Source organism: Saccopteryx bilineata, chromosome 3, assembly GCF_036850765.1.
Source record: "Saccopteryx bilineata isolate mSacBil1 chromosome 3, mSacBil1_pri_phased_curated, whole genome shotgun sequence".
Taxonomy (NCBI): Eukaryota; Metazoa; Chordata; class Mammalia; order Chiroptera; family Emballonuridae; genus Saccopteryx; species Saccopteryx bilineata.
Window position 1 is genome coordinate 1,278,668 of NC_089492.1, and position 67,294 is coordinate 1,345,961.

Below are 67,294 nucleotides of genomic sequence, written 5' to 3' on the forward strand. Positions count from 1 at the left end.
GTGGGCATGTGCTGTTGACACTCTGCTGTCCCTACTCAGCTGAGATCTTCCCAGAGCTGGCGGTCTGGTTGCTACAAGGCAGACACAGATTTGAAGACGGCCTCCACCTGCTAAGAGGGTACACCTGGGCCCCACCTTCCTGGGCAGTGTAGAAGCAAGAAGGCGAACAGAGCAGGTCTAGGGGCCTGCTGCATGGAAAACAAGCTTCGTGGATTCTCCCAGATAAGTGAGGGGACTGCAGAACCATGCCCAGAACAAGAGCCAGCCTATCCTGGCAGCCCCTTCCGGGGTCTCTATCTGGAAGCACCCATCTTGAGCTGGTCGACCACGCTCTGGACGTGGCTCCAGATAAGACACGATGTTTCCAAGCCTCAGTCCCAGGTTAGCTCAGACAGCCCCCTGTGGCTCCAAGAGGTTTCAGGGGTCCCCAAACTTTTTACACAGGGGGCCAGTTCACTGTTCCTCGGACCGTTGGAGGGCCGCCACATACAGTGCTCCTCTCACTGACCATCAATGAAAGAGGTGCCCCTTCCGGAAGTGTGGCGGGGGCCGGATAAATGGCCTCAGCAGGCCCGCATGCAGCCCGCGGGCCGTAGTTTGGGGATGCCTGGAATGGACACTGTTAGGGTCCCATGTCACTTCTCCCCCCCCCCATACAGGCCCTCAGGGAGAGAAAGTAGCCCCATGGCCTCGCCCAGGTAGGAGCTGCTCTGGTTTCCATCAACTAAAAAGAATTTATTAGGGACAGTCGGTGTGCAGTGCCAGCTGTGACGGGTGAGAATGCCAGAGTCCCCCCTGCGGCTTCCCCCTCGAGGCTCGGCTGTGGCTCGCTACTCCCGGTAGTGGACCCGCTGGTGCTGGATGAGCTGCGAGCTTTGGCCGAAGGCCTTGCCACAGGCGCCGCAGGCAAAGGGCTTCTCGCCGGTGTGGGTCCGCAGATGCCGGAAGAAGTGGGAGCGCCCGCGGAAGGCCCGGCCACAGTCGCCGCACTCGTAGGGCTTCTCGCCCGTGTGGATGCGCTGGTGCTCGATGAGGACCGAGCTCCAGATGAAGGCCTTGCCGCACTGGCTGCAGGCGTACGGCTTCTCGCCCGTGTGCAGCCGCCGGTGCCGCGCCAGGTTAGAGCTCTGGCTAAAGGCCTGGCCGCACTCGCCGCACTCGTAGGGCTTCTCGCCGTTGTGGGTGCGCAGGTGCTGCGTGAAGTGGGAGCTATGGCTGAAGGCACGGCCGCACTGGCCGCACTCGTAGGGCTTCTCGCCGGTGTGGACGCGGTGGTGCTGGATGAAGCCCGACCAGCCGCGGAAGCGCTTGTCGCACTCGCGGCACGCGTACGGCTTCTCGCCCGTGTGGACGCGCTGGTGCTTCAGCAAGAGCGAGTTGTACTTGAAGCTCTTGCCGCAGGCCTCACACCTGTGCGGCTTTGCGCTCCGCGGGCAGCCCTGCCCAGGTCCAGAGCCTGAGCCTCGGCCCAAGTTGTCCCCTGGCTCTGGACCACCCGCGGTCCCAGAGGTTCCCTGAGGCATGCCAGGCGTGCACCAGGCACCCCTCTTCCGAGGGCAGGACGTGGCCCCCGACGCTGGGCCTGCTGGCTGCTCCAAGCTGGGCTCCTGTCCCAAACTGCCCCCAAATGTGGGTCTGTGGGGAAGACTCCTCAAAAGGGTCCTCAGGGTCCTGCCACCCTGATCCACCTCCTCTCCAGGATCCGGCAGGCGGGGAGATGACAGGGCCTGTTCGGGCTCTGACTCAGAATCTGAAATGATAAATGGAAGAGGTAGATGGCACCCACCAGTCCAGCTGCCCACAGGGCCATACTGTGCTATTCTAGGTGACAGGACCAGCAGGGGGTGCCACCGTGCCAGGGACCAGGCAGAGAGCTGACCTGGGCAAAGGCCTGACAGGAGTCAGACTCAGACCTAAGCGAGCACCAAGTTCCCTGCTCCGGGGTGCTACCCAGACCCTTGCAAAGAGGGCTTTGCCCTTCTCCAAGGAGGCGCCTTCCACAGCTCCTCCAGAGGCTGGCCAGCCAAGGTCAGGGGGCAGATGCCTCTCAGTCCAGCTCCTTTGCCCTCCTTCCAGGGACCCTTCTTCAGACACTGGCAGGATCTCTGGGGAGGTGGCTGTACCAAACAGACATTCCCAGGGCTTCTCACGGGCAGAGAAGTGAGGGTTGGGGGTGAGCAAGGAGTTGAGGGCCTGGATGAGTGCAGCCCCAGCCAGGTTGTGGGGAGACAGGACTGCGAACAGGAGCTTGATTTGGGGTACAAGCAGAGGTCAAAGGCACGGCACAGCAGAAGAGGGGCCTAGGGGCTCCCAAGTTGTTGGCCCGTGGGGGCAGCGGTGCTGGGTTGGAGACTCCGATCAGACAGGCAGGTGGATTTGGGGGTCTGGAGCTCTGGGGAGGGGTCTGGGTTGCACTCACAGCCTCAGGAAGGGTCAACGCGTGGACTGAATGGGGGAAGGGCCGGGGGGGCAGAAGTGAGCTCTGAGCCAGGGACAAGAAGGCCCAGGACCCCGGCACTGGCGGTGCCCAGAGAGGTGACACTGCAAGGAGCCTGGCAGGTGGCCACAGGTCAAGGTGCTCCTGGGCCAGCCCCCGGGACAGGTTGTTCGCTCACCTGGCCAGCAGGTGTCCCTGCTGATCTGGACCTCCTCCACGTCTTGGACGTCCAAATCCAACAGCTCCTCCTCCTGCCACGGCTGGGAGAGCACCTCCAGGCTGCAGCTGGGGGAGCCTGGAGGTACAGGGGGGCTGGAGCTCATCTCCCTGTCCTCAAATCCAGGGGGCTCTCTCAGCAGCCTGCAGGGTGCCAACTGCTCCTAGGTCATGACACAACGCGCCTCTGGCCTCCCACAGCACCCCCTCCAGGACCTGCCCAGTTCCAGGTACAAGGGCCTGCCTGGCGGCCCACATCTCTTCTTTAGGGTCAACCCTGGTTGTTTTCATTGTGGGCAGGGTCGCCCTACTTCTGTTTCTAGCACAGCACCGGGAGGGCTGAAGCTGCTGGCTGCAGCCCACACTGCCTCCCACTGGACAAAGTTTCAGGCACCTGGACGTGGCTCAGGGCCTCTGGGCTCTTGCTGTCTGAGGCTGGTTCTCACTGGTGGAGCTGGGTCAGGGCAGCCCACCTCTGCATGGGCTCTGGGACTTCAACCCAGGCCCCCGCCTCCTCATTCTGCGAGGCTGGCTTGGTCAGCACGTCCTTTAGGACAGCCCCTCTCCAGGCCTATGTCCTGCTGGTCCACTTCTCCTACAGGAGGAGCCATGGCTTGCCGGGCCCAGCTGGGAGTCAAGGGCGTATTGAGTCAGACCGATAAGGTGTGAATCCTACTGGCCCCCACCAGCTCATATCTGGCCTTCCATGTCTCCACCAAAAACATGTGGGCAGGAGGTCCTACCTTGCCAGGCTGTTTTGAGAGTGACATGAGAAACTGGAGGGAAAGTATGGACCTCAAAGTCCTGACTATATAAGGGGCAGGGAGTGCAGCCCCCGGGGCATAGGGCTGAGAGCCCAGCGCAAGATCCCAAAACCAGTGTGGAGGGAGAGGCAGCAGGCGCAGCAAAGCCTGTCCGCCATATGCACTTGGTGGTGTCCAGGTTCCTTCCGGGCAGTGCCCAGTCCATCCCCAACCCACACCCTCTGGCCCGGCCCAGCACGGGGATAGGCAGGAGCCGGAAACTAGGCACAGCACAGGGTGCTGCTTGGAGCTCCCGTCCTGGTACTGGACTAACCTAGCAGTGACCCATGTTCCTCAGCTGGGTGAGACCTCATGCCACCCCAGCCTCTTTCTTCTGTTAGTGCCTGCCTGAGAGGGCTGCCCCTGGGCTTCGAGATGATTCGCCCAGACCTTGCAGAGCCTGGCACTAAGCTCAGTTGCTGCTCCATGAATCTCAGCTGTGACAAGGGTGAGGTCAGGCCTCCCGTGGGATATGGGGGCATGGACAGAATCCAGGGACACCATGTGCATGGGGCTTGGACATCCTCCCCCACTGGCTACTTCCACACCTTAACAACCCCAGACCCTGCCAGGGGCGTGGAGTAAGGTCCGTGGAGTCCCTACCCAAACCAGCCTGCCCAGCACTCTGGCCACGATTTTCAAAGGTGTGAACAGGGAGATGACTCGCTCCCATCACACAAGACCCAGGCATTGAGGCAGCTTCCCTTTTTGCTCCTGACATCGCTCCAGAAAGAAACCCAGTTCTAGCGACTGCCCCTGAGGAACCATTTCTCACAAAGCTCAGCCCCCAGCCTCAACTAAGGCTACTTAAGCCCTGACCCAGACCTGAAGGTGCAGGAGCCCCAGCACACAGTGAGCTGCCTTGGGTCCCGCCCACAGGGTCAGGGGTGCCGGGCGAGTACCGTGATGAGGACTGTGGAAGCGAGGCTGGGCCTCCTGGCGGTGGGCTCCAAGGGTCCCCAGTGATTCAAGACTGACAGGGGACGGGACACGAGGGGGCTCCTGACAGTCCCCCAGGGCTGCCATCGCTCCCAAGGCCTGATGAAAGTGTGCACACCTGAGACCTAGGGAAACAAAAACCATGGCAGGATGAGTGGGTTGCAGGAACAAGAACGCCCAGAGGTACCACGAGGGGCCTGACGTGCAAGGTGATCCGGGTCCCTGGGATGTTATTCCATGTGACAGCACCAGCACAGCTGCAGAAACCGAACTGAAAAGCTGTCCCAAAAATGGCCTGGAATGTCCCAACCCACAGCCTAGTCCACAGGAAAAAGCACCCTTGTTCTCCCAGAAAAACCTCCTGAACCACAACAGGGGGCCACTGGCCCTGGGGGACGTTGAAAAACTGAACCTCATCTCCTGGAGCATGAACCTTCCACATTAAATCTCAACGAGACGTTCCCGAAAACGAAAAGCCTCTTCCTCAGACCCTGCAGAGTCCTCAGAGGCTGTAGCTGGTGACCTCTGTCCCTGCCCGCGGCACTCTGAGCCATTGGGGGGTGGGGCAATGTGTCAAAGACACTTTTCTTAATTTGGTTGTGAGAATGGCTTGTGCAATTTGATCATTTTTCTTCACTGTGCCGAAGCAGGGTTCCTTGCTTGGGGGTGAAGAAGGAGACACGAAACAAGTCAGTGCACTCTGCAGCGGTGGCAGATCACGTGCTTCAAGGAAGCGGGGAGGCAGCCCCAGGGCTCTCAACAGTGTCCGGATCTTCTGGGTCAGCTCCCGCGAGCCTCGTCCCTATCGAGAAGGGTCGTGGGCAGCCAGGTAAGCGGACACAGTGTCGGGCTGCAGTCGTGACAGCTGGATGCAGGTCCTCAACACCCTACGTCACACCTGAAGTCAGCTAGTTACCTGCAGGGGCTTATTATCCGGCAAAGGGCATGCTCAGCTCGACCCTGGCTGTCTGAGCGAAAGTGGCGGTCACGCTGGACACCCACAGGGACGCGAGCACAAACTCTGCGCGCAGGTTCCAAGCCCACGCTGCTGCAACAGGCTGAAGGCGGAGCTAATGCCACCAGCCCGGGAGCTCTCTTCCCTCTGCTCTCTCTCTTCCCAGCTCGGCGCCTGGGCCCGGCGGGAAAGGGCCCGGCCTCGGGGCGCTCAGCGGCAGAGGGCAGCCTGCCCTGGCTGGGGTCAGGTGCTCAGACTCGCTGGCCTCGGACCGGGGACTTCTTGGAGCCTCAGTTTACCATCTGCAAAGTGCGCAGGACGGTTCCCGCGCCTCGGGTTCTGGGCGCGTAGGGGGGCGCCCCGCAAACGAACACGGCGACCGCCAGGGGCCAGTGCGCCCACCAGCCGGCGGAGGCCTCCTCTCCGATCTTGGGCGACCACCCGCGCTCCCCCAGGCCGGGATCAAGGTCACGCGGCCGCGGCTACGAGGTGGAGTTCGTGGTGACAAAGCGCGAGCGCAGGCAGTGCCGGACGCCCCCGCAGTCACCGCCCCTGCCTGACGGCCACTCACCTTCGGAGCCGGAGGTGGCCGCCGCGCCCGCGCCGACCGGAAGTGAGCCCGCGCCCTGCCCCGCCCCCGCCGCGCGCACTTCCGGGCCGCTCTGGGCGCCGGGAGGACTGCCGCCTTCGTGGCCCCCCAAGCTCGAGATGGGAGCACACAGATAATTCAGTTGTTTTTAGACGTGTGGTCCACGAGCGTGGACAGGGCGGCGGGGGCCTGAGCTTCATCATTTCCCCTCTTCTGTCTGTCCCTCCCGCTCTCCAAGCCCGGCCACCCTGTGTCGCCCCGCTGGAGTCGTTTCGGCGGGGTGTGCGGGGACCTGTGGGCTCTAGGTACTCCCTGCAGAGACTTAGGCAATCACTGTTTTCCTTACGCCTCTGTCCCACCTTGGGGGACACCGACTCCGTCCCCTGCCAGGCTCCTCAGCCTGAACGGGCATCTCGTCAAGGAAGTGCTCAGGTTTCTGCCGAAAACTGCCTCCCGTAGGGTGCAGCTGCTAAAGCCTGGCCGCCAGCTCCCCTGACCTCCAGGTCTAGTCCCATCCCCACTGCCCAGCAGCTTCCCTGACCCCACCCACCAGGTGCCAGTAGCCCCTGCCCTGTTGTGACAACCAAAACACGTCCCTAGGCGTTGTCTATGAGCCCTTTTGGGAAGCTGACTCGCACCTACTAAGGACGGCTGCTCTGAGGCAGGCAGAGTGAGCAAGGGTGCAGGAGGGGCCAACCCCAGTTCTTCACAATTCAGGACCTGAAGCAGACAGCCCCGGGGTCTCAGGAAGCAGGACGGTGTCTCCCGGATCCCTACAGGGGGTATGACTGCAGGCACCAAGAAACTGGCAAAGCCAAACTTAGTTTCTCAGTTATGGAGGGCCACCAAGGTGGCGTCTGCAGGACATGGTATCTTGTTACTTTAGGGGGTCACTCCCATCCTGTTGGCAAACTCCTTTTCTGCCTTATGTGTTTTCTCTTAGGAGTTTGGTTAATGTGAGACCAGCGCCTAAGAGACCCCTGAAAGGCAGCAACCAGCTGGGCCTCTGGCTCTTCATGCTAGCTTTCTCCTGAGGAGGCAAGAGCACCTCCCTGGGGAATCCTGACTGCACCCCCAAGCTGCAGAGAGATCAAACAAACTCAGTGAAGGGGTCAGGAGAGATGTTTATTACAGGAGAAAACAGGCACCAACAGGCAGCAGGATGGGAGGCACTGTGACGAGTATGGGAGGCAGCCAGGGACTCAATAGGAACCAGCACAATGGCATCTAGATTGGGAGATCACATGAACGCTAGGCCACAGGAAACCACAGAAAGCAAAGAGAAGATTCACCTCATGTAGGCCACACTTGCTTAAAAAAGGACTGAAGAAGTAAAGGTATTACAAAGTAAAAGTTCAACAACTTTGACTAGTTGGAAAGTTAAATTTCTGGACAATAAAAATAACTGGTAAACACCAGACACCAGTGAGTGTCTGCACCACCACAGGCCTAGGATGACCAGCTGTATGAGAGCATTTAACAGCCCACGGCCACCTGAAGCCACCAGGTATGTGGGCCCAGACGCACTTCCCAGGGGAATATAAGGTGCAGGCCAATAAACAGTGTTCAAGCTCATCAAGAAACAAACACACCCAAACCAAGAGGCAGACACTGAAAGCAACAAAACCAGAATGCCTGTGGGTAAGGCTGCACTGACACGGGCACATGTGGTGTGATGAGGACGCCTGTGGAGGGGTGTGTGTAGCCCACACCGGGTGCCCCAGTGCTGAAATCAAGGTGTGCACTGGACTGGAGCTGAGGCACCCTGGGTGCTCGCCCAGAAGGGATGACGACTTCAGGCCTCAGAAAGGTCAGGACATCTGCAAGTGGCTTTGGGCAGCAGCACCAGCCCGGATCCTGCAGGGCCCTGGTCAAAACGAGGACCACCTTGCAGGCCACCTAACAGGTTACTGGAGTTCGTGAGCAGGAATCCAGGAGACAAAGAACTCTGAACTCGGTGTACAGATGTCCTCAGGCAGTGAACCTGGAGGCCACCCTGGCCCCTAGCCTGTTCCTTCTCTGGTCCAAACACTGCTTCCTTGGGCCTAGGAGATACCCTCTTTACCCTGCCATCCCAATTCACTGAGAATTCTGTCCTGCTCCATACAAATGTCTACGTGTCCCCAGTGCCATGAACTTCCTGGTGCTTAGGCTACAGGGCCCAGCCTCTATAGTCCCGTCTACTCTGTAGTGTGTGGAGTCTAGCTCACTTGCAGAGGTAAAGAATGATCACATCTTGGTACCCAAATTGGGGACATGAGATCACTAGAAATAAAGCCCAGGTGACACCCTGATGCAAGAGCAACCAGAGGCCAAAGTCACTGCTCAGCCCCTGCCCGTGGGGGAGGCCCAAAGCCCCCCCTGCTCTGTGGCCTTACTGCCCGGTCTCACAGAGCAGGCTCCCCACCTGTCCTCAAACTGAGGCCGGCTGAGGCCTGTAGGGACAGATGCTGGCATGGCTCACAGAATGACAGCATGAAGCACAATCAACATCAAGTCCCCGGGACATCTGCAGGCGTCCCCATGTCTGTTAAAGGTGCTCTGTGGCCTCTGCCCTGACTCCAGGTCACCCTGGAGCCACCCCTGCTCTCTCTGTGCTGGACCATGGTGGAGCCAGAGGTGTGACCCAGACATGAGTCCGAGGACATCTTCCTGTGACAGTGGGGAAGCACCCTGAGACTTGGGGTTCTGAAAAGGCATTTGACGGAAAAGGCAGGGACGGTCTCAGCCTGCAGTGTTTCCACCTGGAGCTCATGCCCAGAACGCCCGGCTGCAGGAGAGCCGGGGCTCCCTGGAGGGGGCGAGAGCACACCTTCAGGTCTGCCCACGGTAACTTTTTAGCCTTCGGAGGGTCTGAGAGCCCCGCGAGGGCCCTGCAGGTATTCCCAGTTCTCCGCTTCCTGGGCCGTGCAGGTGGAATGCTGCCCTCCGCTGCCCTGTCCACAGGCTCCCTCTCAAGAGTGGCTTTTCCGCGGGGAGACAGCCCGCTCCACACCTGTGTCCCTGCCTGTCCCTCAGCCTGGGAGGGTTCCTTTCTTCTCCTCCTTCTTGATCTCTGTTCCTCCTTGGAGCTCAGGAATGTGGGAATTTTCCTGCTAGTTTTGAGGTTCCTTTTCATCAGGACTGTCTTGCTTTGGGGGTGGTCTGTTCTCACAACCTGAAAAGGACAGCAAATACTTCTGAATAAATAAATAAAGAAGCAGAATTAATGCCTGGCTCATTTGTTAGGAAAAAGCCAACCATGAAAGTAAGGACCTGGCTTTGAGCACGTGTAAACTGAGGCAGCAATTACAGGGAAGAAGAGGGAGGGTGTGGCTTAAACTGTGGACCCCACACCTGGAAGGCAGAAGTGCTTGCTTTTTCTGAACTTGAGAAAGTTGGGCAATATGTCAAACATACAAACTTAGGCTGTGTATGATGAAACGGACAGCGATGGATTGAACACCCATCCGCCCTCCATCCAGTTTAGGAGGCAGACACCCTAACACCTGAGCCGGGGGGGCCTGTCTGCCCACCTGAGGAAATGTCCTCTTGCGTTTGAGGGGAGCCACGCTTTTCTCGGGTTTTACTACCTGTGTGTCCCGCATACCACAGCATTAGTTCTGCCCAGTTTTCCACTTGATAAAATGAAAACCATATTATGTGTCTCCTGTGACATACGCTCTGCTCAGCTTGAAGTCCTTTCAAAGAACCAACCTGTACATCTTTAACTGTATCAGCGGTGCTCATTCCTATGTTTAATGTCTGTCCTGTTGTTTCCTCCCTTCCACGCTGAGCTTCTCCTGCTGTTTTTATAAAGTTGGGTGCATAGCTTATTGATCCCCTGCTTTCCTGCTAACGTAGGTGCACACTGAGGGCGGGGCTACAGCTTCTGTTTGCTATTGGCTCTGGTGAGTGGCATTTCCACTACTGCTAGGGTGAAAGCATTTTATAACTTTCAGCATTTTTTTCTGAGTCGAGTTATTTGAAGGCTCTCTTTTTCCTGGAATGTGAGTGAGCTTCATTTGAACAGAGATGGACCCGGGAGCCCTGGCTTCAGCGCTTGGGCGAGAGAACTCGGTTCCCTGTCCCCCTGGGGCACCTGCTCTGGCCACCTGTCTGAGTCACGACAGTTCACTCAGAAGCGATGGGAAAGAGGCCACCTGCCTGCCCAAAATGACAGGAGGCCAGAAAGACTGCTCTGTGCGTTAGTTTTGAATGTGTGATTCCTCTCATCACTGTAAACTGTATTTTTAAAGAAATTTCCAAGTGGACTATTTTGATAAGGTATTTTCCTGTAGTTGCTTCCCAATTGAAGGGAGCTGCTGTCTCCTCCCAAAGGCATCGAAGGCATGATTTCCTCCAGTGCACGTGAGCAAATGTCCCCTCCCTAAGAGCACAAACACGGGACAGGAGCTGACATTCGTCAGACAATCAGGCTGAGCCAGCACTGGCTGGGGACCTCACATATGAAGTCACTGCGTTAGGGTAACTGCCCCATTTCACATCTGAGGAAACCAAGACACAGGAAGGTAAGCAATGAGCCCAAGGCCCCACACTTCCAAAGTGTGGGGTCAGGTTGGTGCCCTTGACCACCTGCGTCCCCTCCAGAAATCAGAGGCAGCAGACTAGCATGCTTTTCCTCTCCTGAGAAACTAGCAAGGACCAGGACCCACCTGCCTACGGCCAGAGCGGCCAGCGGAACCTGCCGTCTGGGCATGGGGGGACGCCTACACAGCAAAACCTGGAAGAAGGTGTTTTCCAGAATCCTCTCTGCCTGCCACTCCCCGTCTCGGGACCCGTCCTGTCGGCCCAGAATGTGGAGAAGATATTTATCACAGCATTATTTAAGACCTATTCCAGAAACAGCCTATATGCCCTTGTTAGGAAACAGTTAAATCACCTTTTCTATTCAAGGGGTCCTTATGCAGCCATAAAACAATAATGCTTCCTATGGGTAATAACATGGACACAATAACCCAGAAAGTAACCGTTTCTCCAGAGTATAGTGGGCTCATGTTGTAATGTACAATATATATTCTGTAACAGTGTTATATATAATTATATGTGCCACAGTGCTGTAACAATTAAAAACCAGGTGGCTGCAGAGGCCCCCAGGGTGTGCACTGTGGCTGTGGCTGACATCCCCACGCCCCAGGCCCCAGCCTCCCTGGCTCATGGAGACAAGCAGCAGAGCGTGCCTGCTCTGAGCACACCCCCCTCCGGCCCCTCCCCATGGTCTCTTTCCACCTCGTGCACCAGGTTTCCCTGCCAACATTTAGTTCTGAAGGACTTCACAGCTTACGAGGTACGGCGTGAACTCTCACACGGCCTTCATGGAGAGCAGGCCACATGTGGGCCGCCTGTTTCTGTAAGCAGAGCTCTGCTGGCACACAGCCACGCCCCTTAGCTTCTGTGCTGTGGGTGACTGCTGTCGCACGTCACTGCAGAGCTGAGGAGTGACGGAGACCTTATGGCCTCAGAGCCAAGAACAGGCACAAGTGGCCCATACAGGAAAAGTCTGCTGACCCTTGCCCTGGATCCAGGACAGGCACAAGTGGCCCGTATAGGAAAAGTCTGCTGACCCTTGCCCTGGATCCAGGAGTGACCGACACTTAGCCAGTCTGTTTCATCCCTCTCAGTGCATGTCCATGGGGCGCTGTCACTGTTTTCTGCTAAACAGAATTGCAGACATGACCCTGTGCCTCTGAAAACCTAAGTGCACATCTTTTGTGACAAGGACGTTGTCTGGTTGGCCAGAGGCCATGATCAAAGTGGGGGGCTGTGAAATTGACACAGCTCTGCCACCCAGTGGACTGTCAGGCGTCCCCAAACTACGGCCCGTGGGCCACATGCGGCCCCCTGAGGCCATTTATCCGGCCCCGCCACACTTCCAGAAGGGGCACCTCTTTCATTGGTGGTCAGTGAGAGGAGCACTGTATGTAGCAGCCCTCCAACGGTCTAAGGGACAGTGAACTGGCCCCCTGTGTAAAAAGTTTGGGGACCCCTGGTCTGCAAACATCCCGGGGAATGTCCTTTCCTGCACCCTCTCCGGCACAGGGTCACACGTCCTGTCTCCCTTAAGCGAGCTGCAGCCACCTGCTTTTGAGCAACTTCACCTAATCAGGTCTCATTTCCGGGACAGTGAGCACATCATGGGGCGGGTGGGTGGGTGCTGGGTGGCTGTTTATTCCCCAGCACACCGGAGGCCAGGCCCACCCAGGCTGAGGTGTCATAATGTCCCAGCTTCCAGAAAGATGAGGAGTAGAGCGCTCACAGTTCACCCAGAGCACCTCTCCTGCTGTCTGGCCGTGGCTGGAGGAGCCGCACTCCACCCTGGCCAAGGCTTCTTGTAAAGACAGAGTCCCCAGAGACGAAGGCCATTATTAGTCTTTTGGGTCCTAATGGTGAAAATGTGGGTATCAACATTTTCCTATAAAAAGCCATATTATCGCCTGATCTATGGTGGTGAAGTGGACAACCTGGGATGCTGAAGTCCCAGGTTTGAAACCCGAAGGTCACTGGCTTGAGTGTGGGATCATCCACATGACCCCATGACCACTAGCTTGAGCCCAAAAGGTTGTTAGCTTGAAGGCCAAGGGCATTGGCTCGAACAAGGGGTCACTTGCTCTGCTGGAGCCCCCCAGTCAAGGCACATATGAGAAGCAATCAATGAACAACTAAGGTGCCGCAACGAAGAATTGATGCTTCTCATTTCTCTCCCTTCCTGTCTCTCTCTCGCAAAAAAAAAAAAAAAAAAAAAAAGCCATATTATGTCCTGGTCGACAATCGCCTCACCCCCTACGTAGATTCTGGGACAAACGGCACAGCCCTGGACAGCATAGGGCCCCATCCAAATCATTCCTGGAGGGAAACCAAGGGTGGGCCCAGCACGGGGACTTGACCAGGGGGTAGGACCAGGCACAGAGAAGGGGAACTAACCTGAAGGGAGAGTGGAGCCCTCGGGGGCAGGGCACACAGCCCCGCGTCTGGAGGCCTCCTGTGTGGCAGATGCAGGCTGGATCAGAGCTGCTGTCAGCATCCGGGGCCCCAGCACGTGGCCAGGGCTGGGAGCTCCCACGTGGCAGCATTTAGGCCCGAGGAGCGGTGTCCCAAGTGGCCCATCTGGGTAAGTCAGGCCACGTATCTGGGATGACGGCTGAGCCAGGAGGACATACAGGGGGTCCAGTTCCTGGGGACAAGGTGGGAGCTTAGTTCAAGGGCTCGTGCTCCAGCCCAAGGACAGTCACTGCAGCCAGCCAAGCGGGGAGTGTAGGGGTCTGGTCCGGCTCAGAGGGCACCTGGGTCCTTGTAAAAGTACTGCTGTAGAGCTCAGGGCCACAGACCTCCTGCCAGGCTGCATGGGGACAGGCTTGGGACCCAGCAGGACAAGAGTCTGCAGATCAGCGTCTTCAAAGGAGCAGGTGAGAGGGCCACAGCCAGAGTGGATGCCACGGCCGAGGCAGCCGGAGGTGCTGAGTGGACAGCGCCCCGCACTCAGTGCTTCTTCCGGGGGTGCCGCTTCCGGTGGCGGATAAGACACGAGCTGTAGGCGAAGGTTTTCCCACATTCCTTACATTCATACGGCTTCTCCCCAGTGTGCGTTTTCTGATGTTTCAGGAGATTGGAGCCACAGTTAAAGGCTTTCCCGCACTCACTGCATTTAAAGGGCTTTTCTCCCGTGTGGATTCGCTGGTGTTTCGTGACGTCAGAGCTGTGCCGAAAGGTCTTCCCACACTGGCCGCACTGGAAGGGCTTCTCTCCCGTGTGAACTCTCTGGTGGCGGATGTGATCGGTCTTGTGCTTGAAGATGCGTCCACACTCACTGCACTCGTAAGGTTTCTTTCTCTGGAAAGGAATGAATACGGGAACCCCCTCAAAGTCATCTTTAAATGAGGCATCGAAAGCATCAAATATGTGGGCTTCGTCTTCAGGACTGAGGCTGGGTTCCTTACTGTGCCCTTTGGCCAGAGCGCTTCTCCTGTTGGGCGCTCTCCCTCCGGACACCTTCTCGTCTTCGACAGCGTCCCGCCGCAGGACTGCGTCCTCCTCTGGGCTCTGAGTCTTCTTTTTTTGGCCTGTGGGCTTTTCCATCTTTCTCTGCTCCTAGGAGTGGAAGAGTCATGGGAAGCCACTAAGGGTTACAGAGGAAGGCTGGGGCACAATTCTCCAGCCTTGCAGACTTCTTTCTTTGTAATCACTTCTTCAGAGATGTCTTGTTTTAGATACAACTCTTCACTTCTCTGAGCCTGCAATCAAAGTTCGAACAGAAAATCTGCAACAGAAGGAAGAGTGGCACCTGTCCCTCAGCGCTGGAGAAGCCAGACTGTGAACATTAAATGCACGTCTGGAAAGACGCAATGAGCTCTTTCTGCACCAAGGGACTGCGGGGCGGGTCTAGGGAGTGTCCAAAAGTAAGGGGGGACGGGGCCCAGGGAGACATGGCCCGTTCTCTCCCCTGCTCATGTACTGACACCTGGACACCTTTTTTAATTTTTTTTACAGAGACAGAGAGAGAGATTCAGAGAGAGGGATAGATAGGGACAGACAGACAGGAACGGAGAGAGCTGAGAAGCATTAATCATCAGTTTTTCGTTGCGACACCTTAGCTGTTCATTGATTGCTTTCTCATATGTGCCTTGACCGCGGGCCTTCAGCAGACCAAGTAACCCCGTGCTCAAGCCAGCGACCTTGGGTCCAAGCTGGTGAGCTTTTTGTTCAAACCAGATGAGCCCGTGCTCAAGCCGGTGACCTCGGGGTCTCGAACCTGGGTCCTCCGCATCCCAGTCCGATGCCCTATCCACTGCACCACTGCCTGGTCAGGACTGATACCTGGACATTTAATGAGCATCTCAAACTGAACACCTGATTCCCCAGAACCCCTCCCAACTCTCTCAGATCGGTTTTCTCATCTCTGTCAATGTCATCCGCGTTTACTCAGTTGCTAACTAAGGAATCTTCTTCCTCTGCCAGGGGACGAGGTCTCCACACCTCTGTCTAGTAGGGTCTAATGTATACTGTGGACCAACACCTGCACTGCGGTCCCCAAACGCGTTTCTCGATCCTTCTCCACTTCCTGTATTTGGGACCAAACAACATTGCCTTTGGAGCTACAGGCTAAAGGGGCTACACGTGCCCCTCATGGAAAGTACCTCCCATCACCTAAGGCCTGGATTCCAAGCTGCATGAAACTCAGGGCTGGCTCCCTGGTGGCTGGCCCTGTTCCCAGCCTTGCCCCAACCCTCTCCTCATGGTCCATTCCCCACACAGCAGCCAGTAAACCCCATCACGTCCCTGGTCAAATCCTCAGTGGCTTCCCCCACACCTACAAGCCCTGTTCACCCCTGCCCCCTTCGGCCCTGGCCCATCACAGGGCCAACCTCTCACTCCTCTCTAGCCATCCAGCCTTGTTTAGGTTTTCACACATGCCCAGTCCCTCCTATCTCAGAACCTGGCTACTTCCAGAAACAGGCCCCGAGAGCAGGCATTGGTGAGACTGGACCCTCACTCATTCAGAGCTCAGCTCCGAGGACCCTTCTTAGAGAGGTGTCCCTGCCCCGACCGCCCTGACCACCCCTCCCCACTCACTGCTCCTTCATGCAGCTCTAGTTTTCCTTGCAGCGTTTCACCTGAGCTAACTCGTCCACGGAGGGCCCCGGTAAGCAAATAGGATCTGGCCTGTATGGTCTGAAAATCCGTTATTCCTGCTCCCAGATTCCACCCAGAAGCAGCCCAGTTTTACAAGTTCAAACAGGAAATCAGTTGGGCCCAGCGACAGGTCAGGCCCAGGGGCTGCACAGCCCACACAGCATTTGTCAGGAACCCTCATCTGTCTTTTCTGACCGCCCCCTTCTCCGTGCCCACTACCGGAATTCCAGCACGGAGCCTTCACAAGCTCAGGCTCTGTAACTGCTAGTGAGGGTAACCTATACAAGATTAGGAGACAGCACTGTCTTCTGAGCTCCGAAGAAAGCAGAGCATGCCCTGAGTTCTCAAGCCATCCCTGCAGAGGGCATCCTTAGCAGAGGAAACCTCATGGCTGTGCTGGGTACTCTTATCTGCAAGGGGTCCGCAATCCTGGCCGGCTGTCTTACCCCAAAATGTGGGACTCCGAGAGATAATATTCCCAGTGACAAAGGTGTTAAGGTATAAATACTTTGAATTCTTTGTTAGGTCAAAAGGGGGCATGTGAGCTTTTCCCTTCTCTCTCATGCATAGGCTCTACATAAAATGATTGCATGGCTTCCCCATCTTGACAAGGAGTGTGAGAGTCTGGTTTCTTCTAAATGAAGAGTTCGGATACACCCGACTTGAATGCAGGCAAACATCATTCTGAGAGTTCTCCTGGAGGTGGCTTCGGGGAGGAGACTGTCCTCAGCATCAAGTGGGAGCCAGAACTGAGGATGAAAGAAGGTGATCTGGGCTCAGGGGAACATGCAGAAAGAAAGGGGCATCTCTCTGCTGGGGAGGGCAGAGAATCACAGACTCACTCAACCAGCCTGCAGTTTGAAGCTGGGGTCCAGTTTTAGTGAAAAAAAAAGAACCAATATGAAAGCGCAGCGAACAATGGTGTCCTGGTCACCTGCCGCTCGCTCTCCAGGGCGGGTGTAAACTCACCTTGGCTCATGTCGACACCACTCGGACCCTGCACTCTTCGAGTTTGACACCTGTGCCGGAAGCCTGCGTGGGGCTCCTCTGCGCTTCAAGCACCGTTCCCCTCTCAGGATTCTTGTCACTCTTGACAATGAAGTGGCAGTCTCCCTATGAGGCGTGGGTTATTGAGGGCAAGACTGTGTCTTTTTTACCCCCAAATCCCTGGTTATTTGTCTAGAGCAGGTACTTATCGTTGCTCAGGAAAGTCTTGATTATCCTCTGCCCAAACCAGGTTGTCAGGTGCTTCACAGCAGAGACTGGAACCACTCGCTTATCTACGTGCTGTGCACACGAAGGAATAAAATCACTGTTAAAAACGGAAAAGACCAGAGATCATCGTCCGGGTCCTCTTATGTCACAGGCCTGTAGACACAAGTGACTGCTCCGGTGACACAGACAACTCAGCCCACGTTGCCAGAGCGGATGAGTGTCCCAGCCGGGTGCTGGTACCTGCTGTGCAACTTCGGTGTTTTTCTGCTCTCTGGACCGGACCTCTGGGAACACGCAGCTCTGGGCCCCCCGGGAAACCTCGCTCGCCCTCTCCCCTCCCCCGCTGCCTGCAGGAGCTTGGGTCTCAGGGAGAGACCGCATCACCAGTGGGTTTGGGACCCAGGGGCAAACGTGCACTCAGTCTGCTGGGCCCTGGACTTCAGCGGCCAGCGGCTGTGCTGAGGCCGACGCGAGGGGCCCGGGTAGGGCAGCGCCCGCCCACGACAGAGCCTCGCCTGCCGCGCGCGCGCAGGGCGCGGGGCGACGCCTTCACTTCGGTTCGTGCGGGGCTGGTCCTAGCGCAGCCTCGCCCTCCGCCCGCGGCGCCTGGAGCGGAGGGCGGGAGGCCACCACCCTGGGCCGGGGGCCCACGCCGCGCCGGAGGGACTCAGGGAGCCCGCGGCTGAAGGCGGTACGGGAAGGAGCGCCACTCGCGATGAGCACCGAGCCGGCTCTCCGCGGCCGCCCAGCGGAGCTGCCCGCTCACAGGAACAGCCCGCCGGGGCCACGCCCCTTCCGGCGCCGCTCTAGGAAGCGAGGCTCCCGGCCTCTCGGTGGTGCGCCGCGGAGGGCTCGGCCCGCCGAGCCGGCCCCTCCCACGCCCCTTCGGTCCCGCTGGCCCCTCAGTCGCCGCTGCGCCCCCTCCTTCACCCCCGCACCCCTCACTCGGCCCAGCGCCCCACTCATCTCGGGTGTCTCTCTGGCAGGAGTGGTGACGGTGAGTGAGGAGGAACCACGAGTGGAGGCTTTCCCCACGTTACTCCATCCATAGCCCACCCACTCCCTTGTTGGAGGCGGGAGACCCAGCCCTGGTCCCGGGCAAGCCCGCTCGCTGCCCCTGAACACGACCCGGCGCTTCCCGCGTCTCCCTGGGGCGCCTCCTCTGGCGCCGAGGGCCCGCGTGCTGGACAGCGCCTGCCGCGTGGAGCGCGGGCTCCCCCAGCGGGACCCCCTCGGCAGTCAGGAGCCTGTGATGCGCACAGGCCGGCAGTGTCCGGGTCCCCTCTGCTCCGGAAAGTTCCTGGTAGAACCGGTGCGCTGACCTGTCCCGGTCCGTCGGCCCCTGCAGACCCCGGTCGTCACGGGGAGTAGGGGGCACTGCTTGGAAGATCTGTCCTCAGGAATGTCCTGCTTTGGGTCACCGCCTCATCCTCACCCCATTCTCAAGGTCGATAACAAGGGCGGGAAATGCATCCACGGCCACCTGCTTCCTGTGCTGGCAGAGGGAGCTCTTGAGGGGCCAAGACTGGGTGGGAGGAGGTGGGGGGAGCAAAGAATGGCAGGTGACCCAAGGGGTGCACGCGGCACACAGAACAAAATGGATCTGGGTGAGGGTGGGAGGGCGGAGGGGGACCCAGGGTTTTGGGGGAGAGTAGAGGCTGCATGGGAGGGGTGCGTAAAGAGGGTCTGTTCCTCCTGTGACCCCGGACCCAGGAGGCCACTGGCTCCAGCTGGCAGGTCGTGAGGGCCCGGAGAAGAAGAGAACACAGTGTCCTTGCTGCGTTTACTCCCAGTGTCAGGGCTGGGTGGGGGACACAGGGCCTTGATGTGACCCCAGGGGCTGCTTTCAGGGTGTGGGTGGTGAGGCAGCTTGGGAAGTGATCCTTCAGCCCAGAGGGCCGACCCAATGCCGGGGAAAGGAACAGGAAGGACAAAGGACACCTCCACAGGTGAGAGCACAAGAGCCTGAGCACCCCCCGCCCGCCACACACACACATACATACCCACCCAGGGCTGGAGCAGGGGCCTGGGCACAAGGAGGCTAAACAGCTTGCCAAGATACACAGCCCGGAAGAAGACAAGTCAAACTTGGGGCCTGGCCAGCCTGTCTACCCTGGATCCTTGTGGGCCCCTTTATTGTCTTGGGGTCCCCCAGTCACACTGAGGAAGAATGAGAAGCCTCAACAGCATCTGAGTGGCAGGGCTGAGCCCTTACTCAAGGCCACCAGGCTCTGGAATTTTCCAGAATCAGGCTCTTGAGGGCCAAGCACCTGCATGTGCCCAGGGGAGGGGATGTGTTCTGGAAGGCCACCTGCCTCCTCTGTACCCTTGGGCAGGGGTTGGTTTGAGTCCAGTGAGCCCTGGGAGCCCTACCTGCTGGCAGGACCCCAGCACCCTGCAGAAGAGGCTGTCCCAAGGCAGGAGCCCCAGGCCAGGGCAGCCCCTGTGGCTTTAGACTGAACCTTCAGCCCCTCTCGCACAAGGGCTGAAGGGGGTCAGCTCTGGGGGTGTGGTGGGTGGGATCTGTGCACTCAGGCCTCTGCAGGGGCCACAGAAGAATTCTGTGAATGCAGGTGACAGCGCCCAGTACCTGATAAAGGCAGGCAGGTCAGACTTTGACTAATGAGGCTTTGAATCATAAGGGTCTCCCCGTGAATGTGCGTGCAGGTGGCACCCGGTGCTTCTGGATTCATATTGACAACAATAGCCCATGTTTGCTAAGTTCTTACTCTTCTCACCGTGGCCCTACTGGGGGCTTCCCTACCCTCCCAGCTGGCAAAATGCAGAAGCCAACTGGGAAAGTGAAGAGGTTCGCCTGGAGTGTGATTTGGAGGGCGTGGGCCTAACACTTGAACCCAGGCAGTGTGATCCCTGAGCTGTGCTCTTATCTACTGTGCCTTAACAGAAGCTGTGTGTGTGTGTGTGTCCATGAGTGTGTGCACGTGCATGGGTGTGTGTGAGCGTATAAAAATGCAAGTGACAGAGAAACCTAAAACAACTAGCTTCAGCATGGCAAAAGTTCATTTCTCTCCCAGGTAACAGGGTCTTGGGTCAGGCAGGTAGTGCAGGCTGGCACAATGGTTCCGGGTCATCAGGGACTCAGGCCCCTTCCTCCATGCTGTCCTGCTATTCTCAGTGTGCTGCCTCATGGTCCAAGGTGGATGCTGAGCTCCAGCCAACAGGAAGAAGGCAAGCCACCTTCACCGAAGGTGCTTCCCACCTCCACCAGCTACTGATGAGAGCAGCTTGGTGCAGTCAAGAAGGCTAAGTGTGCAGCAGACAGCACAGCCCAGCCAGGGCAGATTCTGGTAACACAGGGACCACGCCACCCCCTGGCCCAGGCGGGGCTGGGCTCTCCTGCCCTGCACCTCTTCTCAGGGACCCATAGGCCTGTTCCCAGCCCCTCTTGGCATGCTGCCCCCCTCCTCGCCCCCGCTGTCCTCAATGTACACCCACCAAGCATGAGCTGCTGTCTGGAAAGTCCCACCTCAGCTCCCCCCTCCTGTCTCCCCATTTCTTCTCCTCTCCCAGCCCTCCTTTATTCTCTGCACCCCAACCCCACCCCAGCCCCTGCAGCCTCCCTCTCAAAGCCTCCCCTGAGGTGGGTTGGGAAGCAGACACGGGTATGGAGGCAGGAAGCTGGGGAGAGAGCGGGGTGGGGTCCCAGGCGTGTAGTGAGTGGCTGAGGCCCATGTGCTGATCACCCGTCGCACACAGACGGAGAGGAGGGAAGGATACCAGACAGGGAAACTGAGAAAGTGCAGACAGGCTGGGAGGAGCCAGGACTGGTGCCTCACTTTTATTCTCCAAAGCTGGCGGGGTGGGTGGGGGCGGCAGGAAAGGATGGCAGGGCACAAGGTGCCGGCCCTGAACGGGGTGCTGGCCCTGGACGGGGTGCCAGGGAAGAGCAGGGCTGGAGTGAAGAGGGGCCAGCCCCACTCAGCACCCTATTGCCCCGAGGCTGAGGAGGAGGCTGAGCAGGAGGGTGGTGAGCACAGTCTCAGGGCCGCCCTGGGGGTCTCCTGCCCTGCTGCCCTGGGGGCCTCTTGCTCCACCACCCAGCTGGCCTTGCCAGGGTGGGATGTTGCAGAGGCTGGTCTGGCAGCAGGTCATGGTCACCTGGGTCCCTCCTACATTCCTGGTGACAGGTTCACATGTATCCGCACACCACACCGCAAAGGTGGTCAGAGGACCCGACTCTGAGGGGAGGTGTGGAGAAAGGGTGGATCACGCTGGACGTCAGGGACAGGACGAGGCCCCTCGAGGGCCGTGTGCCTGACGGGCGCCAGTGCGGCCACTCACCAGTCTCCCCTTGAGAGATGATGGTCTTGCAGAACGAGTGGCCGAGGGGGCATCTATGCGTCCTGTTGCAGCGTTCCCCCTTGTGCAGGCTCTGGCAGGAATAGCACTGCAGCCCTGGGAACGGTCCCCAAGCCCACAGCTCGCCAGTCCATCCTCTTCCCCTCCAGGCCTCCTCCCAGTTCCCGTCCCCTGCCCGTCCCCAGCTGGTCCCCCGCAGAGCTAGCCCTGGGAGCCTCCCTGCAGCCCCCCTGATGACTGACCAGCAGCGCCCACGCTGGCCAAGGCCTGGGCTGGAAGAGCCCGCCGGGAAGCAAAGGGGGTGGTGCTGGGTGTAGGGATGGACATGCTGGGGAGGTGTGGAGGGACGGGGCACACAGGGCTGTAGGGGCAGGGGTGTGCTGGGAGCCCCACACCGTGCAGGGTGGGTGCTAGAGATGTCCTCGCTTTCACACTGCACACGGGAGCAGTGGACCCCAGCCATCGGGGTTGTGTGTCAGGATGAAGGGTGGGGGGGGGGTGTTGTTCACTGTGTGCTCTGTTCTAAGCCTTGGTCAGGCTCCCTGCCTCCTGCAGGAGCCTGTCCAAGCCCTCGCCTCAGGGTCGTCCCACCTTCCCCTCCCTGTCCTGCCCTCCTGGGGCCAGACTGCTCATGTCTTTCTGGTCAGAATCAACACCCAGGGCCTGTGCATCCACTGGCCTCTCCATCCTGGGGCTCCATTGCTCCCATCTCTGCTTGGTGAACTCTGGCTCAACCTCTCCGCTCCAGCACCACCGCCCTCCTCACTTGGGCTCCTCTAGCCTCCCTACTCTGGGTGGCAGTTGAGGGTGACAGGAGGGGGGAGGGGCATGCTGAGTGCCAGGCCCCCTCCTGCCCCCTCCCCCAGCCTGCTAGAAGGCAGGCTCACGGGTGGCCTTCACCTGTCCGTCCATCCGTGTCCCGCCAGCAGCCCCACCCAGCCTGGCACTCAGGAGCACCCACAACAAATGCTGGAAGAGTGAAGGGGGGTCAGGTGGACGGGTACCTCTGTCCCTGCTGCCCGCCGTCATGCCGGCCTCCTCGTCCTCCTCCTCCTCCTCGTCTTCCTTGTCGTACTCGTCGTCCTCCTCCTCTTCCTCCTCCAGCCCCAAGTCATCGTCATTGTCCTGGTTGTCCTGCACCTGCCCTCTCCCTGGCCACGCAGGGATGCCTGTAAACCTCCGCTCCTCGGGTACAGAGGACACACGCTCGGGGCCCAGTGCCAAGCCCCCCACCCCTAGATCTGCCCTTTCCCCAGCCCGCCCCCCTCCCCCCACCCGCCGTGGAAGCTGGTGAGGTCCCTGGGTGTCCATCTGCCCCGGCCTTCTCACCCGCGTGTGGCCGGGCACTGTCCTCACAGCGTCCGTTGCTGTGGCCGGCCCTTTACGGCAGCTGCCCTGCCCCCACCCCACAGAGTGGCCTGCCCATTGTACGGAAAAGGAAACTGAGGCTGAGAGAGAAGAGGGAACCCCGAAGCTTGCGTTTCAGAAAGACAGTCGGGCTGAGAGGAGGGGAACCCATGCCCCTCAAGGACTAGCTGGGGCTGAGGCTGAGGCGAGGAGACTTGGAGACCTGTGGGAGCCCAGGACAGCCCCTGTCCATCTCCCTCTGGCCTCAGACTCCAGCCTAACCCCCTCTCTTCCCAAGCCATGTTTTGTCCTCAGACTGGGGGTGCCTGGGGCCCGACTATGTGGTCGCCCCATTGCTGCAGGGTTGCCCCTTGCCCTGGGTACCTGGCTGCCTGCACAACAGCAGGGCGAGCAGGAGAGCCATGAGCGTCTTCATCCTGCAGGGGCCGTGGGTCTGTGCTCTGTCCTGCTGGGTCCCTGGGTCTGTGGGAAGTGTGACAAAGAGCATGGCTGGGTACTTCCTGGAAGCCCCTGGGCCCTGCCTCCTCCCCAGCTCCAGCCTCAAACAATTGGACAGTTTCCCTCCTGGACTTCAGGGACCGGGGACGGGAAGTCACTGTGATTCGCTTAGGGAGCCCTGTCCACCTGTGCTGCTCTGCCCTGGTCTGACTCATCGGCCTCCATACCCCAGCTCTGCAGGGTGGCCGTGAGCCTGGCTCAGGGCTGGTGCAGCCCTGACAACACTGTCCCGTGTCTGGACGCCGCGGGACGTGGGTCCAGGCCCTGCAGCCACAGGAACTTGGTATCGTGGGCCCTCCAGCCGCAGAACACTGACAAGACACCCTCAGCCCCGAGTCAGCTCACTGACATTTCATGGTCTCTTTGAGAATATTTTAAATAAAAACACAATAAATGTCCTTCCAACTACCCTCACTATGCCCTCCTCACGCCCTCACCATGAGCTCACCCTGCTCAGCTGTTACCTCCTCAGGGATGGCCTTCCCACTGCTGCCCACCCCAGACCCTACCCTTCCCTGACCTGCCCAGGGGGGTCTCTCACTGCTCGGTGGTCCAGGGTGAACCTGTCACCCCCTGCTCACCCATGACCCTCAGTACAATGGGAGAGGCCTGACTGCTGCCTGCTTCCACTTCCCGGTTCATCCCCCGCCCCCCGTTTTCTTTTAGCGGCAGGGGAACAAACAAGTTCTCCATTTTATAAAGTTTATTCTTATAGACTTTTAGAGAGAGGAAGGGAGAGAGTGAGAGAGAGAGAGAGACAGGAACATCAATCTGTTCCTGTATGTGCCCTGACTGGGGATCGAACCGGCAACCTCTGTGCTTTTGGATGATGCTCTAGCGTTAGCCAACCGAACTATCCGGCCAGGGCATTTCCACCCAATCTTTAAAAATTGTGATAAAACGTACATAATATACAGTTTGCCATCTTAACCACTTTTTTCCGTGTCCAGTTCAGTGGCGTCACCACCGTCCTCTCCGGGGCTTTGTCATCTCTGCCCCGGCTGGACACCGACTCCCCAGCCCCCCGGCGACCACTGCTGCACCTTCTGTCTCTGAATCTGGCTGCTCAAGGGGCCTTACATAAGTGGAGTCGTGCAGGATCACCCTTTCAGGGACGGGCGTATTTCACCGAGGGTCTCCTTGAGGCTCATCCATGCTGGAGCAGGTGTCAGGGTTTCCCCCCTGCTTAAGGCCCAATAATAATAAGTCGTGGTACGGCTGGACCTCATTGTCCACTCGTCCACCCTTTGATGGGCACTGTGGTTGCTTCCACCCTCTTGGCTGTTGTGAACACGGATGTGTGACATCTCTTCAAGTCCCCACTCTGGTCCTTTTGGGCGTGGACCCAGAAGTGGGCTTGCTGGATCACAGGGCAAGTCCATTTTAGGTTTTGGACCAGGTCCTCTCCTTCTGCACGTAAACCCAGTTGAGTCTCTCACATTAAAATAATAATAATAATAATAATAATAATAAAAACACAAACTCTTGAAAAGCCCCCTCTTTCTTTAATTTTCTACCCAAACTCCCTCCCCATCTTCCTGGTGGCAACATCTCCCATGCCAGGCTGAGCTGATTCCCTGGTGCTCCATCTTCTCTGCCACCCCAACCCCAGGCTTTCAATGCAGGAAGGCAGGTCAGAGCACCCAGAGGCCGGCCGGGGCTCCACATCCTCCCCACCCACTAACCCACCCACCACCATCGCCTACCCCACTGAGGGGCGGTGGGCCAGCCCCCCTCCCCCCAGCTGTCTGGAGCTCCAGCTTCTGCGCACGAAGGGCATGTCATGCGTGTCCTTTACTTTATCGCATTAGATATCAATCTCCCTGACTGACGTTAAAATAACTCAAACCGACTATGCTGGGATTCTATGCAGCCATGGAGAGGAAGGAAGAAGCTCATGTCCTGAGCCAGAAAAATATTACGTGGATGAAGCCAGGGCCGGGGCGTGCACACACGTGCTGCTTTCTATGTGAAAAGGGAGGAAATGGGCTCTGTGTTCCGTTCTGGAGACTGCGCTCTGTGCACCATTCAGGGCTGCAGCCCCAGGCCTCCTGGCTGCCCACCGGGCCCCTTCTCCAGAGCTGGCAGGATATTTGGGCTGTCCCCAGACACTCCGGGCCACACTCGCCTCTGCTGTCTTGTGACAGGCAGCATGGGCGGGCTGCCGGGGAGCTGGCCACTGGGCAGCACCTTGCAAGTTCCAACCCAGAGGCTGAGGTCTGGGCCTCAGTCCAAAGGCTGCAGCCCTGTGCCTGGTGAGGCTCAGGACCAGACTCGACCTCCGGCCCCTACAAGTCCTGTCCTCTGAGCTAGACAGACGCTTCCGCTGACACCCAAAGGCCTGTTCTCCTCTTCTCCTGCTCGGCCTGGTCCTCCTGTGCCTCATGGCCTGACCCTCAGCTTGTGGGTGCCCACACTGAGCTGGGGAGAACTGCGGACCTCCTGTCTCCCCAAGCAGGCTGGAACTGCCTGGGGGCAGCCTTCCCTGAACGAGTCTGTGTCCCCACTGGCCACTGGGTCTGGCCCCAGTGGAACTTGTGAGTGCGGGAGAGAACGCAGCTTTGGGGTGACCACACCCAGGGCGACAGGGCATCAAGGCAGAAAACACAGAGGTGCGGAGCTGGGCTAACACAAGGCACGTGCGGAGGGGCGGGCAGTGGCTGCTTGCTGGGTGAAAGCATGTCTGAAGTTCTAGGGTGTTAGAGCTGGTGGATGTCACATGTGGGATCAAGCCCCCCTTTTATGGAGAGAGACTCAGTGTCCAGGAGAGGTGTACCCAGCTCAGAGCTGCCCTTCACCCAGATGCCCAGGCTAGTGTTGATTTTTTTCTCCAGTTTTTCAATTAAAAAAAAAAAGAGATAATTTTAGAGCAAAATTAAGAGGAAGACACAGATATTTCCTAAATACACCCCCCATGAAGAGCTCATTCCTGATTGACATCCCTGCGGGAGTGGAACCTTTGTTACAACTGATGAGCCCACACTGACACATTGTGACTCCCCCAAGCCCGCAGTGTGCATCGGGGGCACTCTTGGTGTGCACATAGTATGGGTCTGGAGAAATGTGCGTTATCCCAGTATCATACAGAGTGTTTTTGCTGCCCTAGAAGTCCTCTGTGCTCACCTGTCCGTCCTCCCCAGCCGCTGGCCACTGCTGCTGCCTCTGTGTCTGGAGTGTTGCCGTATCTGGGAAGTCGTGTAATTGGAATCATATAGTATGTTTCCTCTTCAGACTGGCTTCTCCACTTAGTAATAGGCATTTAAGTTTCCTCCAAGCCACACGGCTTGATAGCTCTCTCTCTCTTTCTCTTTTTTTATAGCACTGAATCATATTCCATTGTCTGGATGGACCACAGCTTATGTTTCTCCCTCACCTGCTGAAGGACATCTTGGTTGTTTCCAGTGTTGACGATCGATTATGAATCAAACTGCTCTGAACATCCGTGTGCAGGTTGCTGTGTAAGCATCAGTTTTCGTCTCCTTTGGGTAAACGCCAGCACTGAAGTTGTCTCCCAAACGTCCCTCCTCCTCTTCCTTTTGGTCCCCACCCCCGGGGATGTCGGCTTTGGGAAGGGGGAGGTCTGAGACCAGGGCTGGCACCTCCCTATCTGACCTACAGGTTTAACGGGCTCCTAACACTCCCGGGGCCAGTGGTGTGCAGAGCCCTATGGTGAGGGCTTCCAGGATCTTTGGGAAGTGCCTTCCATCGTGGAAAGAGAAGCCTAACTCTGCCACCTGAGTTCTGGGCAGCCAGGAGCCAGGTGGCAGCTCCTTAAGAAGCTAGGTTTGGGATGAAGTTGATAGGACTGAAAACGGAGAAGAGAAATGGAAAGAAACGGGTCCTTGATGCCAGTACTGAGTAGCTGACCCAAACTCACCCCAAGTCCAATCTCCCAGGACCTCCAGTTCCTTCAATCAATCAAGGGCCCCACTGTAAGGTGCAAAGGAGCCAGCTTCCAGCTTCCACCACGCTCTCTATCATAAATGTTTTCTATTTCACTAATTGCTGCAATTACCTTTATTTCCTTCCTTCTTTCTTTAGATTCATACCTCTCTCTCTAACTTCTTGTGATGGATGCGTAGCTAAGGAACTTTCAGCCACCTCTCCTAATATCTGCATTTAAAGATGGCAGCTCCCTGCAGAACGGAATTTCTTGTGGTGAAGTGACCTTCTTTATCTGAGTAATCACTTTTGCCCCTAAGCACACACTTGGCTTTCTTTCCAGGAGGACAGTTTGTCTTTCCAGGAGGACCTGTCATCCTTTTGCAGGTAATACAGTTGCTGATAAAATTGTTAAAATCTTTGTTATGTGCTGCCATTGTTTGCTCTGAGGAGACACCCTTCCTGCCCACTACCTTAAACCCCCAAAAGGCAGAGGGTCGGCAGGTACCCTGCAGCCCTCCCACAGGCGGTGGCCAGCTTATTTCTTCCGGGAGTCTAGCAGTCTCTTTAGGCCCTCTTCTCACTTGTTCCGTCCTTGGGTGACAGCCTGGGCCTTATGATGTTTACGCATCTGCTTCTGCCACCAGCTCCGCTCCAGGTCACCATGTCCCTGCTTGTCCTGGTCACTCCCCTTGGCTAGGAACATGAGTCCAGTGGGTTCAAGGTGTTCCACTCTGCTCCCCAGCCATGGTGGGCTCTAGGGTCCTTGACCTCCTCACTTCCAAGGCCCTTTCCCTCTGCTCCACCTCGCCAGCCCCTCCGGTGGTCACACCAGCACGGCCCCTCTTGGCCACCCGCCTCTCTACCTCCAAACCTCAATCCTCAGGGGTGAAGTTGGGAGGTGGATGACAGGAACCCTGTAAGATGCTTCTGTGTTTCCTAAGAGTTAGAAGGAGGGGGAGGGGAGGTCCCTGCCGTCCACCCTCCTACCTGTCATCAGGAATCTCAGGAGACACCTCGTCCAGTGTCCCTCACTGCCCATCCCCTCCCACCTCAGCCCTTCTTTTCCTGGTGAACAATACGCTCAACCCCACTCCACCCCTTCTCTACAGCTCCCGGAAAATTGCAGACCTTGCTAACTGGCTTCAAGCCTCCGAGGGTCAAAGGCAGAGGGTCAAAGGTCAAAGGCAGAGGGTCAAAGGTCAAAGGCAGAGGATCGAAGGTAAAAGGCAGAGGGTCGAAGGTCGAAGGCAGAGGGTCGAAGGTCGAAGGCAGAGGGTCGAAGGTCAAAGGCAGAGGGTCAGTAGATGCCCTGCAGCCCTCCCACAGGCGGTGGCCGGCTTATTTCTTCCTGTAGTCTAGCAGTCTCTTTATGCCCTCTTCTCACTTGTTCCGTCCTTGGGTGACAGCCTGGACCGTATGAGGAGATGCCCCTCCACCAGCACTGACCCCCACCCTGCCTGCCCCTCCCTGGTGTGCCCGTTACCATGAAGAAGGTTCCTTTGCTCCCAGCAAACACCAGTCTGTTCCTCCTCACCTTTCTTCCCCAGAATTTTCTACCTTGGGCGACTTCTGCTCCCTGGCATCACACAGCCTTCTCTGCAGCGCCCTGCAGGCCGACCAGCATCTGGGGCTCCTCCCACCCACGTCCCACTTCCCGTCCCAGGGGTTGCAACAAATCATAAACTTTGTGGCTGAAAGCAACAAAAAGGCTCTCTGGGAGAGCCCTTCCTGCCCTCCACGGTGCAGGAGACTGAGCCACAGGGCTGCCTGTCTTTTCTCTTATAAGGACACTGGGGTGGCTTCATCTCCACATCCTTACCTTAATGATTAAGGCTTAATCCATTCACCTTAATCCTTACCTTAACCCTTTTCTCAAATAAGGTCACAACCACAGGTCTGGGGAGTAGGGTACGAACATCTCTTTTGGGGCCACCATTCAGCCCAGAACACATCCTGTCCCCCTACTATCCTGGGGGCCCCTGGAGGTCAGGGGTGCTCTCCAGCTCAGAGGGCAGCAGCCCCTTGGGAAATGCACTGTTGCAATAACGGGGTGTTGCTGTTGACCCTTGGCTGGCCCTCTCAGTATGCCAGGCAGTCGGTCTTTTGGGAAACAACCCTCCTTATAACATGGTCAGCAGCTGCATCCACAATCTTGAAGGCATAAAGGGATTCTGACAGTGTCACCACAAAAATACTAGGTAGGGAGCTCAACTGTCCATCTCTCCGTGACCCCAACCTAGCCCCTCTCCCCACCAGGGCCTGATTCAGAGGGCTGTGCACAATATCAGACATGGGCCATGGCTAGAGGGTTGCCCAGGGACACTTGCCAGGATCACCTAACAGGACAAGATCCATCTGCCCCCTCGCCAGGATCTGGGCATATGGGCAAGGTCAGGCTGGGCAGAGGGAGGTCAAAAGCCAGGAGCTGTTCAGACAGAAGGGGCCAGGGCCACACAGTCACTTGTTCTGCTCTTATCCCCTTAAAGAGAGCCCTTTCTCTTATTAATCATGCAGGATTGTTATTCTTGTTTGCAAAATCCTGATGGATGAAACTGACCCATAAACATTGGGAAGAAGGCAGAGTAGCTAGGAAACGGGATTGGAATCTCTGTTTCCCTGGCAACCAAGCCTCGCGTAGGAGAGCAGAGGCTCCATGGGGAGCAGGCCCAGAGCTGCGTTTCCCAGGGGCTGGCTTCAACGTCTTAAACATGACTCTTTGGATATCTGTCCTCTGCTTCCACTGCCCCAATCATTCTCAACCAGGCCCCACACACCTGTCTTGTTTTTTGCTGCATAACAAATTACCCCCAAATTTAAGGGCTTAAAACAGCAGCATTTATTGCCTCACAGTGTCTTGAACAAAGTAAAGAGAACTTGGGAATGCTTTCAAGGTCAGAGATCAGTGATGTCTGCAGAAATGGGAATAAGAAGTGTTGTGGCTACGGATAGGCATCACCGACACACACACACACACACACACACACACACACACACTTATTTTAAAGAATTGGCTCACGTGGATACAAAGGTTGGCAAACTCAAAATCTGCAGGGTAGGTCAGCAGGTAGGAGAGTCAAGAGGAGCCAATAATTCAGTTCAAGTTCGAAGGTCATTTGCTGGCAGCATTCCCTCTTGCTCGGGGAAAGTCAGTCTTTTGTTCCATGGCTATATGGTCACCCAGCTCGCGAGCCACATGTGGCTCTTTGGCCCCTGGGGTGTGACCTTTCCACAAAATTCAGGCCTTCAGCTGATTGGCTGAAGCCCACCAACACCATGGAGGTCAATCTGCTTCACTCAGAGTCCACTGACGTCAATGTTGATCTCCGTTATTTTCTTTCAAGCACTTTAAAGATACTATTTCACCATCTTTTGGCTTTCACTGTCGCTGTGAGATTCTGCTCTCAGCCCCGCTGCCGTTCCTTTAGTTGATCTCCCTTCCTTTCTGGCTGATTTAAACTTTTTAAAAAATCTCTGGTAATTTGCAGTTTCATTATTTTGCACCTAGGTGTAAATTTTCTTTTTGTTTATTTTATCGAGTATACATTGTGCTACTCTGTAAATACTTATCTTTCATCAGTTCTGGAATATTCTCAGGCAAAATCTCTTCAAATATTAACTCTCTGTCCTTTGGGGCTTTATCCAGACTTATATTAACTTTTGGCACACTCTCTTTTGTGTTTTAACTTCTTTTTTCTTTTTCTTTTTTTAAGTGAGAAGAGGGGAGATGAGAGACAGACTCTTGCATGTGCCCCAACTGGGGTCCACTGGGCAACCCCGTCTGGGGCTCATGCTTGAATCAACGGAGCTATTCTCAGTGTCTGAGAGGGAGAGAAGGAAAGATGGAGGGGAAGAGAAGCAGATGGTCACTTCTCATGTGTGCCCTGAATGGGGATTGAACCTGGAAATCTGCATGCCAGGCTGACCCTCTATCCACTGAGCCAACTGGCCAGGGCTTTTAACTTCTTTTTTCTATTTTTATCTCTTTATCCCTTGTGCTACACTTTTTTTTAAGAGAGGAAGAGAGATAAAGAAGCATCATTTGTTGTTCCTTTTAGCTGTGCACACCATTGATTGCTTCTCATATGTGCCCTGACAGGGCTGGTGATCTCAGGGTTGAACCAGCACCCTTGGGAGTGAGCTGGCACTTTTGAGATTGAACTGGCACTCCAGGATTGAGCCAGTGACCCCGGAATTGAACTGGTGAACTTGGCATTCTGGGATGACACTTTACCCACTGCACCACCCAGCCACGGTCCTTGTGCTACATTATTGATAATGTCTTTAATATTCCCATTCACAAATTCCTTCTTCAACTGTATCTAATTTGATGCCTAACACATTTGCTAAGTTTTTTTTTACAGCTGCTTTATTAAAGTATAATCCATGTACTGTAAAATTCACACTTTTAAAGTATACAACTCAGTGGTTTTTAGTATGTGCACAGACTTGTGCAACCATCATCACTATTTTTATTTTTATTCATATTTTTTACAGATACAGTCAGAGAGAGGGATAGACAGGGACAGACAGACAGGAACGGAGAGAGATGAGAAGCATCAATCATTAGTTTTTCGTAGCGCATTGCAACACCTTAGTTGTTCATTGATTGATTTCTCATATGTGCCTTGACCGTGGGCCTTCAGCAGACCGAGTAACCCCTTGCTGGAGCCAGCGACCTTGGGCTCAAGCTGGTGGGCTTTTGCTCAAACCAGATGAGCCCGCGCTCAAGCTGGCGACCTCAGGGTCCCGAACCTGGGTGTTCTGCATCCAGTCCGTTGCTCTATCCACTGCACCACCGCCTGGTCAGGCATCATCACTATTTTTAGAATATTCTTTTTTTTTTTTTTTTTTTTTTTTGTATTTTTCTGAAGCTGGAAACGGGGAGAGACAGTCAGACAGACTCCCGCATGCGCCCAACCGGGATCCACCCGGCACACTCACCAGGGGCGATGCTCTGCCCACCAGGGGGCGATGCTCTGCCCCTCCAGGGCGTCGCTCTGCCGCGACCAGAGCCACTCTAGCGCCTGGGGCAGAGGCCAAGGAGCCATCTCCAGCGCCCGGGCCATCTTTGCTCCAATGGAGCCTTGGCTGCGGGAGGGGAAGAGAGAGACAGAGAGGAAGGAGAGGGAGAGGGGTGGAGAAGCAGATGGGCGCTTCTCCTATGTGCCCTGGCCAGGAATCGAACCCAGGTCCCCCACACGCCAGGCCGACGCTCTACTGCTGAGCCAACCGGCCAGGGCCTAGAATATTCTTATCGCTTGAAAGGTATCCCCTTGACCCCTGGTCAGCAAACTGCAGCTTGCGAACCACATGCGGCTCTTTGGCCCCTGGAGTGTGGCTCTTCCACAAAATACCATGTGCAGGCACTACCTCGATAAGGAATGCACCTACCTATAGAGTTTAAGTTTAAAAAATTTGGCTCTCAAAAGAAATTTCAATCGTTGTACTGCTGATATTTGGCTCTGCTGACCGATGAGTTTGCCGACCACTGACCATTAGCAGAAACTACCCATTCTTTTTCCCTCTCAGTCCCAGGCAGCTACTAGTTTACTTTCTGTCTCTTTTAGATGTTTCTATTCTGGACATTTCATATAAAAGAAGCCATACAATATCTTCTTCTTTTTCTTTCTTTTTAAAAGATTTTATTTATTGATTTTACAGAGAGGGGAGGCAGGGAAGTGAGAAGTATCAACTCATAATTGCTTCACTTTAGTTGTTCATTGCTTGCTTGTTGTATGTGCCTTGACTGGGCAAGCCTAGGGTTGGTTTTTGTTTTGTTGGGTTTTTTTTATTATTATTCCTTATAGAGAGGAGAGGGAGAGACAAAGAGAGAGAGAGAGGAGAGACAGAGAGAGAGAAGGGGGGAGGAGCTGGAAGCATCAACTCCCATATGTGCCTTGACCAGGCAAGTCCAGGGTTTCGAACCGGCGACCTCAGCATTTCCAGGTCGATGCTTTATCCACTGCGCCACCACAGGCCAGGCTGTTGTGTTTTGTTTTTACAGAGTTAGAGAGAGGGATAGACAGGGACAGACAGACAGGAATGGAGAGAGGTGAGAAGCATCAATCATCAGTTTTTCATTGCGACACCTTAGTTGTTCATTGATTGCTTTCTCATATGTGCCTTGACCGCGGGCCTTCAGCAGACTGAGTAACCCCTTGCTGGAGCCAGTGACCTTGGGTCCAAGCTGGTGAGCTTTTGCTCAAACCAGATGAGCCCGCGCTCAAGCTGGCGACCTCGGAGTCTCAAAGCTGGGTCCTCTGCATCCCAGTCTGATGCTCTATTCACTGGGCCATAGCCTGGTCAGGCAAGCCTAGGGTTTCAACCAGTGACCTCAGCGTTCCAGGTTGATGCTCTAATCATTGCACCACCACAGGCCAGGCAATATATGCTTCTTCTTCTGTTTTTATTTATTTTTAAGAGTTTTTTATTTAGAAGTTAAATTTAACCTGACCCAGGCGGTGGTGCAATGGATAGAGCGTTGGACTGGGATGCAGAGGACCCAGGTTCGAGACCCCGAGGTCATCGGCTTGAGTGCAAGCTCATCTGGTTTGAGTGCAGGCTCACCACCTTGAGCGTGGGGTTGCTGGCTTGAGTGTGTGATCATAGACATGACCCCATGGTTGCTGGCTTGAGCCCAAGGTCACTGGCTTGAGCAAAGGGTCACTTGTTCTGCTGAAGCCCCTTGGTAAGGCACATTTGAGAAAGTAATCAATGAACAACTAAAGTGCTGCAACAAAGAATTGATGCTTCTCGTATCTCTTCCTTCCTGTCCCTATCTGTCCCTCTCTCTGTTTCTCTGTCACAAAAAACAACAACAACAACAACAAAAAATTAAATTTAATGGGATGACATTGATCAATAATAAGAGTACATAGGTTTTAGGTAAAATTTTCTATAGCATTTGCACTGTTGATTGTACACTTCTTAATTAATTTTATTTTCACTTAGCATAATTTTTTCAAGGTTTCTGCTGACCTTTTAATTTTGATGAAAAGTTTTTCATTCTTAGAGGTTCTGTTTTTTTCAGGTAAGCATGGTCAATTTAACAATATATTTATTTATTTATTTGAGAGACAGAGAGAGAAACATCAATCTGTTCCCACATGTGCCCAGACCGGGCACCAAACCCACAATCTTTGTATCTTGGAACAAGTCTCTACCCAACCGAGCTCTCCAGCTAGGGCCGTGGTCAGTTTTTATAGTGTTTCTTCCTTTATATATCTTAAACCTGTAAAACAAATAGGTTTTAATAGTCTATATCTGATACCTCCAATTTAGAAAGTTAGTGGGGGGTTAAATATCACTTGTCACTGCTTCTGGAGGCTCATTCCTTAGGATGTTTGCTAGTTTTTCACTTTGAGCTAGTATTTGAGTTCTGTGGACTCTGTGGGAGCCCCAGCCGCGGAGTCAGGGTTGCCTGTCCACCTGGTCCTTTGCCCTCGCTCCTCCCGAACAGCAGGAGAACGGCGAGGGATGCAGGTTTTGGAGCCAAGTGCTTATAGGCTCTACCCTCAGCTGTGGCCCTGGTCACGTGTCATTGTGTGACCTTGGGCAGAGAACTCAACCTCTTCCCTGCTGTGGTTTCCTCATCTACAGCACGGGACTGATGACAATATCAGGAATGTTGTGAGGCTGTGAGGTGAGATCACATCTATCAAGGGTTTAGAACACACAGTACGGGCCTCAATGATCACTATCATTCACACATCTCACAACGACCTATCAGCGATCATCATTTGTCTAATGTAAGATTCGGGGTGGAGGGGGCAGAAACCCTCTTCTCATCTTGTGGTCCCAGCCCTAGGGCAGCGCTAGGCCAACAGTGGGTACCCCATAAATATTTGCAGGACAAATGAGGGCAGGACGAAAGGAACGACCACACTTTTGCACCAGGGCTGCGGTTTATTCAGCGCCCAACAAAGACACATACCAGGCACAGGGGACGTCAAAAGCTTGGCGGTGGGGGTGGGGGAGGCGAGAGACAAAGGTGCGACAGCAGCAGCCCCCGCGACCGGCAGAGGGCCTTGATGTCCTCTTGCCCAAGGTTTGGGACTTGCCCTTCAGGTGTGGGTGTGGTTGGAGACGGCAGTCCCCTGGGGCGGCTGTGCTAGTCGGGGTCGCCAGGGTGCTCAGGGCAGAGCAGCCCCGAACAGTCGGAACCCTGGATGGGACTGGGGAGGGGAGGGGACCCAGGGCTGCTAGTCTGTGAACCAGGACCTGCACCAGCACCTTCGCCGGCTCCCTCCCTCCCCCTCTGCGTCTGTGTGAGCTTCACTTCCTCAGTAAACGTTCTTGCGAAAAACTGCACGAGGATCTCAGCCAGCAGAGGGGGAAGGGATCCTGCCCGCGCCCGGGTAGGGGGAGGTGGGGACGGTGGAGCGAGCGGGAACTGGACGGGGACGAGCGCGGGGCCCGGGACGGCCCGGGGGAGCGACCCGGCTCGGACCCCAGCGCCGCGGAGGCCCCCGCGCGCCTCCCGCCCCCTCCTCCGCGGAGGCCCCCGCGCGCCTCCCGCCCCCTCCTCCGCGGAGGTCCTCCCGCGCCTCCCGCCCCCTCCTCCGCGGAGGTCCTCCCGCGCCTCCCTGCGCGCCCCTGCCCCCGCTCCGCCCCGCCCCCCGTGCGGGGTCTGCTTCTGCGGCTGCGTTCCCCGAAAGACGGGACTGCGCCCGCGTTCCGGTCCGCAGGGAGACGGAAGGACACAACTCCCTGTGCTGCCTCCCGGAGCATCGGAGCGGACACCCTTGAGATGTAAGTGAGTCTCCTAAGCCCTGGCCTGCACTCCACGCTCGGATCCGCCGTGAGCGCTGACCCGAGGGAGGGAGAGGCGAATGCAGAGGGCTCCGCGCGGGGTTCCCAGCACCCCAGCCCAGGGTGCGGGGTGGAGACGTGGTGTGAGCCCCTCCCTTCATCAGCAGGTACAGTTCCCTCGATCCTTGCCCTGCCCTTTCCTTTCCCGACGCACCCACCGCTCCCCAGGGAGAAGACGCGCCGTCCTCATCCCACAGGTGTCGGGCGCGCGGGGTGGGTGCATCTCGGCCTCGGGCGCGCGGGGTGGGTGCATCTCGGCCTGCCACCCTGCCTCCGTGCCGGGAGGGCAGACCTGTTCTAGCTGGAAGGGAGGCTGTGATGGGGGGCACTCTGGGGGATGGTCTGGGGGTGGGCTTCTTCGAGCTTAGGGAGGTCCCCTGCCGTGGATTCCCGGGAGGAGGTTGTATTTGGAGGCCAGAAAAGGAGAGGGTTCTTCGGCCGGGTCAGGAGCTGTGTCTGCTGACCGAGGCTTCTCCCAGCCAGGCCTGAGCCCCAGACGACCCTTGTCCACAGCTCCCGCGCCTTCACAAGGTCTGCCTGGAACATGCTGCCTGAGATCATGAAGGGCCTCGGTCTGGTGCTGCTGGCGGCTCTGCTGTGCTCTGAGCCTGGTGAGTCTTGCGGCAGCTCTCCCAGGGTGGGCCACGTCCCTGGGAGAGCTGGGCTGTGGGTCACCATCCTCTGGTGGTGACCCTCAAACCACACTCCCTACTGGACTCCTGCAACCCCAGACGCCCTCTCCCTGGCTGGTGCTGCTCCACCTCCAGCCACGTGGGTCCCTCCCTACCCCTGAGGGCACTGAGGGGCTTCCTCGCCTGTTCCTGCACGATGCCCCTGGTTCAATGCAGGGGTTCTGTGCTCCATTAAGAGCCCCAGCAGGCCGCCTGTCAAGTCCAGTTTGGTCCTTGGAAGCTTGGAACAAAGGAACGAACTGTGCTTTGGGAGGGGTAGGGGGAGTGTGTGAGGAGGTCAGCGTGTGCAGGGGGGCACCTTAGGTGTGAGGTAGCTGTGTGTGTGGGTATACTCGTGCATGGGGCCAGGGAGAGGGCCTCAGGGCATCCAGAGTCCCAGTTGTGGGATCCTCCCAGGAAACTACTGGGAAGTGACACAGGGTCTTCTCAGTGCCAGTGTGGCCTGGTCACTGCTGGCCAGGGGGTGCCCAGCCTGCCCCAGCCCAATGGTTCTCCCAGCAGAGCCTGCAGCAAGCAGGTGGGGAGGATGCAGGGGCTGGCCTGGCCTGGCCTGCTGTTTCTCTAGTCATCCTGTGTCTCCGGTCTGTATAGCTGATGGTCTGTGGTGCCAGGAGTGTACACCAACCAACAACGACAGCCACTGCACCCCAAGGAAGTGCCTGCCAACCGAAAAGGTGTGTGCTAGCGTCCGCATCACTGACCCCAACAGCAAGCCGCCATCCGGGGAACAGTTATCCAGCAGCGGTAAGCCAGCACCTGAGCACGGTAGGGAGTTTTGGGGGGTGGTCTCAACCTCTCTGGCTTGCTATGTGACAGTGAACAGCTGCCTGTCTGGCCCTGGGCCCTCCATGTCATTGGGGACAACGGGGGTGGGCTGGGAGCTTTAGCTCTGCTGTTCTGGGGTTCTGAACCAGGGCCTGGGCTGGATTCCGGGGCGGAGCGGGGTGCAAGGCAGAGAGGGCCTACCTGGGGCTCCAATTTCAGGCTCCCCTCCTCTTCTCCAGACAGGACGGACTATTCCGTGAATAAGATGTGTGCCTCATCCTGCAACTTCCTTAAGCGGCACTTTTTCTCAGATTACCTGATGCACTTCATTAATTCTGGGATCTTAAAAGTAGATGTGGAGTGCTGTGACAAAGATTTGTGCAACGGGGTGTCCAGGGCGGGGGTCAGCCCCTGGACCCTGGCTGGGGGGCTCCTGCTCAGCCTGGGGCCCATCCTCCTCCGGGCTGGGCCCTGAGGTCTTCTCCTTCCTGAAGGGTTTCTGACCTTGTCCCTGGGGCCTGTGGCTGCCCCTTCCTCAGCCTGGCTTGGCTGGGGCTAGGGCAGACTTGGTCTGGCTCCATGGTCTGTGGTCCTCACCCCTCCCCGTCTCTCCACCAGTTTCCAATTTCAGCCAGCAGGACAACTCCAGGACACAGGCATTGGCATCGGCGTCGCCGGGTGGGTGGGGTGAAGGCCAGGGCTGGGACCTCCAGGTCTTTAAGGGAAGCTGAGCCGAGCCAGTCCCAACCCGGCAGCCTAGCTGTGAGGGCATCTTCTAGAGAAATACAGTCACTTCTGAGTCTAGAGACCTGGGTCTGAGCCTGGGTGTGGGTGTGTGTTGTGGGGGGGAGGGCTCCCGGCAGAGCTGGGGGTGAGGGGCTGAGGAAGAGCAGGCAGGCCTGGGGGCTCCGGAGGCTGTGGGTGCTGGGCTGCCTGGGGGACCTCGGGCCTGGCGAGGCTTGGGAGCAATGGGGTGAGGTGGATTAGAGTTGAGATGAACAGGTTACTGGGTGGGCCTGAGGGTGAGACCCTATAATCGTTTGTGTTCACTGCAGACACCAGCCACACACAGGTGCACACAGACTCATACCAGCACACGCAAATGCAGTGGCGTGCACACACACAGCCTGCTGTGCCCGCAGAGCGGGGCACCTTCATCCACACCCACGCTGGTATTCACATGCTCACTACCGTAGGCGTGCACACACCCAGACTGGAGCTCTGCCTCTTCACCGGACATCCCCCTGCTCCATCCCTGAGGTGGGCACCACCATGGGCAGGGTCCTGAGGGCCAGCTTTCTGAGCAGGGGCTGTGGAGGATGGCACAGATGGGCTGAGGCACTTTGGGGTGGGAGGAGGCAGGGGAAAACCCCTGAAAGTAAGTCCTGGCCCTTCTGGCTCCAGCCGTGGATCTGTGGTCCCATCCCTGTGCCTGAGTCCAGCCCAACCTCCCTCACCCACTGTCTTTGTGGCTTGTCCTGTGGCCCAGGCTTACACACGGTGGCCACTCCAGGTTTACTCTGGGGCCTTTGTCCAGTTCTTCCTTGTCCCTGTGTGGCTGATCCGGGCTGTGATCACTTCCGGGTCCCGGGCTCCTTGGAAAAGACAATGGTTCCATTAAGAACTGGCCTTGACCTCCTTCCCAGACTCTTCTGATGAGTCATGGAGAGGGATCTGGGGGTGCCGGGTAAGTGAGCAGGAGAGGAGAGCAGGGTCACTGGAGACTGGTGTCAGCCCTGCTGGTGGAAACGGCCGAGACACGTGGCTGAAGGTGGTCTGCCCTTTGTTTGAAGTCTGTCCTGCTGCTCTGTGATGTACCCCGTCCCGCCCCTACGTGAACTTCAGTAAAGTGTGCTACCCACGGCTTGTGTCTGGTACTTTGGGACCCTAGGGTGGTGCTACTACTACAGTGGTGACCTAGGACAACTTGCTCAGGGGACACATGAGGAGAAGCTGGAGGGTTTGAGGATGCTGGAAGCTGGCACCTGTGATGGGGGGCAGGGGGCCAGGAGGTCCTGGGAAGATACCAACTGGCCACCCCCTGGGATGGGGTTCAGACCAACTTTGATGCCAATCTTTGCATGCTGAATTTACTATTTGAGGAAGGTATTTAAAACAAAAAAACAAAAACAAAAAAAAACAGGGAAGCTCTCCTAGCTCTTTTAAGAACAAAATAGGATTAGAAGTGAACAGGGCTTGGGGTAGGGGTGGGGGTGCAGCACAGCGTACAGAGCCCAGACGCCGTATCTCAGTTCCCACTTTCAAGCTGTTGGGTTTGTGTCTCCAGCTCTCAAAGCATTGGAGTGTTGTTCTCATCCTTCCAATTGTGGTTTAGGGTTGCACTCCACAGCCTGGGGGAGATGTTTGGTCCAGCAGGCATGTGGCTGTGCCGATAGATCGTGTGCCACCTGACTCTCAGGAGTCCATCAAGGACTTCTTTCCGGGTCAGCACATCTAGATGGACCTTTGGATTTGGGTGTCTGCTGAGTATTTCCACAAATGGATGAACTGGAAATTATTTAACTGCCTGTACCTGGGGGCACAGGGGTCTGCTCTCAGCAACACTGCCGTGACCATCCTCGTCCTCACATCCTTATGGACTCACACGATCATTTCTACTGGATCAATTTCAAGAAGTGGGCAGCTGAGCCAGAAAGGATCTCTACCTAAAAACAAAACAGACAACTCTAAAGAGGCTGTGTCGAGTCCCAGCCCCGCCTATCTCTCCCACCCTCACTAGCGGCGGATGTTATTCAATTCTAGGGATGTTTGCCAGTCTGGGAGACAAAAACTCGAATTTTGTTGAATTGCCATTTTAAAAATGATTAGTGAGATGGACCTGTCACATATTTGTCAGCCATTGTGTTTCCTCTGTAACAGGCGGGTCACATCCTCAACTCATCCTTCTGTTGTGGCGTTTGTCTTTTCTATTGATTGGTAGACCATTCTGTGTATTAGGAACACAGTCTTTCCCATGGTGTATGTTCTGCAAATATTTCCGTGTGACTTTGTTTTGGTGTCTTCACTGTGTATGTATGTATATGTTTATATGCATATTCTCAGGTTCCACGTGGTCAAATCTAATTGTTCTTTTGTGGTTTCTGGGTTTCAAATCTTAGAAGAAACACCTCTGCCTTTATTTTATGGAAAACAGTCCTCTATATTTTCTTGTAACATTGTTACAAATGTGGTGACTACGTTCAGATATCCTATCCACCTGGAGTTTTATTACGTGGCAAAAGGCAAGGACTTCTTCCAAAGAAATGGCCAATTTTTCTCAATGCCATTTATTGAGTTAGTCCTTCCCCCATTGCTTTAAAGTGTCACCTTGCATGTCTCTGACCCGCAACTTGTCGAAATCCCGCCAGACACTTTGCCCCGGGCCCTGCCATGCCGGTTTGTTTCTGGCTGATTCACAGCACGTCCAACAACTGGTAGGCAGCTGCCCCTCCTGGCTTTTCTTTTCAGAAGATTGTTGTTCCACCTGACAGTTTATTCTTTATTTATTTATTTATTTATTCATTCATTCATTCATTTTAGAGAGGAGAGAGAGTTAGAGTAAGAGAGAGAGAGAAAGGGGGGAGGAGCAGGAAGCATCAACTCCCATATGTGCCTTGACCAGGCAAGCCCAGGGTTTTGAACCGGTGACCTCAGCATTCCAGGTCAACGCTTTATCCACTGCGCCACCACAGGTCAGGCCTGACAGTTTATTCTTACAGACGAATCTTTGAATCCATCTGTCCAGTTCCAGAGTAATGCTCTCGGGATTTTGATTGGAATTTCACTCATTTGGGTATGAGATTGAGACGGGATGATGCCCTGTCTGTTGTACGTCTCCCGCTTAGGGACCCGATGCAGCTCATCATTTATGTAGCCTCCTAACAATCTCCCTCTGGACAGTATCGTTTCCTTTGTGCACACCTTGGGTCTTCTTTGATATGCTTATTGCCGACCGTTTATTCTTTGTGGTGTTTGTCATAAGTGGGACTCCTCCTTTCCTTTAAATCGAATTGTCATTTTTGGTGTGGTGAGTTGATGTTTTTTATTTTCTTTGTGGTGATGTGTCCAGCCATACTCTCCCCTCCTCCCAGGTCCCATTTAAGTGGGATGACTAGGGCCTGACCAGGCAGTGGCGCAGTGGATAGAGCGTCGGACTGGGATGCAGAGGACCCAGGTTCGAGACCCCGAGGTCGCCAGCTTGAGCGCGGGCTCATCTGGTTTGAGCAAAAGCCCACCAGCTTGAACCCAAGGTCGCTGGCTCCAGCAAGGGGTTACTCGGTCTGCTGAAGGCCCATGGTCAAGGCACATATGAGAAAGCAATCAATGAACAACTAAGGTGTTGCAACACGCAATGAAAAACTAATGATTGATGCTTCTCATCTCTCTCCGTTCCTGTCTGTCCCTGTCTATCCCTCTCTCTGACTCACTCTCTGTAAAAAATAAATAAATAAAATTTAAGTGGGATGACTAGGGAGGGATTGAGGGGTGGACAAGGCCGACAGCTGATGGAGCCTTCGATTGCTGGAGACAACCTACCGTGCCACAGGCGTCTCTGATACAAATGCCGAGGCAGAAAGAGCGAGTCTTTAGAGAAGTCCTTCAAAGCACCGCAAGACAGGGAGTGGAAGGGAGGGAGGGACCTATCTCAAACCTGGAAGAGATTCCCTGGGCTGAGAAGGGAAGGGTTTGGCAGGAGGGGAGGCGAGGTGGTCCTGAGGAGCAAGACTTCCGCATGGTAATGGGCCAGGGTGGTCCTCACAGGTGAGCCACGGACAGCCTCAGTCTTCCACACTGTGGTGTGGCCCCTCGTTTTGACACCACTCTGGAGAAACAGACAAGTTCTACATCGACCAGGACGTTGGGTCTCTGCCATCCTGGTAGAAGAGGCTAGAGCAGGGGTCGGGAACCTATGGCTCACGAGCCAGATGTGGCTCTTTTGAGGGCTGCATCTGGCTCGCAGACCAATCTTTAATACAAATAATAATAACGTTAAAAATATAAAATATTGCCTGACCAGGCGGTGGCGCAGTGAATAGAGCATGGGACTGGGATGCAGAGGACCCAGGTTCGAGATCCCGAGGTCGCCAGCTTGAGCACAAGCTCATCTGGTTTGAGCAAAGCTCACCAGCTTGGACCCAAGGTTGCTGGCTCAGCAAGGGGTCACTTGGTCTGCTGCAGCCCCAAGGTCAAGGCACATATGAGAAAGCAATCAATGAACAACTAAGGTGTCACAACAAAAAACTGATGAATGATGCTTCTCATCTCTCTCCATTCCTGTCTGTCTGTCCCTATCTATCCCTCTCTCTGACTCTCTCGCTCTGTCTCTGAAAATAAAAATTAAAAAAATATATATATATAAAATATTCTCATGTATTATAATCCATTCATTTCCTACCGCTCATGGTCATGGTTGCGGGTGGCTGGAGCCAATCACAGCTGTCCTCCGGGACAACACCAAATTTTTATTGGATAATGTGTAACATACACGGCTCCTTGTATGGCTCTCATGGAATTACATTTTAAAATATATGGCGTTCATGGCTCTCTCAGTCAAAAAGGTTCCCGACCCCTGGGCTAGAGAGAAAAATTGTTATAGAGAGAATGAAGTCACCTTGTTCACCTGGGAGTGGGAGCTGTGCTCACATGCTCAAGTGCATCAGCTGAGTCCCCTGCGTCAACTGGCAGGGGTTTTCCTAAGGGACTCTGTTGAGGGCACTGAAGGAGCTGGGTGGGCAGGCTGGGCTCTGCCCTTTTTGCCCCTCCAAAGCTCTTGTCGGTGGCATCTTGTTGCATGTGTCTCCCTGGCAGAACTGAAATCATATAACAACACCTGAGGGACCAAGAGGCTGCAGAAGGGAGTTCCTGAACTCCAGAAAAATGGGGTCTACCACACAAGGGACTCTCAACAATCTGCAGCAGGCGCTGGGGTGACTTGGGGGGCGGCCACGTACACTTTCCTATCCACCTCCTCCTAACTCCATTATCAGCACAAGCATTTTTCAAGTTCTACAGCCAGAAAATCGACAGAGGAAGGTAGTTTTGAGTCTGCTTTCCCAGTCTTTTCATTGCTTACTTAATTTTTGTTTCTGTTGCATTAGCTGGGACCTGCAAACGCACAGTTGAATAATGGTAGAGACAGGGGCATGTCTGTGGAAGGTCTTTCCTCTTGTGCCTTGAATTGATGTTTAGTTTTGAATTTGAAAGTTAGCTTTTATTCAGTTTAGACCCTTTTTAAAAAATATTATTAAGGATCTTTATTATGCTAAAACATAATTGTTGATTTTTCAATTGAGTCTTTTTTTTTTTTTAATCGAACTTACTAAAGTTGACTTTATTTTTTAACTGGATCTATTGGGATGACCTGGGTTAATAAAATTAGATAGGTATTTAGACTCATTATTCATAGTCCAATTAAAGGTTTTTATTAGAAATGGCTGCTGAATTTAAAAGAAATACCCTTCATCATCTATTGATCTGACCACATACCCCCGCATGTAGTTGGTGAGCTGACCCAGTGGATTATTGTCAGATGTCCCAATGGGGATGAAGTGCAGTGGGGGGCAGTGTCATATCGCTTTAAAGCACTGCCAGGTTCAGATCACCAGTGTGGGCTTAGGGTGTTTGCAGGGTAGGAGAGTCGGATCAGATTCATGATGGAGGTTTGTCTGTTTTCCTCTGGACGTCTTTACTGGAGGTGAGCTCAGGATTCTGGCAGCCTGACAGAACAGACTGTTCACCTTCCCCAGCACCTCCTCAGTAGGAGTTAGGGGGCTCCATAACCAGCCTAAGGTGGTCCCAGGATCAGCAGGTGCCCTGTGACCTCTCACCCCTCCCTGCCCTGTGGGTGCTAGGCCCCTCACATGGGGCTAAGGCCTGTGCCTCTGGGAACATCTGTCCATCTCCTTCTCCTCTGCACTTGATTGAGTCCAGGTTAAAGACCTTTTTATGCCATTTGACATCTAGCAAATAGATTTGGAAGAGATAAGACCCTGACATACCCAAATCTTCACTGAATTTGCAGGAAATGGCTGGTTCCAATGTCTTTCCTACCACCCACTTGCTGTGTGATCTTGACCAAATTCTGCATTTACTCTGAGCTTCTGTTTCTGAATCTGTGAGGTGGGGACTCGCCCAGCTCACGGGGCAAGGTTCATGGTGGAGGGGCAGAGATCGGAGCCTGGGCCTCTGGCCCCAGCCTGCCAGAATGCTAGCCTTGGGAGGTGAGACGGAAAGTGGTGCGGAGTGTGGGTGTGGGGGAGGATGAATGCCCCCCCCTCAGTTCTCTCCTTGGGGCTTTGGGCTTGTGTCTGACCCCTCCCCTATTCCACCCAAGCCTTCCTCCAAGTCCCTCCCTTTTCCCTCCCCTTCTGTGAGTGGTGAGGGGCGGCTGAGTGTCAGAGTCATGGATTTAGGTCCAGGCTCTCAGAAGGGCAGCTGGTCTCTGAATGGAGGTGGAGGAAGGGGACTGGAGGATGTGACAAAGGCTGGTAGGGCCATGGGATGTGGAGACGCTGAGAGGGGATGGTGGGGGCAATGGGACCCATATTTGATGGCCACTGAGTTGGAGACAGTGAGGGCTGGAGGTGCCCGTGTTGGGCCCATGCCTGGCCTTTGGAAGGGCCACCCAGGTGAGGGGCAAAGGTGAAGACCAGGTTGGGATAGGTGGAACTAATGACCTGCTTGGGGCTGTCTAAGGTGAGCTGGGGACCCAAACACAGCACATCCTGGGGGATGAGGGCTGAGAACGAGGCCACTAGGCCCAGGAGGAAGGTGTCTGTGAGCGGGGCAGGCATCATATCACCGGCCTGCGTCCTCAGCCAGTGGCTCTCCTGACTGAAGTTCCAGAATTCCCTGGCAAAGGCCGAGGCCCGCCCCGCTGTGCCCAAGCCCCCACCCACCCCCACCCTGATTTTGATTAGAGGGGGCCTTTACCCTCAACACGGACTGGTCAAGAGGGCCGGATGCAGTCAGAGGGCATTGACTGAGCGAGGGAAAGCAGAGGAGGTGGGAAACTTGCTGAGTGGCCAGCCAGGCGACCCCAGTGATGGTCTGGGGGGTGGGGTGGGAGGAAGCAGTGAGGCTGAGCTGCCAGATGGGGCCAGGGTTTGGTCTTCATGCTGCCTTTGCCTGGGAAACACTCAGCCGTTTTGTCTGGCTTGTGCGTGAGCCTAGGGGGGCACTCCTGTCCTCCTTATCTCCACCCAGGTGGGCTGCATGTAGGTGGCTACTTTTTCAGAGGTGGGATCCTGGTCTCATCCCTGGGCAGAGACTCTGGGAACTGGGCCTCTCAGTCCAGCCTCTCAGCAGGCAGGCAGTAATTTTGAATGAATGAATGAATGAATGAATGAATAAAATGAAAAACGAATGAATGAGGGATGAAGAGTAACAGTTGGAGAAGTCATGAATCTTCAGTTAGTGAGAAGAGGGTTTCCTGTCTGAGGAGTGACCTGAGAGAGGGGGTGGACAGGTGCCAGGGGAAGGGGGTTGCGACGGAGAGAATGAGCCCCCTTCTGTGGGCTGGGGCCCCCAGGGTCAGCATTTCCTGTCCACCCCACTTTCTCTGTTCTGTAGGGAAATACAGGGTTCCTGCTTAATCCACTCGGAGCACTGGGCCCTTGTTGCATAACTTAGGGGCCTGAAGAACACGTTTGCCTAGAATTCAAACAGACAGAAAGACAAGTGTTCATGTTTGTGAGGTGACATGATTTGAGTCTTGACCCAAGGAGGTATTGAGGGGAGAGCTGGTGTATGTGAGGGGACATGGCTGGGAAGGAGAGTTAAGACTAGCTAATCAAATTAAGTCGTTCTTGGTGAATGTTCCCAGAGCACCATGCAGGACTCACCATGGTTACCATGCCTTCAGATCCTTGGAGTTGTCTCAGAAATCCCTCGGCTCAGGCCCAGCATTCTATTTCTAATAGCAGTTGCAACAAATGAGCCACACTGTTACAAAAAAGTGTGGAAGAATGCCAGCAACACGGAACTGAGTGTCCAAGTCCCAACAGATTGCAGACAGCTGGTCCCCATACACAGAGTACTTTAGTCCGTTGTTATTTGTGATAGAAAGAGCCCAGCTTCAAAGAAGATAATGCTCTCTATCATCTCTCATCCATCTGTCATCTACCTATTCTATCATCTATCTATCTATGTATCTATCTATCATCTACCTGCCTATCTGTCTATCTATCTATCTATCTATCTATCAATCATCTACCCATCTATCTATCTATCTATCATCCCCTGGAAGAAGGGAGCATATTTTGAGGTGGAGGAGGGGAATGGGTCTTGGGGAGGAGTAGGGACCACAAGTATGAGGACAAGTCACCCTGTGGTGGGCTCAGGACAGTGATGTCTGAGATCCAGTCATCGTGATGCTTGTATAAGTTTCCTGGGGCTGCTGTTGAAAATGACCACAGCCCTGGCTGGGTGGCACAGTGGATAAAGCATCGACCTGGGCACCAGAGGTCGTGGGTTCCACCCTTGGTCAGGGCACATATGTGAAACAACCAAGGAGTGTACTACTAAATGGAACAACTAAGTGCAGCAACAAGTTGATGCTTCTCTCGCTCCCTTCCCCACCTCTGTTTCTCTCTCTCTCTCTCTCTCAAATGAATGAAAAAAACTATAAAAAGAAAAAAAGAAGAAGAAAATGACCACAAATGAAGTGGCGTGAAGCAACAGAAATGTATTTTCCTGCAGTGCAGGAGGCCAGCAGTTGAAATCAAGGTGTCGGGGGGACTGAGGTCCCTTTGAGGGCTCTAGAGGCTAATCCTTCTTCATCCCCTCAAGCCTCTGGGTGCTCCTGAAATTTCTGGCTTGTGGCTACATCACACCAACCTCTGCTTCCGTCGTCACATGGCCTCTTTCTCCCTGAAGCTCTGTGGTTCCCTTTCTGTCTCTTCTAAGGACCCTCTCATTGGATTTAGGATGCCCCCTAATCCAGGATGGTCTCACCTCAATCCTTACCTTACCCGCTCCTGCAAAGACCTTGTTTCCAAATAAAGTCACACTCTGCCTTTATGTTTTATATTGTGTCTTGAGGATCCTGGGACACAGGAGGAAGTAATATTAGGAATTTTTAGAATTTAGGCATCTCATAATTACTCATTTATTTTGTCCCCTATCGCAGATGCAGTAGTCTCAGGATAACAATACAAAGGCCATCACCCACCATCTAATTCCTGAGAGCATTTTAAATCCATTTTGGCAGCCCCTTTACATTTCTTTTGTGTGTGTGGTTGTGATGCATCTACGCTGTCTGAGCAGAGTCATTACATTTTATATGAACTTCCTTCGAACACATCATCCACCCCGGTCCTTCCTGCAACGTCCCCGTCTTCAACTTTGATTGTCTGCCACCTTTCCCTTCCGGCGGACTTCTCAGAAACAACTTGTGAGAACAAGACTCCCGAGTTCATCCTGGTTGAAAACAGCCTGTCAGTTTTGCTGACTGAAAACCCTTGAACCACACGTTCTCTCCTGTATTCTAAGCATGTCCCTCACTTTCGTGCTGCTCTGGTACCGACTGCGGTCTGTGCCCTCACTGTGCTGCAGGCCTTGGGGATGGGTGGGCAGGTGTCCTTCCTACGACTCCCTCCAAATCCCTGACGTGAATCTAATCTGATCCCCATCTTGGCCGGCCCCTTGCATTCCAGAATCTCTCCTTTTGTTTGCGAAAACCCTGCCTGCCCATGGTTTCACTCACACCCAGCCTCCTCCAGAGGCCACTCACCCCTGTGATCCGCTGACAACTCTTAGAAGCAGCCGCTTAAAGAACTGGGGCAGCAAATGGGTGGGAAAGAGGCTGGGTTTGGAGTCTCAGCAGCATCTTCCAGGAGCAAATGGGAAGAAAGGTAGCCGGGAAGCAGATGGGACTCTGAAATGAGGGTGTGGGGAGCCCCTCCGGGCTGGCCAGATGCTGCGCATGCGTGTGCGTGTGTGTGTGTGTGTGTGTATGAGAGAGAGAGACAGACAGAGAGAGAGAGAGAGAGGTGGTGGCCTCAGTGCATTCTGCACTGTGACCCTAAATGTCCATCACCTGGGGACCCATCAGCTGTAGGGTCAGCTTCTTGTCCCACCTTCCCTGAACCAACCCTTGTCACAGCCTCATCCATTATCCATCTGTGGGATGCATGTCAGTCCCCGCCCCCAGCTTTGCTCGGAGCAGATCTTGAGAGTGAGGGGTCCCATGGTGTGTTTGGAAAAGGCTCGCTCCTGAGAGCACACCTGTGTCACACGTGGGCACACCAGTCCCTGAACACAAGAGTGCACAAGGAGAAGGCTGTACTGTTCAAAAACCCATGTCCAGGCCTGACCTGTGGTGGCGCAGTGGGATAAAGCGTTGACCTGGGTGTGCTGAGGTCGCCGGTTCAAAACCCTGGGCTTGCCTGGTCAAGGCACATATGGGAGTTGATGCTTCCAGCTCCTCCCCCCCTTCTCTCTCTCTGTCTCTCCTCTCTCTCTCTCTCTCTCTCTCTCTGTGTCTCTCCCACTCCTCTCTAAAATGAATTAAAAATATATTAAAAAAATAAATAAAAATAAAAACCTCCCACTTAAAAAAAAAGTTTCTAGCTCACTAGCCTTATTCACCTCCGTTCCCCATCTCCTTTAAAAAAAAAAAAGAAAGAAAAAAAGAAAAAACCCATGTACACATGTGAGCAGCAGCACTTGTGGGGCTGCCTCCAGCACCCTATCTTCCCACTCTGACCTGTCCACAGTGTCCTGCAGAGGCCTCACCTGGCTCTCACACCTGGATCAGCCCAGGATGGCCTTAGGGTCAGAACACAGGCCTTGTGAGGAGAGGACCTGGCTAAGTGGTGGGCACAGGCATCCAACCTACCTGTCCCTTCTCCCTGGTTCCCCCTCTCCCCCAACTCACTCCCACCTTCTGTCTCCTTTGTGCCCCCCCCCATTCCTCAGATAGTTTGACTCCCTCTGCAATGCCATTCCACTGCCCTCCTGGACCAACCCCCTTGCCCTGGGCTTTCATAGCCACTTCAGAATATGTACAAAGTGGCAAGAATTTTGAGTCACCCAACATGCATGTTTCCAGCTGAACCCGAACAAGGAGAGGCTATTGCAGAGGAATGTGCTTCTCATGGTCTGTTTGGTGCCACAACTTTGACATTTTTGTTGGTCATTTTGCTGTTTAAAATAACCCCTGGGCATCGGGATGAAGTGCTTCCTAAGTGTGAGAGGGCTGAGAGGGTCTTATGGGGAAAATGTGGGTGCTGTAGAGGCTTTGTTGGGGCAGGAGTATGGCCTGTTGGCTGTGAGTTCAATGTTTTTGAATCTACAGTGTAACTAAGTAAGGTGTCTTTAAACAGAAATACACATTAAACAAGGCTACTTTTGTTTCCAGTTTTGTTGAGATACTTGACATATAACACTGTATCCATTAAAGGGTACAACACTCGGATCTGACACATGTATATATTGTAAAATGCTCACCACAGTAAGTTTAGTAACATCTATCACATCACAAATTGTTTTTTTCTTCTCTTTTTTGCAAGAGAGAGAGAGATAGACAGACAGACATAAAGACAGACAGGAAGGGAGAGAGACGAGAAGCATCAACTCATAGTTGATCATTGATTGCTTCCTTATGTGTGCCTTGACTGGGGGGTTCCAGCTGATCCAGGTACCCCTTGCTCAAACCAGCGACCTTGGGCTTCAAGCCAGCGATCTTTGGGCTCAAGCCAAAGACCATGAGGTCATGCCTATGATCTCACGCTCAAGCCGACCACCCTGTGTTTAAGCTGGTGAGCCTGCGTTCAAGTGGGATGAGCCCACGCTCAAGCCGGTGACCTTGGGGTTTCAAACGTGGGTCCTCAGTGTCCCAGGGCCATGTCCTATCTACTGCACCACCACCTGGGTCAGGCAAACTGTTTTCCCCTTGTGATGAGAACATTTAAGATCTATCCTGTTAGCAACTTTCAAATATACAATGCAGTATGATCGTTAACTACACTCACAGAGCTGAGCTTGACATCCAGGAACTTGTCCATCTCCTAACTGGAAGTTTGTACCTTCACCATTTCACCTACTGTCCACCCCTTGCTCTGGCAACACCAAACTGACCTCTGTTTCTATGAATTTTTGTTGTTGTTGTTTTACATATAAGTGAGATCACACAGTATTTGTCTTTCCCTGTCTGACTTATTTTCCTTAGCATAACACCTCACATTCCATCTACACTGTCGCAAATAGCAGCATTTCCTTATTTTCTGTGGCTGTGTAATATTCCAGTGTGTGTGTGTGTGTGTGTGTGGGAGGGGCTATTGTAAAGAATGCTGCTATGAACATGAGGTGTAGAGCTCTTTTTGACATGGTGTTCGTTCCCTTCAGATAAATGCTCAGGTGGAATTGCTGGAGAACATGGTAGTTTTGTTTCTATTTTTTTTAAGAAAGTACATTCTATTTTTTCACCGGGGTTGCACCAATTTACATTCCCATCAACAGTGCATGATGGTTCTCTTTTGTCCACACACATCCTCACAAACACTTATCTCATCTTCCTGATGACAACAACCTTTCCTGACAAATGCGAGGTGACTTCTCACTGGTGTTAATTAGCATTTCACTGATGATTAGTGATGTTAAGCACCTTTTCATGTGCCTGTTGACTATTTGAATATCTTCTATTCTGATCTTTTGCCCATTTTAAATTTGGATGAGGATGATAATGATTGCTATTGAGTTGTATTAGTTCCTTATATATCTGGATATCAACCCTTTATCAGATGTGTAATTTGCAAATATTTGTGTATTGATTGGTTAGTTGGAACATGGCTCCAGGCTGACAGGAAGCTAGCCCCGCGTCAGTGGTTCACTGTCCGACAATTCAGTGTTTGTGGTGACTTCCTAGAACAGAACTACCTCAGAAGTTGGAGTTGACTGTATTTACAGCCAAGGAGAGTTCTTGCAAAGGTCTGCTTAAATGATGTGGGCTCAGAGCTGTGGCAGAGAATCTGGGGTTGGTTTTCGGGGCCTCCATCGCCTGCCTTTGGTTTGGGCATCAAGCAACTAAACATTGGTTTCTTCCTCGGTTAGGAGTGGGGCTCATCGTCAGCTTTCTCTGGTTTCACAACAGCTACCAAAAGATGATCAAAACTTCTGGTGACACCCTGTCCAGGTAGCTCAGTAGATTGGAGGGTCATCCTCATACGCCAATGTTGCAGTTGGATCCCAGGTCAGGGCACATAGAAGAATTAACCGACGAATGCATAAATAAGTGGAACAACAAATCGATGTTCCTCTCTCTCCCTTTCTTTCTCTCTCTCTCTCTACCCCCTTCCTCTCTTTCTAAAATCAATCAATAATAAAAAAAGAAAAGTTCTGGCCTGACTGGTGGTGGCGCAGTGGATAGAGCATTGACCTGGGACTCTGTGGTCCCAGGTTGGAAACCTTGAGGTCGCGGGCAGGAAAGCAAGCTCATCTGGCTTGAGTGCAGGGTCATCAAAATGATTGCAAGGTGGCTCGCTTGTGCCCAAGGTCGCTGGCTTGAGCAAGGGATCATGGCTTGGCTTGAGACCCTCTCCCGTGCCTCTCAAGGCAGGTATGAGAAGCAATCAACGAACAACTAAAATGACACAACCTCTGGTGAGAAGTGAGATATTAACCTGGCCTGTGGTGGCACAGTGGACAAAGTGTGGATCTGGAATGCTGAGGTCGTCAGTTCGAAACCCTGGGGTTGCCTGGTCAAGGCACCTATGAGAAGCAGCTAAGAGTTAATGCTTCCTGCTTCCCCCTCTTCTGTCCTTCTCTCTCCTCTCTCTAAAAACATCAACAAAATCTTTTTTTTTTTTTTTAAGCCCTGGCCGGTTGGCTCAGTGGTAGAGCATCGGCCTGGCGTGTGGATGTCCTGGGTTTGATTCCTGGCCAGGGCACACAGGAGAAGCGCCCATCTGCTTCTCCACCCCTCCCCCTCTCCTTCCTCTCTGTCTCTCTCTTCCCCTCCCGCAGCCGAGGCTCTACTGGAGCAAAGTTGGCCTGGGCACTGAGGATGGCTCCGTGGCCTCTGCCTCAGGCACTAGAATGGCTCTGGTTGCAACAGAGCAACGCCCTAGATGGGCAGAGCATCGCCCCCTGGTGAGCATGCCGGGTGGATCCTGGTCGGGCGCATGTGGGAGTCTGTCTGCCTGCCTCCCTGTTTCCAGCTTCAGAAAATACAAAAAAAAAAAAAAAAAACTTAAAAAAAAAAACTTAAAAAAAAAAAAAGATATTAGAATGAGGATGCCCAGATGCCCGCATGGCTGCCCTTCTGTGTTTGTTTCCCGTGAAACTGACCGGTGCCAGGGGCCAGGCCAGGTCCGTCCTCAGCTCCATCATTCCTTGTCCTCAGCTTCAGCAATTATTTGAGGATTTTACACGTGTCAATGGTAACATTTAGTTGTGTGCATAACTGTTCAAAGGCCAAATGTACTTTTCCCCTGCCTGACCAGCCTTCAAATGTTGATCACATCAACCCCGGGGATGCAAACCAGCTTCCCCAAATATTGTTGGCACTGCCTTCCCTCACCTTATATATATATATATTAATAATTCTATCAATAAATTTTCGAACCTTTGTCACACCACACAGCTGTGGCAGGGAGATTAAAATAATGTTTGCTAGTGACGCTGAGAACGACAGCCTCGTTTCCCGTTCCTTCGCAACAGAAATGACCTTAACGGGTGTTCCCCACGTCCCATAACTGGGGCGCAGGGGAGGATTGCTCAGCCAGCCCTGCATTCCTTCCGGGTAGCGGACAAGCCAGCTGAACGATGGCCGAGTCAGGTGTCCCTTTATGGTGTAGCTCTCGGGTCATTAGAGAACCACGACAGAGGCACGCTGACCCGTGATGTCCTTCTGTGTCCAATAAATCCCTCCACCCCGCCGCCAGGCTGGCCGCTGACCTCAGAAGCATCAGGTGTCACGGTGATCGAAACACCCTGGAGCCGCACCCGGGAAGGCGGACGGTGGGTGCCCTCTGCTGGCGCTGGTGGCATCATTTTCTGATTAGCGTTTCCCTTGATTGGCTTCCCAGCTCGTTTCCCGGCGAGGTCGGTCTCCTGGAAGAGAGCTCCCTCTGGTGTCCGCACGTGGGATAGCAAGTCCTTCTCATCTTGAGCTTCTAGGTGCTCATCTTGATGAACAGTATTATTATCTCCTGACGCGGCCTCAAAGCCAAACCTTATTAACATCTGCCCCACCTCCCGCAGGCAGGTTCATGCCTCACAGAGGGCAAGCAATGCCTGAGTCACCCGGCACTGCCAGCCACAGGCTTCAGTGACGTTATGCCTTGCAGGTCATCTGAAAAATAACCAGATGGCCAACACAGGCACGTGGTGTGCACCGCACAGCTGCAGCTGGCTGCAGGGAGCAGAGGCGCCCAGGGGCTGGTCTCCCTCACGCCTCCAGATTACCCAGGCGGTGCTCTGAGGTACAGCTTCCAAGTCAGCAGGAATCCAGTCCCCTCCCTGGAGGTGTTGGGTAAGATCTGGGGACCCTGGTGGAAACAGTGGGCTCTTTCCCTGGGGGGTTGTGGCCCCTGGGAGCTTTTCCTGTTTGCCCGCCCACTTCTTCTTATTCCTGTTTTGACCCCTACTCTCCCCCAGTTTCAGCCCACCCTAGAGAGGGCACCCGCATCCCCACTGTCACATCTCTTCGGTCCTGCCGGTGTCATAGCATTGTGGGCTAACCATAGGGTTGTGGGATGATGCTCTCTGGCTTGGTGAGGGGGCTACATTCGCAGCCTAGTCCCAATATGGCAACACTGGCTCCAGTGATGACCCAGACTGAAGTTCCTTCAGGAGCATGGACATCAGGTTCTGCACCAGCAGCTCAGGTGACGTGAAAAGAACATTTGAGAGGTGGGAAAGGTAAAGTGTAGTTGCACCTGTCTTCCCCTCACTGCCTCCTCCTCCGTCCCAGAAATGTGGCCAGCAGGCTCACTGTCTGCCATCTCCCTGTACTCATTCAAGGACACCCCATAAAAATGACTCAGCCAACTGCTCCCATTTCTTCATGCCTGTTTTGAACACCGTAACTGGTGTTCCATTTGCCCATTGCAACTTTCCAAGTGACCGCTGCTCCCAGGTTGACGGGGATGTAGCACGTCCACACGCTGGTGGGTGGCCCTGGGTCACTTCAGTACGCTGGAGGCAGCAGAGTGTGGACCTGCATCAGAAAAAATGTGCCCAGGGAGGCTGCCTGGTAGGGAAGTGTGTCTGCAAGGCTGTCACAGACAAGCGAGTTTCAGAACAGAGCGCCAGTCCCAGCCCCAAATCGCCTCACCCCTCCTTCGTGCCATCTCTCTTTGGTGGCATGATTCTCTTCCCCACCACCACTATGCCCCATGCCCCAACCCAAGAGCAGGTAAGAAACCCCCTGAATCACACCATCTGCCGCCGTCTGTTAATGGCATTTAATAGGTGTGTCCCTCTATATCAAAACGCCAGTGAGGATCACCTGCACCTTGGAAGGGATTTGTTATTTGAGGGTTAGAAAGGGGGTGAGGCAGTTACCTCTTCCAGATAACACCACCTCCCCCCTTCACCCACTGCCTCAAGTATAATACAACCATCTGGAAGTATTCGCTCATAAAAACATGTAGCCGTTTGGGGACTGGCTGGGGATTGGTGGCCATATGACCATTGCCAAATAATCACCTCCACTCAGCAGTGTCTAGAATTAGGGATGTGCCTGCCCGTCCCTCCCATTATTCTTGCAGACGGTGTACCGTGATGAGTCATCAGACTTCGGCCGTTACTTCTCCCAAGGTGTCCCAGCTCTTTCGCAGAGCACCTCTGGGGACTCCAAGGTTATATCGAGCATGGCTTTCAACCAGCCACACAGGTTTCTGAGTAATCAGTGTTCTTCTTAATTGAGGTACTTTTCAAGTGAGTGTAACAGCTGCTTAATTGGTCTCAGAAGAAGGAAGACTTTGCACTGACCAGAAAAACCGGTCTGATTTCCTTCTCATCCCACCTTCCTCTGAAGGTCCATGTATCTGGGCTTTGCTAGCAGAGGGTCAGAGAACAGCATTCTTTTTCCTTATGTTTTTCCATTGGTCCATTTGGCCGGTTTCCACTGGTCCATTGGACCCAGACATGTTTTCTCCATGTTCTGCTGTTATGACCTGTTCGCTGTAGCTGCCTCAAGACTGTGTTTTGTATCAAGTGCAGACAAGAAAGGAGCCACAGGCTCAGGGGAGGCTTGCATGGTGGCCTCGCAGACTCAAGGACCGAAAAGAACCACACAAGATGGTCTGAAATGAAAACTTTGTAACTAAAAGCAGTTCGTGGTGGGTAGTCACGTCCGAGAGTGGCATTTTTCTCTAAGCAAAGGTCCACGCTTACCTAAGCAAGCCTGCCTGTTGTCTTTTGCGTCCACTATAATGTACCTGATAACAGGCAGGTAATTTTTCCCTGCCCCCTCAGGGCAAGCATCCCACCGAGCAGGAACCAACGAGTCCCCTCATGCAGGGGGAGTCAACCTTTCTATACCTACGGCCCACTTTGTATCTCTGTTAGTAGTAACATTTTCTAACTGCCCACCGGTTCCACAGTCATGGTGATTTATAAAGCAGGGAAGTAACTTTACTTTATAAAAATTTATAAAGCAGAGTTACAGCAAGTTAAAGCATGTAATAATAATTACTTACCAAGTACTTTATGTCGGATTTTTGCTAAGTTTGGCAGAATAAATCTTTATAAAACAACTTACTATAGTTAAAGCTATCTTTTTATTTATACTTTGGTTGATCCACTACTGCCCACCATGAAAGCTGGAACACCCCCTAGTGGGCAGTAGGGACCAGGTCAACTACCACTAGGGGGCGGTAGGGACCAGGTTGACCACCACTGGAAAGCCTCCTCACATCTCTGGCTGTTCCCTGAGCTATCCATGTGCAGGGCAGACTCCAAGCAGCCCGGCTAAGTTAGTAGAATTGAACTGGAGTTTTACTTCCCATCCATTGCCAAAGAGACACAATTCACAGCTCAGCTAAGTTAATATAGCCTGATTTTAAAAAATTAATCCCCTTCAGAAAAACATAAGAAATTTGCTCTGGCTGGGTACCAAGTTGGTTAGAGCATTGTCCTGATATGCCAAGGTTGTGGGTTCAATCCCCAGTCAGGGCACATACAAGAATCAACCAAGGCCCTGGCTGGTTGGCTCAGCGGTAGAGTGTCGGCTTGGCGTGTGGGGTACCCCGGTTCGATTCCTGGCCAGGGCACATAGGAGAGGCGCCCATTTGCTTCTCCACCCCCCCCCTCCTTCCTCTCTGTCTCTCTCTTCCCCTCCCGCAGCCAAGGCTCCATTGGAGCAAAGATGGCCTGGGCGCTGGAGATGACTCCTTGGCTTCTGCCCCAGGCGCTGGAGTGGCTCTGGTCGCGGCAGAGCGAGGCCCCGGAGGAGCAGAGCATCGCCCCCTGGTGGGCAGAGCGTCGCCCCCTGGTGGGTGTGCCGGGTGGATCCGGTTGTGTGCATGCGGGAGTCTATCTGACTGTCTCTCCCCGTTTCTAGCTTCAGAAAAAAAAAAAGAATCAACCAAAGACTGCATAAATGAGTGGAACAATAGATCAATGTTTCTCTCTCTCTCTCAAATCAACAATAATAAAGAAATTCAGAGTTTCTATCACATTATTTTCAATGTTCAGGAAGCAATCTAAAATTACTTGATGCATGAAGAAACAAGAAAATATGATCCAAACTCTTGAGAAAAGATAATAAATGGAAATCAACTATGAAGTAATTTAGATTTTGTAATTAAGCAACTTCTATAACTATGTTTAAGAATGTAAAGAATGTCTTGGCTGAGGTCATGGGTCCAATCCCTCCCTAGTCAGGGCTCATGCAAGAAGCAATCAATAAATGTATAAATAAGTGAAACAACAAATTGATCTCTCTCTCTCTTCCCTCCTCTCTCTCTAAAAGAATCAGTAAATAAAAAAATTTAAAAGAATAAAGAAAAATGTGCTTGTAATGAAGGAAAAGATAGGAAATCTCAACAGAGAAATAGAGGCTATGAAATAAATCAAATGGAAATTGTAGAACAAAAAGAAATTTGAACGAAAAATTTGTCAGTTGAGCTTAACAACATTGACAGAAGAGCTAGTAACTTGAAGATAGATCAATAGAAATTAACCAATATACACAATACACAGAAAAAGACAGAAAAAATGTACGGAGCCTCAGGGAACTGTGGAACAATAGTTAAAGATCATACATAAATGTAGTAAGAGTTCTAGAGGAGGAGGAGGAAGAAGAAGAAGAAGAAGAAGAAGAAGGAGGAGGAGGAGGAGGAGGAGGAGGAGGAGGAGGAGAAGGAAGAGAGGCAGAAGGAGAAGAGGAGGAAGAGGAGGAAGAGGAAGAAGGAAGAATTGTTTGAAGATATAATAGTCAACAAATTTCCATATTTGATGAAAGGTATAAATTCTACATATTTAAGAAGTTTGCCTGACCAGACAGCAGCGCAGTGGATAGAGCGTCAGCCTGGGATGCTGAGGACCCAGGTTCAAAACACTGGGGTTGCCAGCTTTTATGTGGGCTCACCAGCTTGAGCGTGGGGTCACTAGCTTGAGTGTAGGATCATAGACGTGACCTCTTGGTCTCTGGCTTGAGCCTAAAGGTCGCTGGCTTAGCTGTAGCCCCTTCCCCAGTCAAGGCACATATGAGAAAGCAATCAATGAACAACTAAGATGCTGTAACTATGAGTAGATGCTTCTCATCTTTCTCCCTTTCTGTCTGTCTCTCTCACTAAAAACAAACAAAAAACAAAAACAAGAAATCCCAAGTACCGTAGTTTTCACTCCATAAGACGCACCTGACCATAAGACGCACCTAGAGTTTTAAGGAGGAAAATAAGAAAAAAAATATTCTGAACCAAATGGTGTGTTAAAATATTTAATAAAATATACCACAATATTTCAACAATGTAAACAGCAGTATTAACAACCATTAGCACTGTTATTAACAAATGAGAAGAGACTTTAATGTTCAAATACCCTTCTAGTTGTCCGGGAACCCGCAGCAGCTAAAAAATATGAACATTTGCTCCACAAGACACACGGGCATTTCCCCCTTGACTTTTGGGGAAAAAAAGTGCGTCTTATGGAGCAAAATATGATAGTTTAAACATGGAGAAAACTACATTTAGGTACAACATAGTCAAGCTGTTGACAACCAAAGATATGACAATTTTGCAAGCAGCCAGAGAAAAACATGGGACTATTCAGTGAGACAACAGTACAAATACCAGCTGACTAAGCCCTAGCCGGGTAGCACAACTGGTTAGGGCATCGTCCTGATATACCAAGGTTAAATCCTCGGTCAGGGCACGTACAAGAGTCAACCAATGAATGCATGAATAAGTGGAATCAACAAGTCAATTTTCTCTCTCTCTCTCCCTTCCTCTCTCTAAAGATCAATCAGTAAATATTTTAAAAAATAGTAAAATATACCAGCTGACTTCCCATCACATAAAGACTGGAAGACAGTGGGATAATATCTTTAAAATACAGAGAGAGCCTGACCAGGCGGTGGCGCTGTGGATAGAGCGTTGGACTGGGATACAGAAGACCCAAGTTTGAGACCCCGTGGCCAGCTTGAGCACGGGCTCATCTGGTTTGAGCAAAGCTCACCAGCTTGGACCCAAGGTCGCTGGCTCGAGCAAGGGGTTACTCGGTCTTCTGAAGGCCCACGGTGAAGGCACATACGAGAAAGCAATCAATGAACAACTAAGGTGTCGCAATGAAAAACTGAAGATTGATGCTTCTCATCTCCGTTCCTGTCTGTCTGTCCCTGTCTATCCGTCTCTCTGACTTGCTGTCTCTGTAAAAAAAAAAAAGAGAGAGAGAGAGAAAGCAATCTGCCCAGAAGTCTATATCCAGCGAAAATGTTCTTCAGATAGGAAGGTAAAAGCAATACAGGTAGTCTTTTTTTTGCCACAAACTATGAGAATTCAATGCCAGCATACCCTCTGAACAGAATATTACTCTTAATTTTTCTTTCATGTAAAATTTGCCCAAACTATCACCTTTCAGTGCATCCCAAACATTTTTAAGAAGTAGTATTTTCCTCATTCATTTGTTCTAGGGATTTAAGAAATATTTAGGTTACCCTCTCTTTAAAAACTGTTAATTTGAAATGTGGCTTTTATTTTTTATTTTTGTGGACTTAAAGATTTTATTTATTGATCATACAGAGAGAGGAGGAGGGGATCAAGAAGTACAGTTGCTTCACTTTAGTTGCTGATTGCTTGCTTGTCATGTGTGCCCTGACCAGGCGAGCCCAGGGTTTCAAACTGGCCGCCTCAGCCTTCCACGTCAACGCTCTAGCCACTGCACCACCACAGGTCAGGCTGCAATGTGTTCTTTTAGATTGACACAGGTGATATTATTGTACTTCTCTTTTTTGTAATTAATTTTAACTTAATTGTTTCTAAGTCAGAGAATACGGTCCTGAGATAATGTGATAAAGAAGACTTGAGAAATGATAAAATCTGGACACTTTGCACAAAATCAATGACCAGAAGCTCTGGTTCACGTTTTGCTTGAACACCCAGAGAGCGGGGGGCCTGGGCGTCTCCTTACCTTCTCAGAGGGGGAGCCTGAGGGAGCCCCCTGGACCGTTTATACTTTATGGAACGTGAACTAACACGGTGAACTGCCCTCTCTCATCTCGATGAACTAATTACACACACCGGACAGCCTACAGGAAACCACGACCATTTTTTTCTAGTTATGCTTGTCCGCTTGGAGTGACTGACCCCTGGTCAGGCACCTTTGGGACTCAGCTTGTGAAGACCTGGCCCCTGTGAGTGAGGGGTGTATACCTGCCTCCTGCCCTGTCTGCTGGAGAGGAGGTCCCAGCAGCGCCCAGCTGGGCCCATCCTGGCTCAAGTCTGCTGCCACTGGAGAAGGGACCGCAGTGCCCAAGAGAGGTCGGGACAGTGTGACCAGAGTGTTTGTCTGAGGCCAAGGAGACTTGGGCGGGGGAGCGGTAGGAGTTGTGGGGAGAGGAGAGGAGCTTGACACAGAGGACTGCAGCTGAATGACAGGCACGACCCACACCCCTGCTCATCCCTCACTGGTGTCCCCTCTTCTCAGAGGGGCAATCACAGCCAGTTGTCACTCAGGTCTCTCTTCTATACCCCCAAGAGCTCCTTCCTCACTAGTTTAAAATTCAACCACCGCCACGGCCTTGAGGCTGCACCCGGTCACCCCTGTATCCCGAATTCTTCATGCATTTATTGACCTGTAGTCCCGATCACCCTTGGCATGGCATGCACCTGCAAGGCTTCCCCCGAGGGGGCGTGAACTGTGGGCACCACGTGGGGACAAATGCCCCCCCACCTCACTGGCCCAGAAGGGGCGGGGTTGGTGCTTTGGCAGGACACGCCCCCTCTTAGAGCGGGCTGCAGGAGTGAGCTGGAGGAGACGGCGTCTGACACTGGACATGGGGACAGGCAGGCCGGCGAGGGCTGGACCCCCTGTGAGACCTGCCAAGCTCAGGGCAGACTCACATCAGGGAGGCAGCTAGACTGCACTGCCCCCCACCCCCTGGGAGACCCTCATCTCAGAGAGGACAGGTCCCGTCACCCAGTCGCACACAGAGGGTCAGGGTGAGGGAGGGTAGGAAAGGGAGGGGTCGCCGCAGCAGGGCACGGTGGAGGCTGAGCCCCACGCTGACCAGGAGCCCCTGTGCACTGACCAGGAGCCCCCTGTGCACTGACCAGGAGCCCCCTGTGCACTGACCAGAAGCTCCCTGTGCACTGACCAGGAGCCCCCTGTGCACTGACCAGAAGCCCCCTGTGCACTGACCAGGAGCCCCCTGTGCACTGACCAGAAGCCCCCTGTGCACTGACCAGGAGCCCCCTGTGCACTGACCAGAAGCCCCCTGTGCACTGACCAGGAGCCCCTGTGTGCTGACCAGGAGCCCCTGTGCCAGGTCCAGGCCCTGCTGCCGCCTGTGGCCTCCGTGTTGCACAGGCTCCTAGAACAGCACACGGCCCTGGCCTGCACAGTCGTGTCTGCAGGCGGCTGATCCCCCTTGGGAGGGCTCCAGAAGGAAGGGGAGGTGTTGGTGCAGATGCTGGCGATCAGGGTCTGCTGCTCTGAGTCTGGGAGGGTGGACAGCAGGTGCTCACACCAGGCCTTTGCAGCGAGGAAGGCCTGGCTTTCCTGGTGTCGTGGGGACAGAACCATGGGCTGTAGGTTCTGAGCGTGAGCCTCTAGGGGAGCCCCATCAGCCGGGCTCCCAAGTGTGCTGTGGGGGTGTCTGTGCGTGTGCGCAGAATTTAGGGAAACAGGTGACTTCCCAGAACCTGCAGGCACCTGGCCTAGGTTCGGCTCATCCCTCACTCACAGGCATGACAGAGACGTTTACAGAGATCTCTGCCTAGGTCTGTCTGGAGGGGTTTCTCCTGACAACTCACAAAGGAGGGAGAAGTGCCAAACATCCTCCAGGGAGGAGAAAGGGCCCAACATGAGGTCAAGGCTCCAGAGGACCCAGCCCAGCGGGGGCACACGTGGGAATTCCCTGAAGGAGGCCCGAGGGTCTCCGTCTCCCGGGAGTGTCTGAAGTCAGATGCAGTCAGCCTCCCTCCTCTTGGGGTCCACACCGAGGGGGGCTTTGCCATCCTCAAACCCAGACCCAGAGAACGACTGCCCTGAGCACAGGTGGAGCTCCCAGTCTCCCCACCCCCAGATCCGAGGGCTGAGACCTGAGACCATGGGACGCTGAGACACTGAAGAGAACCAAGGACAAGCCCTGCAGGCCAAGCTGTGACCACTGTTCAGGTGACACTTCCTCAGAGCGGCAGGACGAGGGAAGACCCAGAGGAGAAACAGCCCAGCGAGGAGGGGCGGGAAGGGCTGCGACCTTTCGCTGCCCAGTTCCCCCATGGAATTCGGTGGAGACCCAGATGTTCTCTTTCTAGTTGAGTCCAGCAAAAAGGGAGAGGCCTCTGCAGAGCTCTGACAGCCTCCTGGCCAGATGCTGTCTTCCAGAGCACCCCTCTCCTGAGACCACCTGGCCTGCAGCCTCTGCTAACTCACAGGTCCCTCCCCGCCACCCTGCGAGAAGGGAGACCAAACACAGGGTGTGCAGAGGAGGGGAGGCGCTCAGCCCTGCTCAGAGTCAGTAGGAGCCCCTTGGGGGGAACAGCTGAGCTGGACACGCACCCCCATTGTCTCCAGCCTTCCTGGCAGGGACTCACCAGTTCTGATGACCATCTCACGGGAGAAACACAAGTTTTCCTGGGAAGTGCATGTGACAGGTTTGCAGGCAGAGCTGTCATTGGCCTGTTGCTCGTGTAGGAGCACTGCAGGCGGCCCTCTGGGGAAGGGGCCGGGCAGAGTCAGGCTCAGGGCCCACGGGGGCTGACCACAGTCTCCACTCACTGAAGATGCAGGGTGACCACAGGCTCACTGCACCCCAAGTGAAACAAGAGTGCATCATAACACATCCCCCAGACATACCACAAAGTACCTGCCACCCTCAAGAAAGCTTCCCTACACACATACAGAGACACAGACACACAGAGACACAGGCAGACACACACACAGACACACACACACAACACACAACACAACACAACACACACACACACACACACACACACACACACGAGCGCCTTCACCTGACACCGAAAAGACCCACAGGGCTGCCTTCCAGCCACCTCGGTCGGCCTCAGCTTTGTCTGCACACACCAGGGTTGACCACAGGATTAGAAGGGCCCTTCTCATGGTGTGGGCAGTCAGACCTGAGTTGGGGGAGGCAGAGAAAGAGCCTTGCCCAGAGTCCTCCCTCCAGGACCTCCAGACTCATACACCCCAACTCCTGTCCGCCTCTCCTCTTTCTGGGTCCCAAACCCTGTGGTTTTCATGTGTATATATATATATCCTCCCGGCCCCTCACCTGACCCAGCCCTGAGCTGGGCCCTGATGGACAACAGAGTCCTCTTGGGAAGGCTTCCTGGGGTTCTTGAGTCAGCAGCCTCTGCAGCCCAGGGGGGAGGGAGAGGTGAGTCACAGCCCAGGGGAGAGGGGACAGGCGACTGGTCTCCCCACCTGTGCGTCCGCCCGTCTGGGCCAGCCTCAGACTCAGCCATCAGCTCTGATGCATCCCTTCCCTCCTGTAACAGACCCGTTGGCGGGACACTGGGTTTGACCCCCATGGAGGAGATGGGGACAAGATTTGTGGGGGCCCACAGAAGGCTGAGGGAAGATCCAGAAACCCCTGAGCTCCTGAGTGGGGGCCCAGGACTGAGATGAGAGAGGACAGTTCATCCTGTTAAGTTCACGGTCCGTAAAGCAAATGGCCCAGCAGGCTCCCTCAGGCGCGCCCTCTGTGGAAGTGAGGGGTGCCCAGGCCCTCGGCACTCGGGTGTTCAACCGAAACGTGAGCAAGAGCTTCTGGTCGTTGACTTTGTTCAAAGTGTCCAGATCTTATCATTTCTCAAAAGTCTCCGTCTCATATCTCGGGACCATATTCTCTGACTCAGATACAATTAACTTGAAATCAATAAAAGGAAAGATGAGTACAATCTTTTTTCACATGTAAAATTTTAAAAAGAAGAACATTTCAAATTAACGCAGCTTTAAAAAGAGAGCATCTTACCTATTAAAAAAAAAAACCCTAAACATAAATATGCCACTTCTCAAAATGTTTGGGGTGATGCAGTGAAGGGTGGTAGTTTGGACAAAATTTATATCCTTCTGAACTTGTATGAAAGAAGAATAAAGACACTATTCTGTTCAGAGGCTCAGAGTCTAAACTTTTCTTTTTGAAATAAATTCAAATCTTTAAAAGAGTTGCGAACAAGAGCGAGAATGGTTCTGTGTAACCCTTTCCACACTTTCCAAATTTTAACACCATACATAACGATAGCCCGCTGATCAGTCACACCATTCACATGGTTACAACACTATTCTCTAACCCACAGAGCCCAACTGCGATCTCATCAACTGTCCCACCATTCAATCTGAGACCACGTGGTTATCTTGCCTTCGTAGTCTCCTTCAATCAGGAACAGGTTGTCTGTCTTGTTTTCTTTCATGACCTTGACACTTTTTTTTTTTTTGCATTTTTCCGAAGCTGGAAACGGGGAGGCAGTCAGACAGACTCCCGCATGCGCCCGACCGGGATCCACCCGGCACGCCCACCAGGGGGCGATGCTCTGCCCATCCGGGGTGTCGCTCTCTTGCAATCAGAGCCACTCTAGCGCCTGAGGCAGAGGCCATGGAGCCATCCTCAGTGCCCCGGCCATCTTTGCTCCAATGGAGCCTTGGCTGCGGGAGGGGAAGAGAGAGACAGAGAGGAAGGAGAGGGGGAGGGGTGGAGAAGCAGAGGGACGCTTCTCCTGTGTGCCCTGGCCAGGAATCGAACCCAGGACTCCTGCACGCTAGGCTGATGCTCTACCACTGAGCCAACCAGCCAGGGCCAACCTTGACACTTTTGAAGAGACTTTTGGAAGAGTGAAGTGTTTTCTAGAAAGTCTTACCATTTGGGCTTGCCCTGCCCTCCGTATTACCTGCAGCTTAAGCACTTTGGCAAAAGCACCGTGGAAACGTGGCTGTGCTCTGCTCACATCCCACCTCAGGACAAGTGCTGCTGGCTCATCCCCTCACTAGTGATGCTGCTTGACCTCGACCACTTGGTGAAGGTGGTACCTGGTAGGTTTTTCCACTGTAAGGTCACACTCCCTCGGGCACTTGCCAGTTACCGGGGCTTCTCTCTTTGTCATCTAGTCAGACAGTCGGGGCGTAGTTATCCCTCAGCGAGGTAGACTTTCCACTCTTGCAACCACACCCGGGGCCGTGAGGTGGGAAGATGTGGAGAGAAAAACGTCCGTGGGTCTTAGCTCATCCTCTTGAGAGCACAGCTCCTCTGATGGGAGAACACAGCTCTCACTCCCAGCCCCTCCACCATGTGATTCTTTCCCCTCGACTCTGGCCCACGGCTCAGCCCACTGGAAATTCCTGATGCCCCACGTGGAGAGAGATAAGAGCAATAGATGGTGACAGGCCTGCATGGTCAGTCCAGGGGACCAGGCGGGGTTTAAATTCAGCATGAACATTTACAAACATAGGCTCTGGCCGGTTGGTTCAGCATTACAGCGTTGGCCTGGCCTGTGGAAGTCCCGGGTTTGATTCCCAGTCAGGGCATATAGGAGAAGTACCATCTGCTTCTCCTCCCACGGTTCCACCTCTCTTCCCCACCCACAGTCATGGTTCAAATGAGCAAGTTGGCCCTGGATGCTGAGGATAGCTCCATGGCCTTGCCTCAGGTGCTAAAATAGCTTGGCTGCTGAGCAACAGTGCAGCAGCTCCAGATGAGCAGAACATCAGCTTCAGATGGGAATTGTCAGGTGGATCCCGGGGTGCATGCGGGAGTTTGTCTCTGAACCTCCCTGCCTGTCACTTGATAAAATAAATAAGTAAATAAATAAAAATAAAATTTACAAAATGGAGAGCTATAACAAAATGGAGAGAGGTTCTGCTCCAGGCTGGGAATTCAGGGGGTCCTGGTAACTCCAACAATCTCCTTGGCAGAGAGGGAGGAAGCCCCTAGCTGTGGTGAACTGCAAAGGCCCCGGGGCACCAAAGGGCAGCCAGCCCACCTCAGTTCATGGGAGATTGGGGGCTGGCGTGTAATTGAGAGGGCAGGTGTGCAGACCCTGTGGGGAGGTGTGCAGGTGGGGAGACTGGGGCTGGGTGGCCCGAGGAGCTGGGAGCGGGGAGCAGGTGTGTGGACCCAGCACTCCTGTGTGCTAGGAAGAGGCGGCTTGCCCACCATATAAATGGTGATGTGCACAGACTGACTCCATCTTTGTGGGCCCCCTACTCTATTTCTCCTCAAGATTTAACTGAGTAACCTAACTGGTCCTGGCCAGCAGCCACCCCCTTGGTAGTTGATGGTTAACTGTTTTGCAAGCCTATGCCACATCATAATGCAGATTCTTTTTTTAAAAATTTTTTTTAATTTTTATTTATTATTTATTCATTTTAGAGAGAGAGAGAAAGGGGGAGGAGCAGGAAGCATCAACTCCCATATGTGCCTTGACCAGGCAAGCCCCGGGTTTTGAACCTGCGACCTCAAGTGTTCCCAGGTTGATGCTTTATCCACTGTGCCACCACAGGTCAGGCCATAATGCAGATTGTCAGGAATACCAAGCTGGTGTTGACGTCAATTCTACAGAACTACCCGCCACAGGGTCACGAGGAGGTGGGCTCCTGGCTCGCCCTGCATCCTCTGCCCGGTCCATCACCACTAGGTCAGCTACTACGAAGCATTTATGTAACAGCTGTCAGGGAACAGAGACCACCTCTGCTCTAACCCCCTCCCTGCAAGTAACTCCTCAATAAATCCTGTTAGGACCTACTGAGTTGCCGGCCAAGGTCTCAAGACACCTTCATACTTCGGTGGTCACTGTACTGCCAGTGCACACGCAGACAGCCCCTGCAGGGTCTCCTCCCGCATGTGCCCGATGCCGAGGGTCCTGCCTCCCCACCCTCCAGCATGTCCTCTCAGCCACCGAGCTCAGCCTGACAACCCTGAGCGGGCTTTGGCTTCACCTCTCCCAAGCTGGTCAGTATGTGTCCCTCACTGGGGTGGCCCTTGTCCAGGCCAGCAAGGGGCCACCGTGGGCACTTCCAGGCCTTTTATCAGTCCTCATTCTTTCCATCTCAGGTGCCCACCAAACACAAGTCCCACTGGCCACTGTCTCCTCCCAGTCTCTGCATCCCACTGAGCTAGGCAGGCTTCACCAACCCTGCCATGTGCCCCAGACCCTCCAACTCCTCCCCCCTCACCTCCACACAGAGGCCAACACGGGCCCTTCTGAAGAGCTAGACCTGAGCTTTGGCCTCCTGCTCATCCCGTGCTGGGCCCGGAATGCAGGCGCTATCCCCGTGTCCTGCTGCCTGTAGTCCACCTGGGTGGTTCTGTCCAGGTGTGACCAAAGTGCAGGCGTGGATGTCACATGAGGTCTGCTGAGCTCTGGGCCAGAGGGATGTGGGCTTGGACACGGAGGGCAGAGACAGCTGGAGAGGGTGCAGCTGAACAGGAGGTTTATTGTCTCTGGAAGGAGTGAAGGTTGTGGTCCCAACGCACAGCTTGACTCTGCCTGGCCCCCCCTTGGACAGAGGTGACTGGGACTGGGGAGGGGCTGATCAAGGAAACAG

General features: G+C 54.1%; 4 protein-coding genes across 20 annotated transcripts; 1 reads left to right on the forward strand and 3 right to left on the reverse strand.

Moving 5' to 3' along the window:
* Positions 1-714: 714 nt before the first annotated feature.
* GLI4 (GLI family zinc finger 4) lies at positions 715-5,963 on the reverse strand. 6 transcript variants are annotated; one of them, XM_066265506.1, is made up of 4 exons: positions 5,922-5,963; positions 4,359-4,520; positions 2,616-2,732; positions 715-1,750 (listed from the first exon to the last, which is right to left on the reverse strand). In XM_066265506.1, exons 2-4 carry the CDS (start codon positions 4,480-4,482, stop codon positions 831-833), a joined length of 1,161 nt encoding a protein of 386 aa, XP_066121603.1. In that variant the 5' UTR covers positions 4,483-4,520; positions 5,922-5,963; the 3' UTR covers positions 715-830. The 6 variants fall into 6 exon arrangements, with proteins under 6 accessions (XP_066121603.1, XP_066121604.1, XP_066121600.1 ...); XM_066265507.1 differs by lacking the exon at positions 5,922-5,963 and adding an exon at positions 5,650-5,915; XM_066265503.1 differs by lacking the exon at positions 5,922-5,963 and adding an exon at positions 5,650-5,915 and having other exon boundaries at positions 2,616-2,817.
* Positions 5,964-7,040: 1,077 nt separating this feature from the next.
* Positions 7,041-17,557, reverse strand: ZFP41 (ZFP41 zinc finger protein). 8 transcript variants are annotated; one of them, XM_066265523.1, is made up of 5 exons: positions 17,022-17,556; positions 16,536-16,853; positions 16,013-16,315; positions 12,861-14,193; positions 7,041-9,096 (listed from the first exon to the last, which is right to left on the reverse strand). In XM_066265523.1, exon 4 carries the CDS (start codon positions 14,010-14,012, stop codon positions 13,416-13,418), a length of 597 nt encoding a protein of 198 aa, XP_066121620.1. In that variant the 5' UTR covers positions 14,013-14,193; positions 16,013-16,315; positions 16,536-16,853; positions 17,022-17,556; the 3' UTR covers positions 7,041-9,096; positions 12,861-13,415. The 8 variants fall into 8 exon arrangements, with proteins under 8 accessions (XP_066121620.1, XP_066121619.1, XP_066121612.1 ...); XM_066265522.1 differs by having other exon boundaries at positions 16,536-16,878; XM_066265515.1 differs by adding an exon at positions 10,595-10,722 and having other exon boundaries at positions 16,536-17,556.
* A 2,999-nt stretch (positions 17,558-20,556) lies between these two features.
* Positions 20,557-28,403, reverse strand: GPIHBP1 (glycosylphosphatidylinositol anchored high density lipoprotein binding protein 1). Of its 2 annotated transcripts, XM_066264601.1 has the most exons (5): positions 28,387-28,403; positions 22,833-22,931; positions 22,106-22,252; positions 21,084-21,197; positions 20,557-20,980 (listed from the first exon to the last, which is right to left on the reverse strand). In XM_066264601.1, the coding sequence occupies exons 2-5, from the start codon at positions 22,882-22,884 to the stop codon at positions 20,721-20,723; spliced, it is 573 nt and encodes a 190-aa protein (XP_066120698.1). In that variant the 5' UTR covers positions 22,885-22,931; positions 28,387-28,403; the 3' UTR covers positions 20,557-20,720. The 2 variants fall into 2 exon arrangements, with proteins under 2 accessions (XP_066120698.1, XP_066120697.1); XM_066264600.1 differs by lacking the exon at positions 28,387-28,403 and having other exon boundaries at positions 22,833-23,246.
* Positions 28,404-35,005: 6,602 nt separating this feature from the next.
* Positions 35,006-38,983, forward strand: LY6H (lymphocyte antigen 6 family member H). 4 transcript variants are annotated; one of them, XM_066265526.1, is made up of 5 exons: positions 35,006-35,603; positions 35,861-35,876; positions 36,177-36,274; positions 36,947-37,099; positions 37,360-38,983. In XM_066265526.1, exons 1-5 carry the CDS (start codon positions 35,021-35,023, stop codon positions 37,593-37,595), a joined length of 1,086 nt encoding a protein of 361 aa, XP_066121623.1. In that variant the 5' UTR covers positions 35,006-35,020; the 3' UTR covers positions 37,596-38,983. The 4 variants fall into 4 exon arrangements, with proteins under 4 accessions (XP_066121623.1, XP_066121626.1, XP_066121625.1 ...); XM_066265529.1 differs by lacking the exon at positions 35,861-35,876 and having other exon boundaries at positions 35,400-35,603; XM_066265528.1 differs by lacking the exons at positions 35,006-35,603; positions 35,861-35,876 and adding an exon at positions 35,617-35,770.
* The last annotated feature ends 28,311 nt before the right edge of the window (positions 38,984-67,294 follow it).

Bases quoted from the DNA above. Each gene is read 5' to 3' on its own strand.
- GPIHBP1 (XM_066264600.1), bottom strand. From the start codon at position 22,956: ATGCTCTTTGTCACACTTCCCACAGACCCAGGGACCCAGCAGGACAGA. The intron at 22,253-22,832 runs GTACCCAGGGCA...CTGCGTGGCCAG, and splicing joins GCTGTTGTGCAGGCAGCCAG to GGAGAGGGCAGGTGCAGGAC. The intron at 21,198-22,105 runs GTACCCGTCCAC...GACCGTTCCCAG, and splicing joins GGCGGGCAGCAGGGACAGAG to GGCTGCAGTGCTATTCCTGC.
- ZFP41 (XM_066265520.1), bottom strand. From the start codon at position 14,012: ATGGAAAAGCCCACAGGCCAAAAAAAGAAGACTCAGAGCCCAGAGGAG.
- LY6H (XM_066265526.1), top strand. From the start codon at position 35,021: ATGGGACTGGGGAGGGGAGGGGACCCAGGGCTGCTAGTCTGTGAACCA. The intron at 36,275-36,946 runs GTGAGTCTTGCG...CGGTCTGTATAG, and splicing joins TCTGCTGTGCTCTGAGCCTG to CTGATGGTCTGTGGTGCCAG. The intron at 37,100-37,359 runs GTAAGCCAGCAC...CCTCTTCTCCAG, and splicing joins GGAACAGTTATCCAGCAGCG to ACAGGACGGACTATTCCGTG.
- GLI4 (XM_066265503.1), bottom strand. The intron at 2,818-4,358 runs GTACTCGCCCGG...GTCATGACCTAG, and splicing joins CTTCCACAGTCCTCATCACG to GAGCAGTTGGCACCCTGCAG. The intron at 1,751-2,615 runs GTGAGCGAACAA...TTATCATTTCAG, and splicing joins CAGGGACACCTGCTGGCCAG to ATTCTGAGTCAGAGCCCGAA.